Source organism: Electrophorus electricus, chromosome 8, assembly GCF_013358815.1.
Source record: "Electrophorus electricus isolate fEleEle1 chromosome 8, fEleEle1.pri, whole genome shotgun sequence".
Classification (NCBI taxonomy): Eukaryota; Metazoa; Chordata; class Actinopteri; order Gymnotiformes; family Gymnotidae; genus Electrophorus; species Electrophorus electricus.
Window position 1 is genome coordinate 2225700 of NC_049542.1, and position 72089 is coordinate 2297788.

The 72089-nt window shown below is 39.7% G+C and overlaps 2 protein-coding genes and 4 pseudogenes across 2 annotated transcripts in view; 2 read left to right on the plus strand and 4 right to left on the minus strand.

Annotated features, from left to right (window-relative positions):
* The window catches only part of LOC118241845, a 3897-nt pseudogene extending 1016 nt beyond the window's left edge, over positions 1-2881 (minus strand).
* Positions 2882-3989: 1108 nt separating this feature from the next.
* On the plus strand, positions 3990-11341 carry LOC118241846 (annotated as a pseudogene).
* A 15925-nt stretch (positions 11342-27266) lies between these two features.
* Positions 27267-31909, minus strand: LOC118241847 (annotated as a pseudogene).
* An 11382-nt stretch (positions 31910-43291) lies between these two features.
* LOC118241848 lies at positions 43292-47188 on the minus strand (annotated as a pseudogene).
* A 1109-nt stretch (positions 47189-48297) lies between these two features.
* LOC118241872 lies at positions 48298-55677 on the plus strand. Its single transcript, XM_035529238.1, has 7 exons — positions 48298-48343; positions 48457-48511; positions 48653-48846; positions 52776-52930; positions 54311-54774; positions 55066-55271; positions 55446-55677. The coding sequence occupies exons 2-7, from the start codon at positions 48496-48498 to the stop codon at positions 55641-55643; spliced, it is 1233 nt and encodes a 410-aa protein (XP_035385131.1). The 5' UTR covers positions 48298-48343; positions 48457-48495; the 3' UTR covers positions 55644-55677.
* A 16070-nt stretch (positions 55678-71747) lies between these two features.
* The window catches only part of LOC118241873, a 9620-nt gene continuing 9278 nt past the window's right edge, over positions 71748-72089 (minus strand). Inside the window, exon 4 of the mRNA XM_035529239.1 lies at positions 71748-72004. Coding sequence (XP_035385132.1) covers positions 71807-72004 — 198 coding nt within the window. The 3' untranslated portion in view covers positions 71748-71806. The remainder of the gene's footprint in view (positions 72005-72089) is intronic.

The window sequence follows — 72089 nt, forward strand, 5'->3', positions numbered from 1 at the left end:
AAAACCTTCTGCTAAAATATAGTGTCTTTCTGCGAGTCACACTATAAAGCATGAAATATTCATTGAGATTCAAAACTGTTGGATCAGATTTGGCAAGAGTTTTCTGAACTACATCAGATGTCTTTATGGATTAACGAATCACATGCACAGGATCAAAAACAAGGTCCAGCTCGATTGGCTGTTTCCCTGAGTAATGTTACAGGGGGCGTGGCTCACAGTTCTGATATACCTGTGCATGTGTACAGTGCTGAAAGTCAGTGAATTGAAGGATAGAGATACTGCCTCATATGGAGACATCAGAACGGCAACCCCAGTCATCCTCTGCAGCATTACCCGCATGTGACTCCTACACATTGTGTTGACTTTTCAGGGGTGGCAACAGCCTGCAGGGGTTCAGGAATGTTTGTTTATTTTTGATTGCTGTACAGGTACATTATGTTGGTGGTTTGCTAGCTAGCAAGCAAACAAGCAATTTGTTATTGATTTGGAATTTAATGTTATCTTGTGTATTGTACAAGGTAAATGTTAAGCTGTTTTATCTATGTAGCCAATGTTAGCTGGCAAATTCGCTAATATTATGATATAATCACTTTGCTGAGAGTGTCTTTTTTGTTTCAGAGTTTGTCCTCTCATGTCTGAACAAGGAAAGCCTTTAATCTCTCAGATTATTTCCAGTGCTACCGTCTCCCTCCTTTCATGTATGCAACTATAGCTTTAAATTAAACTTGGCTAACATTATGCCTGTGCTACCAGGCTGTAGCCTATCTGTTGGATGATTAGAAGAGTAAGTTAGATAATGCACTTACATCCTGAGAGAGCATTCCAGAGAGATCTGATCAAATTCTCTGTGAAAACTCCTTCAACATGAATGCACTCGCAATCATCAGATAAATTCACTTGGGGAAATGGAAGGCAGCACAACCCACTTTACAATATGTTCATGATTCATGCGGTTGCATACTTCCACCAGAGTGGTCGCCAATTCTAAAAATCTACATAGTGCAGCTTTAAAGTACAACATATGAATCTTCACATCAGCACAGGCGTCACAGACACCAGAATAAAACTGAAATTGAAGAACTCTAAAAGCTAATAATTATTTAACTTTCAAACTATTAATCTGACATGCATTTCTCTACTAACAGAACAGCACTGCTTCACACCATTTCTATACATCATGGTGATCTAGGCTGCAAAAAATACATGTTGTTACCTTTGCACCATCTTGTCCACATCTGCAATAAGTTCACCAATCCAGGTTCTTGCTTTTTCCAGGTACTTTACCGCCAGTGTTGGTTTGTTTTTTTCAATAGCTTGTATCAGCATTGGAAACAGTGATGAAACCAGGCTATGACTGGTGCCCATACACTGTGGTGGAAGGAATAACATAAGATATGCAGAATGTAATTTAGCATTTACCTCCCACCTTATATGACCTTTGCTGCTGCTGTTCCTCCATGTGATGGACATATTGGCTACAATCCAGTTACTGAGCTCATTAAGGATTCAGAGACATTTATGGTGATGTGATTACAAACATCTCGCCTCCTGCCTTTCAAATTGGTTCTGTGGTACTTGAGCAGGTCTGATTACAGGTCTGTACTCTGACACTGTGTGACCTTGTAGCTGTAGTACTTTTAACTCTTTGTCTAGATTGATCATATAAGAATAAGTACACAGCAGATCACATCAATCTCCAATTATTAATCTCCATCAATAATCAGCCCAAGAGGAAGGAGTTTATAGAGTTTTGACCAAGGCAGTGGGTCTGTCTCATCTTACCCAACTCTTTCTCCTGATATGTAAAAGCAGATTTCCAGCTAACAGAGAACATGCTCTGATTACATGCTCTTCAAATATAGAAACAGATGCTATTATGTTACAAAACCTCTAGTACTGAACATCTGTCAAAATTGTGATCTTCATTTACTTTGTTTTTCTTCCATTGATAACACTTTTAAAATAAACTGTTTGTCAGTTTAAGGATTTGGATTTTAATCTGGAATTACATTTTTTTTCCCAAATGAGAAGGCCATAATTTTACTTAATGTGTCATTATGCCAATCAGAAAGTCCTTTTGAAATGATCAAATTTGTTCTATGGAACAAAAGAGATTGTACAAATAAATCATTTTGTATTTTTAATATATGGTTTCTCATTTTATATATTTAGTTAATCAGCTATTTAAATCTACTGGATATTTCATTACATTTTTCTTTAGTGTTTTAGAGGACACTGATTCAGTACCTGGACAGGTTGATTCCAAAGATCTGACTGAATTTTGTTATCCCGAAAATGTAGCGTTCTACTAATAAGAATGTTTCAGTTGGTTATATTTCTCTTATAAGTCTAATGTTAATTATGGTGGCATGTAGTTTTGAATATCGCTTTATATTAATTTGCAAAATAATTTATCAACACATTTTCTAGAAAACTTTAAACTATCAGTTTGATATTTTTTTTTTGCTATGTCTGATATTTTAAGGTGAAGTGTTGCTGTAAATTCACTAGAATATCCAATCTGTCATTATACCTTTGGATTCCAGTGTTTTACACAATACGGTCATTGATTGTTATTAATTCATTATAAATTATTTTCTTCCTGACAGACAGAAACGACCAGAGATCTCACCCTACACTGACACCATACCTTCAGCAGAAGAGCTTCAGAGGATCCAAAGAGAAGTTGGGTTTCCCCAGCACGCTTCCTAAGGAGCCTCTCCAAGTTTGGAAACTTAGCCAGACACAGGCAGGAGATGTGGTACAGCAGGGATATCTGCTTAGAAGCTGGGAGAAGCTCCTCTGTGAATCCTGGACTCCATATGGAGTTGGTTGGCACAAGTAGTGCCAAGTAGTAGAATGAGCAACCTCTCACCTGCATCTAGATTGTATCAAGTTCACTGGAAAGACATGTTGTTTCATCAGAGGTGTGCTTTTCTTCCCCAGAAGAGAAATGCATACATCCCTGCTATTCACAGTTAACCTGCCACCTGGACATTAAGGTTAACTAGGCCTATAAAAGGTAGACTGGACTGACTTCACTGCCCACTATGAATCAAGGAAATATAGTTGCAATGTAGAAATCATAATAGACACATTGATTTTTAAATGAAGAGCAGAATTTATGCACAAAGAGAGCCAATTTAAGACCAAACCAGAGGAATTGTTAAAGAATCCTGAGAAAATGCACAACGTAAACTGTTCTTGTGCTTCAGATGACCTGCTCATGAGAAACCCCTGCATCCGCTCGACAGCCCAACACTAACTGCACAAGCAAAACTGTTCAAAATGGTTTCTTTTAAAAAAGACCTGTGTCCTGTGTTAATGAGTGTCCTGTATATGACTTTGTATAGTAAACATCTTCAGACACAAGGCTTTGTCCTTCAGGAGTTTGTGGGATACACAGATATAAACTTCTCAATTCACCATTTTCAGCTGAATGTGGAAAGTCAGTAATGTCATAGAATCTACAATGGTGCAAAGTGGATGATTGTATTATATTTACTAAATGGATTAAAGTTATTAAGAACGAAGCAAATAAACAAATAAATATATAACGTGACAAATCTGAAATAGGCGGTTTGTGGCAGTCCAGCACAACTTCATATTTGAATTATCTATAGGACTTGATAGAAAAAATGTAAGAAATGCATCCCTCAGCATGTCTTCCAGCGAACCTGTTGACAAACGAGGTGCAGAAGGTGTCGCCTCTATTTTCTAGTTAGACTGGTCCTCCTCACTTTTGTAACAATATGATATCTGAAATAGGTCATTGTGGCAAGCCTGCAAAAGGTTTTGTTTAAATAATGCACAGGACTTTATGGGGAGGAGGGATTAAATTTCTGGTGTATTTCCTATATTAACCTAAAGGCAAAGGAAACTTCCTTTTTCTTTATCTTTCATCACCTTGTCTTGGGTTTCCTCAGACCTTTGACAGCAATTTCTTTCTGTGTAAGAGGCGGGGTGTGCATGGTATAAAGGTTCTCCAGTGAGACCTCAACACACTCAACCAGCAAGACGTACAAAGAGTTACAGGTAAGGTTCCCTTCTTAGTATTTGCACATTTTTTATTTTAGGTTCACGAACCAAAACATAGTCCAGTTGTTCTGTTTGATGATATCATTCTAATCTCTTTTACTGAATTATAGGATAACACTGTATACAAGTCTTACCTGGTCTTACATACAATGGCTAACAGCAAAGGCAAGTTTTAATTTATTATTTTTTTCAGAGTGATTGATTGTACTTTTTCCAATTCTTTAGGACATGAGAAGTTTTAGACATTATACCAGCATGGGTGGTTGACCACATGTTTCATTCAAATATGTTTTAACCGATTCACAGAACTTGTGCCAACCAACTCCGTATGGAGTCCAGGATTCACAGAGGAGCTTCTCCCAACTTCTAAGGCAGATATCCCTGCTGTACCACATCTCCTACCTGTGTCTGGCTAAGTTTCCAAACTTGGAGAGGCTCCTCAGGAAGTGTGCTGTGGAAACACAACTTCTCTTTGGATCCTCTGAAGCTCTTCTGCTGAAGGTATGGTATCAGTGTAGGGTGAGATCTCTGGTCGTTTCTGTATGTCAGGAAGAAAATAATTTATAATGAATTAATAACAATCAATGACTGTATTGTGTAAAACACTGGAATCCAAAGTTATAATGACAGATTGGATATTCTAGTGAACTTACAGCAACACTTCACCTTAAAATATCAGACATTGCAAAAAAAAATATCAAACTGATAGTTTAAGTTTTCTAGAAAATGTGTTGATAAATTATTTTGCAAATTAATATAAAGCGATATTCAAAACTACATGCCACCATAATTAACATTAGCCTTAGAAGAGAAATATTACAAATTGAAACCATTCTTATTAGTAGGACGCTACATTTTCAGAATAACAAAATAAAGTCAGAACTCTGGAATCAACCTGTCCAGGAACTGAATCAGTGACCTCTAAAACACTAAAGAAAATGTAATGAAATATCCAATAGATTTAAATAGCTGATTAACTAAATATATAAAATGAACAAACCAAATATTAAAAATACAAAACGATTTATTTTGTACAATTTCTTTTGCTCCATAGAACAAATGTGATTATTTCAAAAGGACTTTCTCACTGGCATAATGACACATTAAATAAAATTATAGCCTTCCCGTTTGGAAAAAAAAAATTAATTCCAGATTGAAATCCAAATCCTTAAATAACACAAACAGTTTATTTTAAAAGTTCAAGTTCAAAGTTCAAATTCAAAGAGGTTTTATTGTCATTTCAGCTATATACAAATACACAACAAAAATGAGACAGTGTTCCTCCAGGACCATAGTGCAACATGAAACAACAGTGCAACAGACAACATGCTACACAAGTGCAAACACTCCAATATAGTGCAAAAATGTCATTAAATAAACATTAAATAAACAATAATAAATACAGAACAGGACAAATACAAAATGAGTAGACAGTGCAATTATTTAGTGCAGTACACAGTACTGGGCATATGTAAAGCGAGTTGTGCATAGGAATCAGTGACATGCTACCCTGAACATAGCAGTCACCAGTAGCAGCCAGAACAGTTCAGAGTACAGTGCTGGTTTAGTACAGTACTCTAGCAGCAAGTAGGATAATGTGCAAGACTGCAACAGGAGTGCATAGTTTATTTGTGTGAGGTTTGACTTCAGCACTAGTCCGATGCAAAACAATGTGTGAGTGTGTGTATAGATATGTATGTATGTATGTGTGTGTGTGAGTGCGTATGTGTGTGTGTGTGTGTGTGTGTGTATGTGTGTGTGACTGTGTATAAGCATGTATAAAAGTGCCGATTTTGGAATCTGAATTGGAATTGTAGTTAGCCAGTGTTCAGGAGTCTAATGGCTTCTGGGAAGAAGCTGTTGCACAGTCTGGAGGTGCCGGGACTGGATGCTGCGGTACCTTCTTCCAGATGGCAAAAGGGTGAACAGTTCATGTGAGGGGTGTGTGGGGTCTTTCACAATGTTGGTGGCTTTCCGGATGCAGCGTGTTATGTAGATGTTCGTGATGGAGGGAAGAGAGACCCCAATGATCTTCTCAGCTGTTCTCACTATTCTCTGGAGGGTCTTGCGGTCAAAGGCGGTGCAGTTCCCAAACCAGGTAATGATGCAGCTGCTCAGAATGCTTTCTACAGTATCTCTGTAGAAGGTAGTGAGGATGGGTGATGGGAGATGGGCTTCCCTCAGCTTCCGAAGGAAGTAAAGAGGTTTGCTGGGCTCTCTTGGTGGTGGAACTGGTGTTCAGGGTTCAGGTGAGGTTTCTCCGCTAAGTGAACACCAAGGAACTTGATGTTCTTGATGATCTCCACTGAGGAGCCGTTGATGGTAAGCGGGGAGTGATCTTGCCTTGCTCTCCTGAAGTCAACAACCATTTCTTTTATCTTGTCAACATTCAGATACAGGTTGTTGGCCTTACACCAGTTCACCAGTTCTCGCAACTCCTCTCTGTATGCTGACTCGTTGTCTTTGTTGATGAGACCCACCACGGTCGTGTCAGCGGCGAACTTGATGATGTGATTCGAACTGTGCATCGCTGCACAGTCATGAGTCAGCAGTGTGAACAGCAGAGGGCTGAGTACGCTGCCTGGGGAGCACCAGTACTCAGTGTGGTGGTGTTGGAAGTGCTGCTCCCAATCCGGACTGACTGAGTGAGGTCTACCAGTCAAGAAATCCAGGATCCAGTTACAGAGGGAGGTGTTCAAGCCCAGTAAGCTCAACTTTCCAATCAGATGCTGAGGAACAATGGTGTTGAATGCTGAACTGAAGTCTATGAACAGCATTCTTACATAGGTGCCCTTTTTATCCAGGTGTGTGAGTGCCAGATGAAGTGTGGTAGAGATGGCATCATCTGTAGAGCGGTTGGAGAGCTGTGCGCGAACTGCAGGGGGTCCAGAGAAGGGGGAAGCTGGGTCTTGATGTGTCTCATGACAAGTCTCTCGAAGCACTTCGTGATGATGGATGTGAGTGCAATGGGACGGTAGTCGTTGAGACACAACACCACGGGCTTCTTAGGCACGGGGACGATGGTGGTGATCTGAAGCATGTTGGGACCATGGCGCAGCTCAGAGAGATATAGAAGATGTCTGTCAGGACATCTGCAAGCTGGTCAGCACATTCTTTGAGCACACGACCTGGGATGTTGTCTGGTCCAGCAGCTTTCCATGGGTTAACTCCAAGCAGAGTACACCTCACATCAGCCGCCGTCAGGCACAGCACCTGTCGTTTTGCGGAGGATGGGCTTTTCTGCTGCAACGTTGTTCTGCGCTTCAAACCGTGCATAAGAGTCATTCAGTGCATCTGGGAGGGTGGCATCACTGTCACAGGAAGGTGATGTTTTCCTGTAGTTAGTAATGGCCTGAATGCCCTCCCACATGCGCCGTGTGTCACCCGTGTCTTTGAAGTGTCCATGGATCCTCTGTGCGTGTGCACGCTTTGCTTCCCTGATCGCACATGACAGTTTGGCTCTCGCTTTTCTGTCACCTGTTCTGAAGGCTGAGTCACGGGTGCTCAGTAGCATGCGCACCTCAGCAGGCATCCATGGCTTCTGGTTGGGGCATGTGGTGATGGTCTTGGAGACAGTAACATCATCAATTCACTTGCATAACATATGATCAATGGAAGAAAAATGAAATAAATGAAGATCACAACTGACAGATGTTCAGTAGTAGAGGTTTTGTAACATAATAGCATCTGTTTCTATATTTGAAGAGCATGTAATCAGAGCATGTTCTCTGTTAGCTGGAAGTTTGCTTTTACATATCAGGAGAAAGAGTTGTGTAAGATGAGACAGACCCTCTGGCTTGGTCAAAAGTCTATAAACTCCTTCTTCTTGGGGCTGATTATCATAACAGGTGGAGTGATAATCCCCACCTCATTAGGTGAGGCAGATGGGGTTGATGGTTCCGTGTAAAATTCTTCATGTTATTAGGAGATTGATGTGATCTGCTGTGTATTCTTATATGATCAATCTAGACAAAGAGTTAAAAGTACTACAGCTAAAAGGTCACACAGTGTCAGAGTACATTAAGGAAAAAGGTTTAACCAATCAGTATGATCAAATTATTTCACCACTTTAATAAACTATGCACCTCAGTGCTTCACAGTACACCAGTAAACAGTTAAACAGTTAAATGTTTTACAAGAGAGTCATAATACAAGCTGCTACTCTACTGCCTCAGTAACTGACGCTCTAGAACAGAAACCGTGATGATCTTCAGTAATCAGACCTGCTCAAGTACCACAGAACCAATATGGAAGTCAGGAAGTGAGATGTTTGTAATTACATCACCATAAAAATCTCTGAATCCTTAATGAGCTCAGTAACTGTGTTGTAGCCAATATGTCCATCACATGGAGGAACAGCAGCAGCAAAGGTCATATAAGGTGGGAGGTAAATGTTAAATTACATTCTGCATATCTTATGTTGTTCCTTCCACCACAGAGTATGGGCACCAGTCAGACCCTGGTTTCATCACTGTTTCCAATGCTGATACATGCTATTGAAAAAAACAAACCAACACTGGCGGTAAGGTACCTGGAAAAAGCAAGAACCTGGATTGATGAACTTATTGCAGATGCGGACAAGATGGTGCAAAGGTAACAACATGTATTTTTTGCAGCCTAGATCACCATGATGTATAGAAATGGTGTGAAGCAGTGCTGTTCTGTTAGTAGAGAAATGCATGTCAGATTAATAGTTTGAAAGTTAAATAATTATTAGCTTTTAGAGTTCTTCAATTTCAGTTTTATTCTGGTGTCTGTGACGCCTGTGCTGATGTGAAGATTGATATGTTGTACTTTAAAGCTGCACTATGTAGATTTTTAGAATTGGCGACCACTCTGGTGGAAGTATGCAACCGCATGAATCATGAACATATTGTAAAGTGGGTTGTGCTGCCTTCCATTTCCCCAAGTGAATTTATCTGATGATTGCGAGTGCATTCATGTTGAAGGAGTGTTCACAGAGAATTTGATCAGATCTCTCTGGAATGCTCTCTCAGGATGTAAGTGCATTATCTAACTTACTCTTGTAATCATCCAACAGATATGCTACAGCCTGGTAGCACAGGCATAATGTTAGACAAGTTTAATTTAAAGCTATAGTTGCATACATGAAAGGAGAGAGATGGTAGCACTGGAGATAATCTGAGAGATTAAAGGCTTTCCTTGTTCAGACATAAGAGGACAAACTCTGAAACAAAAAAGACACTGTCAGCAAAGTGATTATATAATAATATTAGCGAATTTGCCAGCTAACATTGGCTACATAGCTAAAACAGCTTAACATTTACCTTGTACAATACACAAGATAACATTAAATTCCTAATCAATAACAAATTGCTTGTTTGCTTGATAGCTAGCAAACCACCAACATAATGTACCTGTTCGGCAATCAAAAATAAACCAACATTCCTGAACCCCTGCAGGCTGTTGCCACCCCTGAAAAGTCAACACAATGTGTAGGAGTCACATGCGGGTAATGCTGCAGAGGATGACTGGGGTTGCCGTTCTGATGCCTCCATATGAGGCAGTATCTCTATCCTTCAATTCACTGACTTTCAGCACTGTACACATGCACAGGTATATCAGAACTGTGAGCCACGCCCCTTGTAATATTACTCAGTGAACCAGCCAATCGAGCTGGACCTTGTTTTTTATCCTTTGCATGTGATGTTAATTCATAAAGACATCTGATGTGGTTCAGAAAACTCTTGCCAAATCTGATCCAACAGTTCTGAATCTGAATGAATATTTCATGCTTTATAGGGTGACTTGCAGAAAGACACTATATTTTAGCAAAAGGTTTTTCCTCTTGGCTTAGTAATGTGACTTCTTTCAATTTTAACAAACAAATGTTACCTAGTGCAGCTTTAATGACACAGTGACATAGATTGATAACAAATAGCTGGAATCTTCTCAAACTACAGACACACAAAGTAAATGAATGTTGACTATTTTCACACTTTTAATATTTAGCTATGTTCAGCACAACGGAGACGTGGCTACAACTACCAGTGACATCATCACTGAAAAGGCAAACACTGAGGCCAAGTCTGAGCAGCTTTCCAAGGAAGTTCAGGAAATGGAGGGAGCTATAAAGACCCTTGAAGAAAAGCTTGCCGGAGTTAGGAACGAGCTTGAAGACACCAAAAGGAAGATAGATACCAAAAACCGGGAACTTGAGAGTTATGTAAGGGACGTGACAAGCAAAAGCTCAAGGCTCGGAATCTTCGCTGCGATTGTGCCGTTCATTGGGCCAATCGTCAAGTCCATTTACGATGCCACAACATCCCCCGCTGCTGCTGCAAAAATCAAAGCTCTTGAAAACCAGCTGAATCAGCTCACCTCTCAAAGACGGCTCTGATGAACCAACAGTGGAGCATTGAGGTCCAGCAGATTGACTTACAGATGAAACTGGCCAAAGTAAAAATCGACAAGGGTGAGTGATGATTGGTGATGTCTACTGAATGACTGTTTTTGTTTATGTATGCTTGTCTGTCTTTTAACAGTTTTTTGAATAAGCTCATTGGTTCTGTGTGTAGTGTTACTGGACCAATTCATCTCCACATATGTACATTAGTAAATGAGACTGTAAAACAATCTATTTTTAAGAATACAAAAGTACACAGAGCTCTGAAAAACACTTCCATAGCAAAACACTGCACCACTTTGCTGTCCTGTACTCATTGTTGGTTTAAATAAGCAGTCTGTGTTTCTGTTTGTGTGTACCAGGCTCTATACCCAGCCCTGTCCACCTGAACGAGGTCCAGCGATATCTGACTAAAATCCAGAACATTCTGATTCAGATCAAAAACTTCTGGGAAAAGGTGCACAGTATGTTGGGTGTCATGCAGAAAAAGACGTTTGTTAATGAAGATCTTGTTGATGAACCTGAACTTAAAGAAGAATTTGTGGATTCAATCCAAAGGCTTCAGAGGTAACTGATATATGAAACAGTTACAGTAAAGTAAAATTACAATATACAATGACATTTTTAAAATTCAAAAACACTGCACATTAGAGTAATGCTTGATAAGTATAATTTGGAATCTATGTTCATTATGTAAGTCAGAACAGTTGTCCAAATGCTTTTTGTATCTCTTTTACAGATTTGGTCAAATTTTGGTGGTTCCTGTGGTAAAGCTGCTGAAATATTCAAAATACAGTCCAAGGATGCCTATGCGTTCTGGAGATTGATCCATCGTCTCTCTCAGAAGCCGTGTGGCAGGAAGAGTATAACAGTGTGATGGGACAGCTACAGGAACTGAAAGTCTTGAACCAGACTCCAGCAGCCATCCAAAACTAAAGCATTAAATACTACTGTGCATTTCCCCTCTGAGGCTGTCAAATCAAATTCTCTGTTAATTGGTGGTCATATTTTGGTAATTTTATAGATAATATGATTTTCTGTATTTAGGTTACAATCAGTCATTCCTTTTTTAATCAGAACTATATGAAACTGTAGTCAGTCATACACAATTTACAATGTATGTGTACCTGATTAGAATAGCGTATCTTTCTCATCTAAGCCTCAAATCATTCAAGGCTGAAAAAAAATTCTTTCTCCTCTTTTAATTTCCCATAATGAACTTTACTGCCATGTGAAACTGGCCATTACAGCAACTGATTGAATCTGTTATTCAGAGCCACCTACTTCCAAATCTTTGTGGCCAGCGCTTGTGTAAATCATGAGGTGGCAGTAGATCATGTGGGAGGAGATCCAGGAGCATATAGATGCAAAAGCTCCAAGTGCTCCAACTAATGTAGTAGTGTTGTAAACCAGACCTGGTGTTGCTATGACAACGTAGTACGACAGGTCACATGAAGCCACATAACATGAAAATAACAGAAAATACCCATATCAGTGAAAGATTACCTTGAGTCTTTAAGAACAGAAGTTGCCTCTTTTGGGAACGTTCCACCATTACACAGTATTTTATGCAAATTCCATCTGTGTATGTGCAACAGGTATCACCTTTTTTTTAAAAAAAAAAAAGCAACACCACCAGTACCAGGTCAGACAAGTTTAATACAATTTAAAAAACATAGCACTAAAACACACAATGAGTGGAAAATCTGGTTCTGAGTTTAAGCACAAATGGCTTCAATGACTTTTAAACGTGGTCACCATCACACGTACATGAATCACTTCATCAGTACAATTTCCTGATAAATATTTCCACACCAGACCCAATAAAAACTTACATTACTGAAAAACTCAGAATCAGGAAATACTCATAGTGGGAACAAAACGTGACTCAGCTCCCTGCACACAAAATACACAACAGATTATCCCACATCACGACAAAGTAAGCACAAAATCAACAAACATTAAAACCACATTACATCATTACTCCATGTTTACCAAAATTGTGTTCACCCCGCTCCCAAGTTGCCTATAAAACAAATACATCAGCACCTTAACAAACATGACTCCATACCAGCCCGGGATCGGGTCACGTTAAAAAGAAAACACCCAGAATCACTAACTGCTGCACCGCTGCTCTTTTCTGTGTCTGTTTCGCGCCGAATAGAAACATTTCCTAACCCGCACTTGCAGCCTCGACTATCTACCGACTGTGATGATCGCCACCTCATTCAAATGTCACTTAATGATGTCAAGTGACCTACAAAAAATGGCATGCAACAGCTGGGGTGAATTGCACAGCGAGGACGGTGCGAAACAGGTTTCTGGAGGCAGGGCTGAAGTTGTGCAAAGCTAGAAAAAAGCCCTTCATCAATGAGAAGCAAAGAAGAACCAGACTGAAGTTAGTAAAAGACCATTATGACTGGACCGTAGAGGACTGGAGTAAGGTCATCTTCTCCGATGAGGGCAATTTTAAGCTTTATCCACCACCTGGTCGTGTAATGGTTAGACGGAGACCTGGAGAGGCCTACAAGCCAGAGTATCTCACACCCACTGTGAAATTTGGTGCCAGGATTGGTGATGATCAGGAGGTGTTTCAGCCAGGCTGGAATCGGGCAGCTTTGTCTTTGTGAAGGACGCATGAATCAAGCAACTTACAAAACTGTGCAGGAAGAAAACTTGCTTCCTTCTGCTCTGACAATGTTCCCCCAACTCTAATGGTTGTTTTTTTCAACAGGACAATGCTCCATGTCACACAGCCAGGCCAATCAAAGTGTGGATGATGGACCACCAAATCAAGATCCTATCACGGCCAGCCCAATCTCCAGACCTGAACCCCAATGAAAACCTCTGGAATGTGATCAAGAGGAAGAAGGATGATCACAAGCCATCAAACAAAACCGAGCTCCTGGAATTTCTGTGCCAGGAGTAGCATAGTGTTACCCAACAGCAATGTGAAAGACTAGTGGAAAGCATGCCAAGACACATGAAAGCTGTGATTAAAAATCAGGGTTATTCCACCAAATAATGATTTGTTGACTCATCCTAAGTTGAAATATTAGTTACTGTGTTGTTTATAAATGATTATGAGCTTGTTTTCTTTTGCATTATTTGTGGTCTGAAATTTCTGTAACTGTTTGTTATTTTGACCATTAGTCATTTTCATGTGTCCAAGTTAAACTTTAATGTCTTGATTGATCATGTTCACCACCAATTAACAGTTTATTTGATTTGACAGCCTCACAGGGGAAATGCAAAGTAGCATTTAGTATATTTAGTGTTGGATGGTTGCTGAAGTCTGGTCCAAAACTTTAATTTTTCTTAGCTGTTCCATAAACTGTCAGACTCTTTCTGCCACACCACGTCTGAGGGATGATGGATTGATCTCCCAGAACAGGTAGGCATCTTTTTCACTGTATTGTGAATATTTTAGCGACTTATAACAGAAACCACCAAAAGCTGACCAAATCTATAAAAAAGATATAAAAAACATTCAACACCACTGTTTAGACGTATATAACGAATAAGAGTGGATTTAGAATGGATTCTACATAATTCCTGTCACATATTTGATTACGGAAAGATGGATGTGTGTGTGTGTGCTCCAGATCCACTGCCAGGATTTCCACCCTGATTGAGACTCCCGCCCCTTTCCTTGCCAGGCTTTCCCAGCCAACTATGTTGGCTGTTCAAAGCCCCCTCCCAGGATAGAGAGAGAGAGAGAGAGATGAGAGAGAGAGAGAATGAATGAATGAATGAATGAATGAGTGAGTGAGTAAGTGTTTCCCCATTTTTGGACTTCGTCTTTGGCTTCGCCCTTCCTGCTTCGGTAGTTGTGTATATATACATATATATAGATTGTGTAAATATCATTTGTTTGGTATTTTGGTGTTGGACACTGGTGGTAGGGAGTTACTGCTATTTTTGTTGGGCGTTTGTTTTTTCTCTGTTTTTGTGTTAGGGAGTTAGGGAGTTGTGTTGTTATGATTAGTTAGTGTGTAGTTTTATTTAATTAGTCTGGGTTTTGTTTGCTATTTTGGCTTGCATCACTCCTGAAGACAGTTGCACCAGTATGATTGTTTGTTTATGAATGATAAGCTCTGTAAAATACACTGAAACCCCTTCCATTTGTGCTTCTGTTTGTTTTGCTGCTGCTCACTTTTTCACAACTTCCATTACATTAGCCATTTTCCTTCTTTTTCCTTGTTACGGCCTCACAGCCTCACAAAATGTTTTTGCATTTTATAAGGTCATTAAAGGTCAACTCTTTTTTCTGCTCCTTGTTGGATTTGTTTGCTCATCACCTGTTTGCTGGAGTTGGCAGCGGTTCACCTGCCCCCATGGCAAAAGTTCCAAACCTAATATTGCCCTTAATGATAAATGGCTAGATAACAACAAGTTAAACATTGGTAGCAATAGCTTTTCTTTTTCCTCAAGTGAAGAAAGCGGTTTTCCGCGTTATTTAAGGTATGTCACTCGCTCAATAGCCAAAGTCTGATATGAGTTTGAGTTCCCAGTGTTTCAATCAATAAATTACTATGCATAAGTATTTTTCATATGTTCTTCAAAACCAAGAATTCTAAGCCGTTTAGATGACCTAATTCGCTTTTAACTTCACTTTAGAGAAACAAACGACAAACACTTAGGTGAACACTTTAGACAAACCCAATCAACTACATTTAACATTTATCTCTTTGTGTGCTTTTGCCTTTTTACTCTGAGCTCTTTTGTATGTATCTCTCTCTGAGCAGTTGTTCATCTCATAGTTGTATGTTTTTTATCAAGCTGGTGTTTGCTATTACTTTTTAAAATTTTTATAGGATGGCTTTTTCATAGTTATTTGTCATACAGATTTTTTTCACACACAATCATTTAAGTTTGCATAAGGTCTCACTTTCATTTTTGTGCACTGTTACTCCTTTTAATTGTTTTATAACGTTAACAATCTATTCTCATTCACCAACACTCAGTCCGCACTTTCTATGATCCCGAGACCCAACCACTACAAAACTCGCTGAACAAAAGTCTGAAATTTCCAACTATGCAGAACTTTTAAAAGGCATCATCTTACCTTCAAAACGTGCGCTTCTGTCAATTTCAGCCATCACACAGAACAATGCAGTTTTTAGGTGATCTGTCAGTTTGTGCTGATAACAGTGTGGGTCCACAGACAAAGTTCCCGTAGTACGGGCCACCGATAAATGTCGTTCCTAAATCCCCAGTCAGCTAGTTTTAAAATTAATCATTCAAATAGAAAATGATGATGCAGACTTCAGAATTAATAGAAGAGAACTGCTGGTCAATCCTTTATTGCAGGTTAACGTTAACAAGAATTACAGAGTCACCATCCGGAGTCATTCTGGTTGAAAAGATCAGTGGAGTCCTACATGAGACAGGAGACCTCATCACAGAGACAGTGAAAGCCGTCTGGACAGTGCGTGGTGCTCTGTGTTCTCAGCTGTGCAGCGCTACAGAAGATTCAGAATATTCAAACAACGCGTGCATGTTTGAGGGACCTGCTAATCTAACCTAGTGTCTGGCTCATACTGGGACTTCTTCACAGCTGTATGCTTTCACTGCACATGGACATCAGCATTACACTAGTGGCTGTTAGAGACACAGTCTCTTTGTCTGAATATCCTTTACCTTTGTCTTTTAGTTTGGTCTTTGCTCTATCTGATGGAAGTACACCTACCTCTCTCTCATTCACACACATCTTTCACACACTCTCTTTGTGTGTTTGTTCTGTGTCTGTGTGTGTGTCTGTCTCTGTGTGTGTCTGTCTGTCTCTCTCTCTCTCTCTCTCTCCCTCCCTCCCCCCAGCTCTTCTCCACTGCTCCACTCCTCCTTCTTTTTCCACTGTATAACCCTGTAGAGTTTAGAAAAGGACCTCACGTCTGTTTTTGAGTAAAGCCTGTTTCTCTGGTCTGGGGAATCCCTGCAGTTCTGCTGCTGCTCCACCAGAGAGCGCACTTGCAGCAGTCTCAGAGGTGCTCGGCGCTGAGCGCTAACTTCACCTAGCTTCACATGCTCTCTCTCTCGTGCATATTATATAGACCTGTGGAACACTTTACCTTGTTTGTGAGTTACTTTGAGTAAGAATTACAACACATCAGTCAAATCATGTTTTTCACTTCCTGCACTTAACTATCAAATCAAATTTATTTATATAGCACTTTTTACAACAGATGTCACAAAGCAGCTTTACAAATGTCCAAGTCCAAACCCCCAGTCAGCAAACCAAGGGTGACAGTGACAATTAAAAACTCCCTAGAGCAGGAGGAAGAAACCTTGAGAGGCAACAAGATTCAAAGGGGGAGGAAACAAACACACTAAATCTATCCTCTTCTGACTGCTATCTGTTCATAAACTCTTAGAAAGCTTAGATCAGCCTTGGATGGCCTACCAAACATTAAAACACCAAAATAGGCTTCATAGTATTTCATACCCAAAAGTAACTTACACTGAAGTAGGTATAATGTAATAAGTGCAATGCAGTCACTCATTTGTGGGGCGATCCAGATCCAGAACTTCCCATTCTCAGGAATGCAGGCTGCTCTCACGTCTCAGATCCAGAACTCTGCGTGGGCGTGTGAGTGGAGCAGGGGTGCTTCCTCTACACTGGTCTGTGTCTGGACCTCTGCGTGGGTGTGTGAGTGAGGCAGGGGTGTGTGAGTGGTGCAGGGGTGCTTCCTCTCCACTGGTCTGTGTCTGGGCCTCTGCGTGGGTGTGTGAGTGGTGCAGGGGTGCTTCCTCTCCACCTGCGTGGGTGTGTGAGTGAGGCAGGGGTGTGTGAGTGGTGCAGGGGTGCTTCCTCTCCACTGGTCTGTGTCTGGGCCTCTGCGTGGGTGTGTGAGTGGCACAGGGGTGCTTCCTCTCCACTGGTCTGTGTCTGGGCCTCTGCGTGGGTGTGTGAGTGGTGCAGGGGTGCTTCCTCTCCACTGGTCTGTGTCTGGGCCTCTGCGTGGGTGTGTGAGTGGGGCAGGGGTGCTTCCTCTCCACTGGTCTGTGTCTGGGCCTGCAGAACAGCTGGTGTGCTGCCTCACGTGGGTCTTGAAGTACAGACATCTCCACCTCCACTAAGACAAAAATGGACATGGACACACAATTTCTATACATTACATCTCTCTCTCTCTCTCTCTCTCTCTCTCTCTCTCTCTCAGTAGAACATAGTTAAAGACTGTTGAAGCAGACCGAGATCTTTAATTTGTGGACATTCAAACCTACAATATGACAAGTGGTGACTATTAAACAGCTTGTATTCAGTTTGAATCACTTGGGTGGAACCTAGCCAAGGCTGTGCTAGTCATTACTAAAGCCATTTTCCTCTGATAGTAGTTTGGTAAATGTACAACCTTACTCCTACTATACACACACAATCACGTTAGAATAAGTGTTGATGTGTTGCGTTTGGTGCCTTCCTGGAGTTTCCATCTCAGGTGAGCAATCACCAGCAGAAAAAGAAGAGTCACAGGAGTACAAAAACTCCACCACAGAGGATCCAGGCCGGTACTTGTTTCAGGAGCACAGCCAGCGATGACATGGCTCATCCCACAGCTGAAATGCTCTCACTCACTTTGTGTGTGTGGTGTGTTGTGAACTTTCGGCTCCATGTGAGTAACCTGTGATGACCTGCATAGATTTAGTGTTTGGTTAACCTCACTCAGCCCTTTGCCCTACAAGACTGCACTAACATGGCAGTAACAGCTTGGCCAAATTGCAATAAAATGTGTTCTGTCAGTTCATTAGAGTACTCCCTGAATTAATCAGCCTTTAGTTTATATGTACCCACATTTATTTAGTGTATAGAGATTTAGTGGGACAGTCAGTTTATCCCGAATCTCGAATTCCACACATTATTTTAATACCCTATATATCAACAATTATATCTAAGGAAGGCAACTACAATAGTAAAACATATTGTATGTATGAATGGACATTCGGTCTCTCAGAATATCCAGTGAAATCATATAATGTATTCTACCATTGCACATATGGTATTTGATGCATATTCCATCTGTGATTGCTACACTGTTCTACATTTGGTCATTTAATACATGGAGGGCTTTTACTCTTTCTGTCATTGTGTCTCCTGGTTCTTCCTTTCCTGCATCTGGCTTGTGTCTTAACTCCACCCTCTGAGGACTAGAGAGAGACATGCAAGGATATTTGAGGACAATCGTGTCAGTCTGTACCACTCATCAGCCCATCAGAGAAACAAACGGCAGTCTGGTCGTGTCCTCTTTGTGTTTTAAGTAAATAGAATCTGATTGTCAACTATATTTTAATCAGAAACTGAAGACTGAAACAGCAGCATTGTGTTGCTTACACTTTTCTCCTAAGCACTGAAAGGAAATTGTAGGGAGAAGTCAAAGTACAAAAAGAAATCTCAAGGTTGTTGGAATTTTGTGTATGAAATGCTGACTGTAATACGGTTGTCAGCCTGTTTGGTGCAGCTGTTGGGTAGGGCAGCCTGACAAAGTGATCACACTGTGTGTGTTTTCATGGCTTTGCATTGGTTACTACAAGATCTCCTGGGTCAAAGGTCAAACATACTGCTGGGCATTGGAAAATATAGATGTTTCTTTTTGTTTCATTTTAGAGGGTTTTATTATTTTTAATTTAAACTTAAACAGTGTGTTGATCAAGTTAGTCAAAGAGTCCTTTAGTTCAACTTGCCACAAGTTTCTGTGTTCACATAATTAATTGTTAGATGATAAAACATGACAAGACACCTTTGTGATAAAAGACGTATTCAGTGGCAATGAGAACTGACCAAAAAACTATAAATATAAGCGAAACTGTAAGAGTTATTTAGATTGAGTAACAACAACAGTGGGTAATGGTAGCTCAGTGGTTATGGTACTTGACTTGTAATCGGAAGGTTGCTGGTTCAAGCTCCACCACTGTTGGGCCCCTGAGCAAGACCCTCAATTGTTAAGTTGTATTCTTATATAATTGTAAGTTGCTTTGGATAAAAGAGTCAGATAAATGTAAACAGTCAAAGAATAAAATTTATGACATAGCTAATAGAGTAATAAACTGATTCCAATGAAATAATTTTCACATTTAAGTATTATGCAGTGTTCTGCAATATCAAGGTCAAAGAATTGGGGGGTTTTATAGTATTAACATGGATGTAAGAAAATGTGTTAGTTTCTCTGTTAGGAAGCCCATGAATCAAACATTCAATCTCTGGAAGTTTAGAGAACATCCCTGCCCACTGTGGAAGATCTTTGTGATCTGTTCTGTTTTTAAATAAGCAAGCTGTTTACTTTGGGTTTATCACCTGCACCAGGTATCGCTCTGCTATTATATTTGTAGTGTGGTGTCCTTCATTCGGAAATGTTTCTAATTCTATTTCACATAAATACAAACACAGAACAAAAAAGGAATCTAAACACTATGAAAGGGCCACATTCCATCCCTTACTAGGTTACCTGTCTTGTCATACTTTACACTTTACATCTCCATGGAGATGGGCCTGTGGCTGTAATGACTTACATACCAAGGAGACAATATTTCAACATATGGATGGTGCAACAGACGCGTTTGGACAAGCAGGTTCCTGTATTGCAAAGGAGTATTGCAAAGGCTGGATGTTGAGCAATTGACAACAGTGCTAAGTTGTTCCTCAAATTTAAATGGACTATCAAAAATAAAGTTAAGATTGATTAAAAAAGGATAAATAAAGTTACACTGGGACATTCTTGGTGTTAACCCTCCACAATCTGTTTCTTTTTCAGTCACTGGTATTTTCTCACTCCTCATTTTCCTTCTTTAGATGTTTCCATCACTTGGCACCGTCACATCTATTAGCACTTCTGTTTTCTGCATCTTATCCACTATCACAAGGCCTGCTTGTTTCGCCACTACTTCCTTTTGTGTATTTCAATGGTGAACACACACACACACTAATATATATAGGAGTGGCTAATTGCCAACACAACAAACAAAACCCACACTACCAAAAGAAGCACCACAACTAACTACACTTTACAGGACAAAATAAAATACAATCCTACACTAACTCCCTGACAATAAACAGACAATAACCCCGAACCCAAACAAACTGGCACCACTCCCTACAATCAGCAATTATACATATAAACATACACAAAAACCTTTCATCTATCACAGGGATCACAATACACAGGGAATGCTCACATACAGATCTACACATACGCAAACACAAGCTAACTAGGGGTATCACAAGACAAGGTAAGCACAGCAAAGATTACAAACTCACAAATCATACAGCAGTGCACCAATTCAAGAATGAGCTTGGGCAAGCCACCGTCGTTTTCCAGCAGCAGGGTCCTTATATAAGCCACAGCAATCACAGCAATCACTCAACGATGGGCGGGACCAGCAACAAGGTGCACAGACAGCCACAAATCCCGAACTTGACCAGGAGCACACTGCAGCACTCCAGGAGTGTAACCCCCCCCCATTATGTGTGAGACCTGTAGGGGAAAAAAAAAACAGACTCCAGCATACCTTAAATTCTCAAACTAGTTGTCAGCAATCACATTCTCTAAACCTTTTTTATGAACTATCTTGAGAGGAAATCCCTGTATTTATTGACCATCGCATGAGTCGTGGTTAGAGTTACACATCTGGTTCAAAAACACCAAAGGATTAGGATCAGTATAAACAGTGATTAGATCTGAACTACCATCAAGATAAACTTCAAAGTGTTGCAGAGCAAAAAGCAGTACAGGGGTTTCTTTCTCAATGGTACTATAAGCTAAGTGATGTTTTACAAACTTCTTGAAAAATAACAAACAGGGTGGTCAATACCAGCTGAATCCTCCTGTAGGAGTCGACGTTAAGACAACATCTGAAAGGTTTTTACAGAAGCAACGGTAGTAGCCAGCCATCCCCAAAAGTCATCCCGACGTAGGTCCCGTTTTGTCCTAGGAACCGGAACACTTTTGATGGCTTGTACCTTAGCATCCAAGGGACGCACCTGTCCATGACCCACCATTTTTCCAAGGTAGCTAATCACGGTTTTCCCAAATTCACACTTTAAGACTAACGAAGCACCTCGCAACCTAGAGAATACAGTCTCCAGTTTCCTCAAATGCTGTTGCCATGTATCTGAATATACAACAAGGTCATCGAGATAAATTTCACAATTTAATACACCTTTCAAAATAATAGTCATAAGCCTTTGGAAGGTAGCATGGGCATTACGCAATCCAAAAGGCGTGTATTGCCAGAAAGGTATCGGTGTAGCAAAAGTGGAGATCTCTGATGCACGATCAGTAAGAGGGACCTGCCAATAACCTTTAAGTAAATCTATTTGCTGACAAACTTTGCAGAACCCACTCTATCTACACAATATTCATCTGGGGAGAGGAATTAATCCGGTACTGTAACGGTATTCACTTTCCGGTATTCCATGCAAAAATGAAAGTACCATCAGACTTTGTTACTAACAGACATGGAGAGCACCAGGAACTACTACTGGGCTTAGCAAGATTATTTGCCAACAAATATTAAGTCTCTTTATTCAGCAACAATCGTTTCTGAGAGCTCACACGATAGGGATGCTTTTTAATTGGCGAATGACCTTGACATCATATCATGCTCTTAAAACCGATGTACGGGTAGGTACATCAACAAAAAGAGAAGGGTACCAGTCAATGAATGCGAAGAGATCAGACTGAGCCATTAAAGATAAATATGATAACTTAGTAGACAATTGTTTCAATGCTTCTGAATTGGTAATCTGGCAGTAGGAATGCTGTTTCTACCCAAACTAAGACCACCTTGTTCTGGAATGTAATCTGACATTACAGTGGTTGAATTCGGAAAGGGCGAAGAATGAGCTACAGTAGCAGTGGCAGTAACCTTCAACTCAGCATTACGATCAGCATATGGCTTTAACATATTTATGTGACAAACACGAGATTTACGTCTTCGATCTCACAACATAATTTGTGGGTTTCTGTTGAACTACATATGGACCAGAAAAACGGGTCTGAAGGGTTGAACCAGGCACTGATAAAAGCACTAACACTTTATCACCTATATTGAATGATCATTGCATACATCCTGCTATTCACAGTTAACCTGCCACCTGGACATTAAGGCTAACTAGGCTATAGAAGGTAGACTGGCCAGACTTCACTGCCCACTGTGAATCAAGGAAATATAGTTGCAATGTAGAAATCATAATAGACACTTTGATTTTTAAATGAAGAGCAGAATTATGCACCAAGAGAGCCAGTTTTAAGACCAAACCAGATTAACTGTTAAAGAATCCTGAGAAATGCACGCAGCGTAAACTGTTCTTGTGCTTCAGACGACCTGCATCAGCTCGACAGCCCAACACTAACTGCACAAGCAAAACTCTTCAAAATTTTTCTTTTGATGCCACTTTGACAGTACAAGTGCATCTGAGACTAATCAAACTTCAAAGAGCCGGTTGCCTTTGCTTTGCCTTGGTTTTTTCTTCAGAACTTTATCTGATAGGACTTTAACAGAGATTTTAATTTCTGGTCATGTAAGATGTGAAGGACCACACAGTATAAAAGTCTTCCAGTGAGGACTCAACACACTGCACCACCAAGAAGCACAAAACCTTACAGGTACCTTTCACTTCATAGTGTTTGCACATTTTTAAGTTTTACGTTCAACAATATAGATGTATATGCATACACTGACTGGCAAACTTATTACAAACACCTACATTGTATTAACCAGTAGGTGTTTCTAATTAAGGGCCAGTAAGAATTTAGTCACCAATTATCCAACCATCCACGAAAGGTCATCCACGTTCAATTCTCCCATCACATTCACCTGATTATTAGTCATTCCCTTTACACTTTAATATTTGTTTATTATTAGTCATTCCCTTTACACACTTAATATTTGTTATTATTAGTCATTCCACTTACACTTTCATATTTATTTATTAATAGTTATGCCCTTCACCTATTTCACATTTCCTGTTACATATTTCAGTCCCACAGTTGCCTCCCTCCAGTGCTTTGCATTCGAGTTTGGTGAGCATCTGTCAAGTCTACTTCCTGATGAAAGGGCTGTTCTTGCCGTCACATTATTACCTTCCTATATCATTTACGATGTTTTTGTACAAATTGCATTAAATTCCAAGTTCCTTTTCATTACATGCATATTACTGTTTGATTTGAAAAGGTCACAATGGAAAACACTCCTTAAAAGTCAATTAAATTACATCCTATGTTCATTTATTATTCCTTTTTTAAATTGAAGGAAGTGTCTTCTTTACAAAAATAAAAGAACAGGGAGTTGCTTTTGTGTAATTCCCTTTAGCAATGCCCTCACTTCCTCCCAGAGAATGAGTGTCCTGTTTTAAATGTCCGTGTCTAGGGAACATCTCCAGACACAAGGCTTTGTACTTCAGGATTTTGTGGGATATACAGATATGAACTTCACAATTTCAGTTGAATGTGGAAAGTCAATAATGTCATAAAATCTACAATGGTGCAAAGTGGATGATTTTATATTTAGAAATGGATCAAATTTATTAAGGATAAAATTTCTGCTGTATTTCTTATATTAACCCAAAGGCAAATAACACAATATTACACATGCTTTTTTAAAATAAAAAATGCTTTCATTTAGGAAAAAAGTTCTACCTTGACTTATGTCTTCAGACAGGAATCACCCCATACGCAACAACACTGATTATGCAATGACTGTTCAACATGAGCATTATGAACATTCCAGTTAACCATTCAGCCAAAGGTGTGACTTTTCCCAGCATAGACATTTGGAGGAAGTAGAATTTGTTCAAAACATGTCTTTGTTTTTCTTGCCTCATCTTGACATTTTGACAGAACTTTGCCAGGAATTTCTTTCCGTTTCAATCCATCATCCTCAGATGCCGTGTGGCAGAAAGAGTCTGACAGTTTTATGGAACAGCTAAGGAAAATTAAAGTTTTGGACCAGACTTCAGCAACCATCCAACACTAATACACTAAATGCTACTTTGCATTTCCCCTGTGAGGCTGTCAAATCAAATAAACTGTTAATTGGTGGTGGACATGATCAGTCAGACAATAAAGTTTAACTTGGACACATTCTATCATCACAACAAAATTTATGAGGGTTCAAAGAAATGAATACTGCTCTCTGATAAATATTGTTCTACCCACCATCAGCCCAGAGAGAGAGAGAGAGATAGCAAAGACCCATGATGCCATGCACAAAACCCACAGACTGTAATTAAGTTTACATACCATTAAATGTATTGTTTTGGTTATGTGGATGTGTTTGGTTTGTTTAGCTTAGCCTGTCTCCACACATCACTGCCGTTTTAGCACTTTAGATAGTTACCTCCCATGTGAAGTGCTATATTTTAGTCATTTTCCCTCATTATTCTATTTCTGTTTTGCCTGTTGCTGTGTGTTCATGATCAAGAGATGATGTCACACACTATGTCCTTCATCTTGATGCTACGGTATGTTTCTTTTGAACTACGGTATTTATTTAATGTAGAAATACAATGCACCACTTGTCAATGAAAATAATAGACATAGTTACAGAGTAAATAAACTTTTTTTTTTACATGCCAGTGCATCTGTGAAGTAAAGCATGAAGATGCTGTCTTTATTGTGGACTTGATTGTCCTTGATTTACAGCTCTGGTAGAAAATGATCAGTTTTTCTAGTTTTACAATTGATGGATATGTGTTTGACCAGGCTGAGCAGTTTTATTTTATTCTATAAACTACTGGCAACATTTCTTCCAAATTCCAGATAAAAATATTGTATTTTAGAGCATGTTTTTATGAAAATGACTAATGGTCAAATAACAAAACAGTTACAGAAATTTCAACCACAAATAATGCAAAGAAAACAAGCTCATAATCATTCATAAACAACACAGTACTAATATTTCAACTTAGGATGAGTCAACAAATCATAATATTTGGTGGAATAACCCTGATTTTTAATCACGCTTTCATGTGTCTTGGCATGCTTTCCACTAGTCTTTCACATTGCTGTTGGGTAACTTTATACCACTCATGGCACAGAAATTCAGGAGCTCGGTTTGTTTTTGATGGCTTGTGATCATCCTTCTTCCTCTTGATCACATTCCAGAGGTTTTCATTGGGGTTCAGGTCTGGAGATTGGGCTGGCCATGATAGGATCTTGATTTGGTGGTCTCTCATCCACACTTTGATTGGCCTGGCTGTGTGACATGGAGCATTGTCCTGTTGAAAAAAACAACCATTAGAGTTGGGGAACATTGTCAGAGCAGAAGGAAGCAAGTTTTCTTCCTGCACAGTTTTGTAAGTTGCTTGATTCATGCGTCCTTCACAAAGACAAAGCTGCCCGATTCCAGCCTGGCTGAAACACCTCCAGATCATCACCAATCCTGCACCAAATTTCACAGTGGGTGTGAGATACTCTGGCTTGTAGGCCTCTCCAGGTCTCCGTCTAACCATTACACGACCAGGTGTTGGATAAAGCTTAAAATTGCACTCATCGGAGAAGATGACCTTACTCCAGTCCTCTACGGTCCAGTCGTAATGGTCTTTTACTAACTTCAGTCTGGTTCTTCTTTGCTTCTCATTGATGAAGGGCTTTTTTCTAGCTTTGCACAACTTCAGCCCTGCCTCCAGAAACCTGTTTCACCGTCCTCGCTGTGCAATTCACCCCAGCTGTTGCATGCCACTTTTTGTAGGTCACTTGACATCATTAAGTGACATTTGAATGAGGTGGCGATCATCACAGTCGGTAGATAGTCGAGGCTGCAAGTGCGGGTTAGGAAAGTGTTCTATTCGGCGCGAACAGACACAGGAAAACAGCAGCGGTGCAGCAGTTAGTGATTCGGGTGTTTTCTTTTTAACGTGACCCGATCCCGGGGCTGGTATGGAGTCGAGTTTGTTTAAGGTGCTGATGTATTTGTTTTATAGGCAACTTGGGAGCAGTTGCATCCTGAATGAAAGGAGGGCGGTGGGAAAAGTAAAAACGTTTTGAGCGGGTGAACGCAATTTTGGTAAAAATGGAGTATGATGTAATGTTTGTTGTTTTTTTGTGCTTACTTTGTCGTGATGTGGGATAATCTGTTGTGTATTTTGTGTGCAGGGAGCTGAGTCACGTTTTTGTTCCCGCTATGAGTATTTCCTGATTCTGAGTTTTTCAGTAATGTAAGGTTTTATTGGGTGTGGTGTGGAAATATTTATCAGGAATTGTACTGATGAAGTGATTCATGTACGTGTGATGGTGACCACGTTAAAAGTCATGAAGCCATTTGTGCTTAAACTCAGAACCAGATTTTCCACTCATTGTGTGTTTTAGTGTTATGGTTTTTTAAATTGTATTAAACTTGTCTGACCTGGTACTGGTGGTGTTGCTTTAAAAAAAAGGTGATACCTGTTGCACATACACAGATGGAATTTGCATAAAATACTGTTTAATGGTGGAACTCTCCCAAAAAGGCAACTTCTGTTCTTAAAGACTCAAGGTAATCTTTCACTGATATGGGTATTTTTGTTATTTTCATGTTATGTGGCTTCATGTGACCTGTCGTACTACAGTTGTCATAGCAACACCAGGTCTGTTTACAACACTACTACATTAGTTGGAGCACTTGGAGCTGTTGCGTCTATATGCTCCTGGATCTCCTCACACATGATCTACTGCCACCTCATGATTTACACAAGCGCTGGCCACAAAGATTTGGAAGTAGGTGGCTCTGAAAAACAGATTCATTGAGCTGCTGTAATGGCCAGTTTCACATGGCAGTAAAGTTCATGGGAATTAAAAGAGGAGAAAGATTTTTTTTTCAGCCTTGAATGATTTGAGGCTTAATGAGAAAGCTACGCTATTTTAATCAGGTACACATACATTGTAATTGTGTATGACTGACTACAAGGTCATATAGTTCTGATTAAAAAAGGAATGACTGATTGTACCTAAATACAGAAAATCAATATTATCTATAAAAATTACCAATATATGACCACCAATTAACAGAGTATTTGATTTGACAGCCTCAGAGGAGAAATGCACAGTAGTATTTATGCTTTAGTTTTGGATGGCTGCTGGAGTCTGGTTCAAGACTTTCATTTCCTGTAGCTGTCCCATAACACTGTTATACTCTTCCTGCCACACGGCGTCTGAGAGAGACGATGGATCAATCTCCAGGAACGCATAGGCATCCTTGGACTGTATTTGAATATTTCAGCAGCTTTACCACAGGAACCACCAAAATTTGACCAAATCTGTAAAAGAGATACAAAAACCATTTGGACAACTGTTCTGACTTACATAATGAACAATAGATTCCAACTATACTTATCAAGCATTACTCTAATGTGCAGTGTTTTTGAATTTAAAAAATGTCATTGTATATTGTAATTTTACTTTACTGTAACTGTTTCATATATCAGTTACCTCTGAAGCCTTTTGGATTGAATTCACAAATTCTTCTTTAAGTTCAGGTTCATCAACAAGATCTTCATTAACAAATGTCTTTTTCTGCATGACACCCAACATACTGTGCACCTTTTGCCAGAAGTTTTTGATCTGAATCAGAATGTTCTGGATTTTAGTCAGATATCGCTGGACCTCGTTCAGGTGGACAGGGCTGGGTATAGAGCCTGGTACACACAAACAGAAACACAGACTGCTTATTTAAACCAACAATGAGTACAGGACAGGAAAATTGTGCAGTGTTTTGCTATGGAAGTGTTTTCAGAGCTCTGTGTACTTTTGTATTCTTAAAAATAGATTGTTTACAGTCTCATTTACTAATGTACATGTGTGGAGATGAACTGGTCCAGTAACACTACACACAGAACCCATGAGCTTATTCAAAAAACTGTTAACAGACAGACAAGCATACATAACCAAAAACATCCAGCAGACATCACCCAATCATCACTCACCTTGTCGATTTTTACTTTGGCCAGTTTCATCTGTAAGTCAATCTGCTGGACCTCAATGCTCCACTGTTGGTTCATCAGAGCCGTCTTTTGAGAGGTGAGCTGATTCAGCTGGTTTTCAAGAGCTTTGTTTTTTGCAGCAGCAGCGGGGGATGTTGCGGCATCGTAAATGGACTTGACGATTGGCCCAATGAACGGCACAATCGCAGCGAAGATTCCGAGGCCTGAGCTTTTGCTTGTCACGTCCCTTACATAACTCTCAAGTTCCAGGTTTTTGGCATCTATCTTCCTTTTGGTGTCTTCAAGCTCGTTCCTAACTCCGGCAAGCTTTTCTTCAAGGGTCTTTATAGCTCCCTCCATTTCCTGAACTTCCTTGGAAAGCTTCTCAGACTTGGCCTCAGTGTTTGCCTTTTCAGTGATGATGTCACTGGTAGTTGTGGCCACGTCTCGTTGTGTTGAACATAGCTAAATATTAAAAGTGTGAAAATAGTCAACATTCATTTACTTTGTGTGTCTGTAGGTTGAGAAGATTCCAGCTATTTGTTATCAGTCTATGTCACTGTGTCATTAAAGCTGCACTAGGTAACATTTGTTTGTTAAAATTGAAAGAAGTCACATTACTAAGCCAAGAGGAAAAACCTTCTGCTAAAATATAGTGTCTTTCTGCAAGTCACCCTATAAAGCATGAAATATTCATTCAGATTCAGAACTGTTGGATCAGATTTGGCAAGAGTTTTTCTGAACCACATCAGATGTTTTATGAATTAACGAATCTCACGCACAGGATCAAAAACAAGGTCCGCTCGATTGGCGTTTCCCTGAGTAATGTTACAGGGGGCGTGGCTCACAGTTCTGATATACCTGTGCATGTGTACAGTGCTGAAAGTCAGTGAATTGAAGGATAGAGATACTGCCTCATATGGAGACATCAGAACGGCAACCCCAGTCATCCTCTGCAGCATTACCCGCATGTGACTCCTACACATTGTGTTGACTTTTCAGGGGTGGCAACAGCCTGCAGGGGTTCAGGAATGTTGGTCTATTTTTGATTGCTGAACAGGTACATTATGTTGGTGGTTTGCTAGCTAGCAAGCAAACAAGCAATTTTTATTGATTGGAATTTAATGTATCTTGTGTATTGTACAAGGTAAATGTTAAGCTGTTTTAGCTATGTAGCAATGTTAGCTGGCAAATTCGCTAATATATTATATAATCACTTTGCTGACAGTGTCTTTTTTGTTTCAGAGTTTGTCCTCTTATGTCTGAACAAGGAAAGCCTTTAATCTCTCAGATTATTTCCAGTGCTACCATCTCTCTCCTTTCATGTATGCAACTATAACTTTAAATTAAACTTGGCTAACATTTATGTGCTACCAGGCTGTAGCGTATCTGCTGGATGATTACAAGAGTAAGTTAGATAATGCCTTACATCCTGAGAGAGCATTCCAGAGAGATCTGATCAAATTCTCTGTGAACACTCCTTCAACATGAATGCACTCGCAATCATCAGATAAATTCACTTGGGGAAATGGAAGGCAGCACAACCCACTTTACAAAATGTTCATGATTCATGCGGTTGCATACTTCCACCAGAGTGGTCGCCAATTCTAAAAATCTACATAGTGCAGCTTTAAAGTACAACATATGAATCTTCACATCAGCACAGGCGTCACAGACACCAGAATAAAACTGAAATTGAAGAACTCTAAAAGCTAATAATTATTTAACTTTCAAACTATTAATCTGACATGCATTTCTCTACTAACAGAACAGCACTGCTTCACACCATTTCTATACATCATGGTGATCTAGGCTGCAAAAAATACATGTTGTTACCTTTGCACCATCTTGTCCATCTGCAATAAGTTCACCAATCCAGGTTCTTGCTTTTTCCAGGTACCTTACGCCAGTGTTGGTTGTTTTTTTCAATAGCTTGTATCAGCATTGGAAACAGTGATGAAACCAGGCTATGACTGGTGCCCATACACTGTGGTGGAAGGAATAACATAAGATATGCAGAATGTTTAGCATTTACCTCCCACCTTATATGACCTTTGCTGCTGCTGTTCCTCCATGTGATGGACATATTGGCTACAATCCAGTTACTGAGCTCATTAAGGATTCAGAGACATTTATGGTGATGTGATTACAAACATCTCGCCTCCTGCCTTTCAAATTGGTTCTGTGGTACTTGAGCAGGTCTGATTACAGGTCTGTACTCTGACACTGTGTGACCTTGTAGCTGTAGTACTTTTAACTCTTTGTCTAGATTGATCATATAAGAATAAGTACACAGCAGATCACATCAATCTCCAATTATTAATCTCCATCAATAATCAGCCCCAAGAGGAAGGAGTTTATAGAGTTTTGACCAAGGCAGAGGGTCTGTCTCATCTTACCCAACTCTTTCTCCTGATATGTAAAAGCAGATTTCCAGCTAACAGAGAACATGCTCTGATTACATGCTCTTCAAATATAGAAACAGATGCTATTATGTTACAAAACCTATAGTACTGAACATCTGTCAAAATTGTGATCTCATTTACTTTGTTTTTCTTCCATTGATAACACTTTTAAAATAAACTGTTTGTCAGTTTAAGGATTTGGATTTTAATCTGGAATTACATTTTTTTTCCCAAATGAGAAGGCCATAATTTTACTTAATGTGTCATTATGCCAATCAGAAAGTCCTTTTGAAATGATCAAATTTGTTCTATGGAACAAAAGAGATTGTACAAAATAAATCATTTTGTATTTTTAATATATGGTTTCTCATTTTATATATTTAGTTAATCAGCTATTTAAATCTACTGGATATTTCATTATATTTTTCTTTAGTGTTTTGGAGGACACTGATTCAGTACCTGGACAGGTTGATTCCAAAGATCTGACTCTATTTTGTTATCCCGAAAATGTAGCGTTCTACTAATAAGAATGCTTTCAGTTGGTTATATTTCTCTTATAAGTCTAATGTTAATTATGGTGGCATGTAGTTTTGAATATCACTTTATATTAATTTGCAAAATAATTTATCAACACATTTTCTAGAAAACTTTAAACTATCAGTTTGATATTTTTTTTTTTGCTATGTCTGATATTTTAAGGTGAAGTGTTGCTGTAAATTCACTAGAATATCCAATCTGTCATTATACCTTTGGATTCCAGTGTTTTACACAATACGGTCATTGATTGTTATTCATTCATTATAAATTATTTTCTTCCTGACAGACAGAAACGACCAGAGATCTCACCCTACACTGACACCATACCTTCAGCAGAAGAGCTTCAGAGGATCCAAAGAGAAGTTGTGTTTCCACAGCACGCTTCCTGAGGAGCCTTCCAGTTTGGAAACTTAGCCAGACACAGGTAGGAGATGTGGTACAGCAGGGATATCTGCATAGAAGTTGGTAGAAGCTCCTCTGTGAATCCTGGACTCCATACGGAGTTGGTTGGCACAAGTTCTGTGAATCGGTTAAAACATATTTGAATGAAACATGTGGTCAACCACCCATGCTGGTATAATGTCTAAACCTTCTCATGTCCTAAAGAATTGAAAAAGTACAATCAATCACTCTGAAAAAAATAATAAATTAAAACTTGCCTTTGCTGTTAGCCATTGTATGTAAGACCAGGGAAGACTTGTAATCAGTGGTGTCCTATAATTCAGTAAAAGAGATTAGAATGACGCCGTCAAACAGAACAACTGGACTACGTTTTGGTTCATGAACCTAAATAAAAATGTGCAAATACTAAGAAGGGAACCTTACCTGTAAATCTTTGTACTTCTTGCTGGTACAGTGTGTTGAGGTCTCACTGGAGAACCTTTATACATGCACACCCCACCTCTTACACAGAAAGAAATTGCTGTCAAAGGTCTGAGGAAACCCAAGACAAGGTGATGAAAGATAAAGAAAAAGGAAGTTTCCCTATAAAACTCTACTTTCTCTACTTCTGTACATTTACATTACATTTCTGTACTGGGAAAAGGCACATCTTTGGCTTGAATAGTTTTACTGGTATGTTTGTAATGCTCATAATGAATGGACTAATTGCATAATCAATGTTGTTGGGTAGGTGTCATTCCTATCTGAAGACATAAAGCCAAGGTAGAACTTTTTGCCTTAAATGAAAAGCAATTTTTATTTTAATAATGTGTAATATTGTGTTATTTGCCTTTAGGTTAATATAGGAAATACACCAGAAATTTAATCCCCCCTCCCCATAAAGTCCTGTGCATTATTTAAACAAAACCTTTTGCAGGCTTGCCACAATGACCTATTTCAGATATCATATTGTTACAAAAGTGAGGAGGACCAGTCTAACTAGAAAATAGAGGCGACACCTTCTGCACCTCGTTTGTCAACAGGTTCGCTGGAAGACATGCTGAGGGATGCATTTCTTACATTTTTTCTATCAAGTCCTATAGATAATTCAAATATGAAGTTGTGCTGGACTGCCACAAACCGCCTATTTCAGATTTGTCACGTTATATATTTATTTGTTTATTTGCTTCATTCTTAATAAATTTAATCCATTTAGTAAATATAATACAATCATCCACTTTGCACCATTGTAGATTCTATGACATTACTGACTGAAATTACTGACATTCAGCTGAAAATGGTGAATTGTGAAGTTTATATCTTTGTCTATCCCACAAACTCCTGAAGGACAAAGCCTTGTGTCTGAAGATGTTTACTATACAAAGACCTATACAGGACACTCATTAACATAGGACTCAGGTCTTTTTTTTTAAAAGAAACCATTTTAAACAGTTTTGCTTGTGCAGTTAATGTTGGGCTGTCGAGCTGATGCAGGGGTTTCTCATGAGCAGGTCATCTGAAGCACAAGAACAGTTTACGATGTGCATTTTCTCAGGATTCTTTAACAAATAATCTGGTTTGGTCTTAAACTGGCTCTCTTTGTGCATAAATTCTGCTCTTCATTTAAAAATCAAAGTGTCTATTATGATTTCTACATATTGCAACTATATTTTTGTGATTCATAGTGGCAGTGAAGTCAGGCTAGTCTACCTTCGATAGGCCTAGTTAGCCTTAATATCCAGGTGGCAGGTTAACTGTGAATAGCAGGGATGTATGCATTTCTCTTCTGGGGAAGAAAAGCACACCTCTGATGAAACAACATGTCTTTCCAGTGAACCTGATACAATCTAGATGCAGGTGAGAGTTTGCTCATTCTACTATCTAGTTATACCAGACATCCTCCCATCTGTAGAATCCATACATCACTCTGTAACTCATGACGCAACTCACCTGTCAAAACTAGATAGGACAAGGCTAAACTCCTGCTGAACCTGATCCAGACTAAGTAAGGAAGTAGTGGCGAAACAAGCAGGCCTTGTGATGGTGGATAAGATGCAGAAAACAGAAGTGCTAATAGATGTAAAGTCCGACAGGTCAGGTAACCTAGTAAGGATGGAATGTGGCCCTTTCATAGTGTTTAGATAGTTTTTTGTTCTGTGTTTGTATTTCACATAAGTCCTATGTGAAATAGAATTAGAAACATTTCCGAAATGAAGGATATCACACTACAAATATAATAGACACAGCGATACCTGGTGAAAATGGCAAACCCAAAGTAAACAGCTTGCTGTTTTAAAACAACAGATCACAAAGATTTTCCACAGTGGCAGGGATGTTCTCTAAACTTCAAGAAATCGAATGCTTGACTCATGGTTTCCTAACAGAGAAAACAAACAGATTTTCTTACATCCATGTTAATACCATAAAAACCCCAATTCTTTGACCTTGATATTTCAGAACACTGCATAATACTTAAATGTGAAAATTATTTCATTGGAATCAGTTTATTACTCTATTAGCTATGTCATAAATTTTATTCTTTGACTGTTTACATTTATCTGACTCTTTTATCTAAAGCAACTTACAATTAAATAAGAAAACAACTTGAGCAATTGAGGGACTTGCTCAGGGCCCAACAGTGGTGGAGCTTGAACAAGCAACCTTCTGATTACAAGTCAAGTACCATAACCGCTGGGCTTACCATTACCAACTGTTACTGTTACTCAATCTAAATAACTTCTTACAGTTTCGCTTATATTTATAGTTTTTTTGGTCAGTTCTCATTGCCACTGAATACGTCTTATATCACAAAGGTGTCTTGTCATGTTTTATCATCTAACAGTAAGTATGTGAACACAGAAACTTGAGGCAAGTTGAATTAAAGGACCTCTTTGACTAACTTGATCAACACACTGTTTTAAGTTTAAATTAAAATAATAAAACCCTCTAAATGAAACAAAAAGAAACATCTATATTTTCCAATGCCCAGCAGTATGTTTGACATTTGACCCAGGAGATCTTGTAGTAACCAATGCAAAGCCATGAAAACACACACAGTGTGATCACTTTGTCAGGGCTGCCCTACCCAACAGCTGCACCAAACAGGCTGACAACCGTATTACAGTCAGCATTTCATGAACAAAATTCCAACAACCTTGGGATTTCTTTTTGTACTTTGACTTCTCCCTACAATTTCCTTTCAGTGCTTAGGAGAAAAGTGCAAGCAAACACACTGCTGCTGTTTCAGTCTTCAGTTTTCCGATTCTATTACTTAAAACACAAAGAGGACACGACCAGACTGCCGTTTGTTTCTCTGATGGGCTGATGAGTGGTACAGACTGACACGATTGTCCTCAAATTATATCCTAGCATGTCTCTCTCTAGTCCTCAGAGGGTGGAGTTAAGACACAAGCCAGATGCAGGAAAGGAAGAACCAGGAGACACAATGACAGAAAGAGTAAAAGCCCTCCATGTATTAAATGACCAAATGTAGAACAGTGTAGCAATCACAGATGGAATATGCATCAAATACCATATGTGCAATGGTGGAATACATTATATGATTTCACTGGATATTCTGAGAGACCGAATGTCCATTCATACATACAATATGTTTTACTATTTTAGTTGCCTTCCTTAGATATAACTGTTGATATATAGGGTATTAAAATAATGTGTGGAATTCGAGATTCGGGATAACTGACTGTCCCCAACTAAATCTCTATACACTAAATAAATGTGGGTACATATAAACTAAAGGCTGATTAATTCAGGGAGTACTCTAATGAACTGACAGAACAAATTTTATTGCAATTTGGCCAAGCTGTTACTGCCATGTTAGTGCAGTCTTGTAGGGCAAAGGGCTGAGTGAGGTTAACCAAACACTAAATCTATCAGGTCATCACAGGTACTCACATGGAGCCCAAAGTTCACAACACACACACAGAGTGAGAGAGAGCATTTCAGCTGTGGGATGAGCCATGTCATCGCTGGCTGTGCTCCTGAAACACGTACCGGCCTGGTTCCTCTGTGTGGAGTTTTTCTACCGGTGACTCTTCTTTTTTCTGCTGGTGATTGCTCACCTGAGATGGAAACTCCAGGAAGGTACCAAACGCAACACATCAAACACTTATTTTAACGTGTGTGTGTACGTGTGTATGTGTGTGTGTGTGTGTGTGTGTGTGTGTGTGTGTGTGTGTGTGTATAGTAGTAGTAAGAGTAGTAGTAAGTCTGTACTTTTACCAAACTACTATGGGAGGAAAATGGCTTTAGTAATGACTAGCACAGCCTTGGCTATGTGTCACCCAAGTGATTAAAACTGAATACAAGCTGTTTAATAGTCAGCACATGTCATATTGTAGGTTTGAGTGTCCACAAATTAAAGATCTCGGTCTGCTTCAACAGTCTTTAACTATGTTCTAGTGAGAGAGAGAGAGAGAGAGAGAGAGAGAGGAGAGATGAGAGAGAGAGAGAGATAGAGAGAGAGGGAGGTAATGTAAAGAAATTGTGTGTCCATATCCATTTTTGTCTTAGTGGAGGCGGAGATGTCTGTACTTCAAGACCCACGTGAGGCAGCACACCAGCTGTTCTGCAGGTCCAGACACAGACCAGTGGAGAGGAAGCACCCCCTGCCCCACTCACACACCCACGCAGAGGCCCAGACACAGACCAGTGGAGAGGAAGCACCCCTGCACCACTCACACACCCACGCAGAGGCCCAGACACAGACCAGTGGAGAGGAAGCACCCCTGTGCCACTCACACACCCACGCAGAGGCCCAGACACAGACCAGTGAAGAGGAAGCACCCTTGCACCACTCACACACCCACGCAGAGGTCCAGACACCAGACCAGTGGAGAGGAAGCACCCCTGCACCACTCACACACCCACGCAGAGGCCCAGACACAGACCAGTGGAGAGGAAGCACCCCTGCACCACTCACACACCCACGCAGAGTTCTGGATCTGAGACGTGAGAGCAGCCTGCATTTCCTCAGAATGGGAAGTTCTGGATCTGGATCGCCCCACAAATGAGTGACTGCATTGCACTTATTACATTATACCTACTTCAATGTAAGTTACTTTTGGGTGTGAGATACTATGAAGCCTATTTTGTTGTTTTAATGTTTGGTAGGCCATCCAAGGCTGATCTAAGCTTTCTAAGAGTTTATGAACAGATAGCAGTAAGAAGAGGATAGATTTAGTGTGTTTGGTCTCTCCCCCTTTGAATCTGATTCCTCTCAAGGTTTCTTCCTCCTGCTCTAGGGAGTTTTTAATTGTCACTGTCACCCTTGGTTTGTTGACTGAGGTTTGGACCTTGGACATTTGTAAAGCTGCTTTGTGACATCTGTTGTAAAAAGTGCTATATAAATCAATTTGATTTGATAGTTAAGTGCAGGAAGTGAAAACATGATTTGACTGATGTGTTGTAATTCTTACTCAAAGTAACTCACAAACAAGGTAAAGTCTTCACAGGTCTATATAACATGCACGAGAGAGAGAGGGAGAGCATGTGAAGCTAGATGAAGTTAGCGCTCAGCGCTAGCACCTCTGAGACTGCTGCAAGTTCGCTCTCTGGTGGAGCAGCAGCAGAACTGCAGGGATTCCCCAGACCAGAGAAACAGGCTTTACTCAAAAATAGAGGTGAGGTCCTTTTCTAAACTCTACAGGGATATAGAGTGGAAAAAGAAGGAGGAGTGGAGAAGAGCTGGGGGGGGGCGGGCGGGAGAGAGAGAGAGAGAGAGAGAGAGACAGACACACACACACAGACAGACACACACAGGACACAGAACACAACACACAAAGAGAGTGTGTGAAAGATGTGTGTGAGTGAGTGAGAGGTAGGTGTACTTCCATCAGATAGAGCAAATACCAAACTAAAAGACAAAGGTAAAGGATATTCAGGCAAAGAGACTGTGTCTCTAACAGCCACTAGTGTAACGCTGATGTCCATGTGCAGTGAAAGCATACAGCTGTGAAGAAGCCCCAGTATGAGCCAGACACTAGATTAGATTAGCAGGTCCCTCAAACATGGTGACTCTGTAATTATTGTTAACGTTTAACCCTGCAATAAAGGATTGACCAGCAGTTTCTCTTCTATTAATTCTGAAGTCTGCATCATCATTTTCTATTGAATGTTTAATTTTAAAACTAGCTGACTGGGGATTTAGGAACGACATTTATCGGTGGCCCGTACTATGGGAACTTTGTCTGTGGACCCACACTGTTATCAGCACAAACTGACAGATCACCTAAAAACTGCATTGTTCTGTGTGTGATGGCTGAATTTGACAGAAGCGTGTTTTGAAGGTAAGATGATGTCTTTTTAAAAGTTCTGCCTTAGTTGGAAATTTCAGACTTTTGTTCAGAGAGTTTTGTAGTGGTTGGGTATCGGGATCATAGAAAGTGCAGACTGAGTGTTGGTGAATGAGAATAGATTGTGAACGTTATAAAAACAATTAAAAGGAGTAGAAGTGCACAAAAATGAAAGTGACACCTTATGCAAACTTAAATGATTGTGTGAAAAAAATCTGTATGACAAATAACTGAAAAAGCCATCCTATAAAAATTTTTAAAAAGTAATAGCAAACACCAGCTTGATAAAAACCATACAACTATGAGATGAACAACTGCTCAGAGAGAGATACAGACAAAAGAGCTCAGAGTAAAAAGGCAAAAGCACACAAAGAGATAAATGTTAAATGTAGTTGATTGTGTTTGTCTAAAGTGTTCACCTAAGTGTCTGTCGTTTTGTTTCTCTAAAGTGAAGTTAAAAGCAAATTTAGGTCATCTAAACGGCTTAGAATTCGTGGTTTTTGAAGAAACATATGAAAAATACTTATGCATAGTAATTTATTGATTGAAACACTGGGAAATCAAACTCATATCAAACTTTGGCTATTGAGCGAGTGACATACCTTAAATAACGCGGAAAACCGCTTTTCTTCACTTGAGGAAAAAGAAAAGCTACTGCTTACCAATGTTTAACTTGTTGTTATCTAGCTATTTATCATTAAGGGCAATATTAGGTTTGGAACTTTTGCCACGGGGGCAGGTGAACCGCTGCCAACTCCAGCAAACAGGTGATGAGCAAACAAATCCAACAAGGAGCAGAAAAAAGAGTTGACCTTTAATGACCTTATAAAATGCAAAACCACTTTGTGAGGCTGTGAGGCCGTAACAAGGAAAAAGAAGTACAAATGGCTAATGTAATGGAAGTGTGAAAAAGTGAGCAGCAGCAAAACAAACAGAAGCACAAATGGAAGGTGTTTTCAGTGTATTTTACAGAGCTTATCATTCATAAACAAACAATCATACTGGTGCAACTGTCTTCAGGAGTGATGCAAGCCAAAATAGCAAACAAAACTCACACTAATTAAATAAAACTACTCACTAACTAATCATAACAATACAACTCCCTAACTCCCTAACACAAAAACAGAGACAAAACAAACGCCCAACAAAAATAGCAGTCACTCCCTACCACCAGTGTCCAACACCAAAATACCAAACAAACGATATTTACACAATCTAAATATATGTATATATGTATATATACACAACTGGCAAATCAGGAAGGGCGAAGCCAAAGACGAAGTCCAAAAATGAGGAAACATTCACTCACTCACTCACTCATTCATTCATTCATTCATTCATTCATTCAATCTCTCTCTCTCTCTCTCTCTCTCTCTGTCTCTCTCTCTCTCTCCTGGGAGTGGCCTTTAAATAGCCAACACAGTAAGGAAAGGGGCGGAGTCTCAATCAGGGTGGAAATCCTGGCAGTGGATCTGGAGCGCAAACACACATCCATCTTTCCGTAACAAATATGTGACAGGAATGGACAGGAATCCATTCTCAATCCACTCTTATTTGTTATATAAGTCTAAACAGTGGTTTGAATGTTTTTATATTTTCTTTAAAGATTTGGTCAGCTTTTGGTGGTGTCTGTTATAAAGTCGCTAAAATATTCAAAATACAGTGAAAAGATGCCTACCTGTTCTGGGAGATCAATCCATCATCCCTCAGATTGCCGTGTGGCAGAAAGAGTCTGACAGTTTTATGGAACAGCTAAGGAAAATTAAAGTTTTGGACCAGACTTCAGCAACCATCCAACACTAATACACTAAATGCTACTTTGCATTTCCCCTGTGAGGCTGTCAAATCAAATAAACTATGTTGGTGGTGGACATGATCAGTCAAGACATTAAAGTTTAACTTGGACACATTCTATCAACACAACAAATTTTTGAGGTTCAAATAAATGAATACTGCTCTCTGATAAATATTGTTCTACCCAACATCAGCCCATAGAGAGAGAGAGAGATGGCAAAGACCCATGATGCCATGCACCAACCCACAGACTGTAATTAAGTTTACATACCATGTTAAATGTATTGTTTTGGTTATGTGGATGTGTTTGGTTTGTTTAGCTTAGCCTGTCTCCACACATCACTGCCGTTTTAGCACTTTAGATTAGTTACCTCCCATGTGAAGTGCTATATTTTAGTCATTTTCCCTCATTATTCTATTTCTGTTTTGCCTGTTGCTGTGTGTTCATGATCAAGAGATGATGTCACACACTATGTCCTTCATCTTGATGCTACGGTATGTTTCTTTTGAACTACGGTATTTATTTAATGTAGAAATACAATGCACCACATGTCAATGAAAATAATAGAGATAGTTACAGAGTAAATAAACTTTTTTTTTTACATGCCTGTGCATCTGTGAAGTAAAGCATGAAGATGCTGTCTTTATTGTGGACTTGATTGTCCTTGATTTACAGCTCTGGAAGAAAATGATCAGTTTTTCTAGTTTTACAATTGATGGATATGTGTTTGACCAGGCTGAGCAGTTTTATTTTATTCTATAAACTACTGGCAACATTTCTTCCAAATTCCAGATAAAAATATTGTATTTTAGAGCGTGTTTTTATGAAAATGACTAATGGTCAAAATAACAAAACAGTTACAGAAATTTCAGACCACAAATAATGCAAAGAAAACAAGCTCATAATCATTTATAAACAACACAGTACTAATATTTCAACTTAGGATGAGTCAACAAATCAATATTTGGTGGAATAACCCTGATTTTTAATCACCGCTTTCATGTGTCTTGGCATGCTTTCCAGCAGTGTTTCACATTGCTGTTGGGTAACTTTATACACTCATGGCACAGAAATTCAAGGAGCTCAGGTTTGCTTGATGGCTTGTGATCATCATTCTTTCTCTTGATCACATTCCAGAGGTTTTCATTAGGGTTCAGGTCTGGAGATTGGGCTGGCCATGATAGGATCTTGATTTGGTGGTCCCTCATCCACACTTTGATTGGCCTGGCTGTGTGACATGGAGCATTGTCCTGTTGAAAAAAACAACCATTAGAGTTGGGGAACATTGTCAGAGCAGAAGGAAGCAAGTTTTCTTCCTGCACAGTTTTGTAAGTGGCTTGATTCATGCGTCCTTCACAAAGACAAAGCTGCCCGATTCCAGCCTGGCTGAAACACCTCCAGATCATCACCAATCCTGCACCAAATTTCACAGTGGGTGTGAGATACTCTGGCTTGTAGGCCTCTCCAGGTCTCCGTCTAACCATTACATGACCAGGTCTTGGATAAAGCTTAAAATTGCACTCATCGGAGAAGATGACCTTACTCCAGTCCTCTACGGTCCAGTCATAATGGTCTTTTACTAACTTCAGTCTGGTTCTTCTTTGCTTCTCATTGATGAAGGGCTTTTTCTAGCTTTGCACAACTTCAGCCCTGCCTCCAGAAACCTGTTTCTCACCGTCCTCGCTGTGCAATTCACCCCAGCTGTTGCATGCCATTTTTTGTAGGTCACTTGACATGATTAAGTGACATTTGAATGAGGTGGCGATCATCACAGTCGGTAGATAGTCGAGGCTGCAAGTGCGGGTTAGGAAAGTGTTCTATTCGGTGCGAACAGACACAGGAAAAGAGCAGCGGTGCAGCAGTTAGTGATTCGGGTGTTTTCTTTTTAACGTGACCCGATCCCGGGGCTGGTATGGAGTCGTGTTTGTTTAAGGTGCTGATGCATTTGTTTTATAGGCAACTTGGGAGCAGGTTGCGTCCTGAATGAAAGGTAAAACGGTAAAAGTAAAAACGTTTTGAGCGGGTGAACGCAATTTTGGTAAACATGGAGTATGATGTAATGTGTTTGTTGATTTTGTGCTTACTTTGTCGTGATGTGGGATAATCTGTTGTGTATTTTGTGTGCAGGGGGCTGAGTCACATTTTTGTTCCCGCTATGAGTATTTCCTGATTCTGAGTTTTTCAGTAATGTAAGGTTTTATTGGGTGTGGTGTGTAAATATTTATCAGGAATTGTACTGATGAAGTGATTCATGTACGTGTGATGGTGACCACGTTAAAAGTCATTGAAGCCATTTGTGCTTAAACTCAGAACCAGATTTTCCACTCATTGTGTGTTTTAGTGTTATGTTTTTTAAATTGTATTAAACTTGTCTGACCTGGTACTGGTGGAGTTGCTTTTTTTAAAAAAAGGTGATACCTGTTGCACATACACAGATGGAATTTGCATAAAATACTGTTTAATGGTGGAACTCTCCCAAAAAGGCAACTTCTGTTCTTAAAGACTCAAGGTAATCTTTCACTGATATGGGTATTTTGTGTTATTTTCATGTTATGTGGCTTCATGTGACCTGTCGTACTACAGTCGTCATAGCAACACCAGGTCTGTTTACAACACTACTACATTAGTTGGAGCACTTGGAGCTGTTGTGTCTGTGTGCTCCTGGATCTCCTCCCACATGATCTACTGCCACCTCATGATTTACACATTAAGCACTGGCCACAAAGATTTGGAAGTAGGTGGCTTTGAAAAACAGATTCTTTGAGATGCTTTAATGGACAGTTTCACATGGCAGTAAAGTTCATTATGGGAGATTAAAAGAGGAGAAAGATTTTTTTTTTCAGCCTTGAATGATTTGAGGCTTAGATGAGAAAGCTACGCTATTCTAATCAGGTACACATACATTGTAAATTGTGTATGACTGACTACAAGGTCATATAGTTCTGAATAAAAAAGGAATGACTGATTGTACCTAAAAGCAGAAAATCAATATTATCTATAAAAATTACCAAAATATGACCACCACTTAACAGAGTATTTGATTTGACAGCCTCAAAGGGGAAATGCACAGTAGTTTTGGATGCTTTAGTTTTGGATGGCTGCTGGAGTCTGGTTCAAGACTTTCATTTCCTGTAGCTGTCCCATCACACTGTTATACTCTTCCTGCCGCACGGCGTCTGAGAGAGACGATGGATCAATCTCCAGGAACGCATAGGCATCCTTGGACTGTATTTTGAATATTTTAGCAGCTTTAACACAGGAACCACCAAAATTTGACCAAATCTGTAAAAGAGATACAAAACCATTTGGACAACTGTTCTGACTTACATAATGAACAATAGATTCCACATTATTCTTATCAGGCATTACTCTAATGTTCAGTGTTTTTGAATTTTAAAAAAATGTCATTGTATATTGTAATTTGACTTTACTGTAACTGTTTCAAATATCAGTTACCTCTGAAGCCTTTTGGATTGAATTCACAAATTCTTCTTTAAGTTCAGGTTCATCAACAAGATCTTCGTTAATAAACGTGTTTTTCTGCATGACACCCAACATACTGTGCACCTTTTCCCAGAAGTTTTTCATCTGAATCAGAATGTTCTGGAATTTAGTCAGATATCGCTGGACCTCGTTCAGGTGGACAGGGCTGGGTATAGAGCCTGGTACACACAAACAGAAACAGACTGCTTATTTAAACCAAGAATGAGTACAGGACAGCAAAATTGTGCAGTGTTTTGCTATGGAAGTGTTTTCAGAGCTCTGTGTCCTTTTGTATTCTTAAAATAGATTCTTTACAGTCTCATTTACTAATGTACATGTGTGGAGATGAACTGGTCCAGTAACACTACACACAGAACCCATGAGCTTATTCAAAAAACTGTTAACAGACACACAAGCATACATAACCAAAAACAGTCATCCAGCAGACATCACCAATCATCACTCACCATTGTCGATTTTTACTTTGGCCAGTTTCATCTGTAAGTCAATCTGTTGGACCTCAATGCTCCACCGTTGGTTCATCAGAGCCGTCTTTTGAGAGGTGAGCTGATTCAGCTGGTTTTCAAGAGCTTTCGTTTTTGCAGCAGCAGCGGGGGATGTTGCGGCATGGTAAATGGACTAGACGATTGGCCTAATGAACGGCACAATCGCAGCGAAGATTCCGAGGCCTGAGCTTTTGCTTGTCACATCCCTTACATAACTCTCAAGTTCCAGGTTTTTGGCATCTATCTTCGTTTTGGTTTCTTCAAGCTCGTTCCTAACTCTGGCAAGCTTTTCTTCAAGGGTCTTTATAGCTCCCTCCATTTCCTGAACTTCCTTGGAAAGCTTCTCAGACTTGGCCTCAGTGTTTGCCTTTTCATTGATGATGTCACTGGTAGTTGTGGCCACGTGTTTGTTGTGTTTAACATAGCTAAATATAAAAAATGTGAAAATAGTCAACATTCATTTACTTTGTGTGTCTGTAGGTTGAGAAGATTCCAGCAATTTGTTATCAGTCTATGTCACTGTGTCATTAAAGCTGCACTAGGTAACATTTGTTTGTTAAAATTGAAAGAATTCACATTACTAAGCCAAGAGGAAAAACCTTCTGCTAAAATATAGTGTCTTTCTGCGAGTCACACTATAAAGCATGAAATATTCATTGAGATTCAAAACTGTTGGATCAGATTTGGCAAGAGTTTTCTGAACTACATCAGATGTCTTTATGGATTAACGAATCACATGCACAGGATCAAAAACAAGGTCCAGCTCGATTGGCTGTTTCCCTGAGTAATGTTACAGGGGGCGTGGCTCACAGTTCTGATATACCTGTGCATGTGTACAGTGCTGAAAGTCAGTGAATTGAAGGATAGAGATACTGCCTCATATGGAGACATCAGAACGGCAACCCCAGTCATCCTCTGCAGCATTACCCGCATGTGACTCCTACACATTGTGTTGACTTTTCAGGGGTGGCAACAGCCTGCAGGGGTTCAGGAATGTTTGTTTATTTTTGATTGCTGTACAGGTACATTATGTTGGTGGTTTGCTAGCTAGCAAGCAAACAAGCAATTTGTTATTGATTTGGAATTTAATGTTATCTTGTGTATTGTACAAGGTAAATGTTAAGCTGTTTTATCTATGTAGCCAATGTTAGCTGGCAAATTCGCTAATATTATGATATAATCACTTTGCTGAGAGTGTCTTTTTTGTTTCAGAGTTTGTCCTCTCATGTCTGAACAAGGAAAGCCTTTAATCTCTCAGATTATTTCCAGTGCTACCGTCTCCCTCCTTTCATGTATGCAACTATAGCTTTAAATTAAACTTGGCTAACATTATGCCTGTGCTACCAGGCTGTAGCCTATCTGTTGGATGATTAGAAGAGTAAGTTAGATAATGCACTTACATCCTGAGAGAGCATTCCAGAGAGATCTGATCAAATTCTCTGTGAAAACTCCTTCAACATGAATGCACTCGCAATCATCAGATAAATTCACTTGGGGAAATGGAAGGCAGCACAACCCACTTTACAATATGTTCATGATTCATGCGGTTGCATACTTCCACCAGAGTGGTCGCCAATTCTAAAAATCTACATAGTGCAGCTTTAAAGTACAACATATGAATCTTCACATCAGCACAGGCGTCACAGACACCAGAATAAAACTGAAATTGAAGAACTCTAAAAGCTAATAATTATTTAACTTTCAAACTATTAATCTGACATGCATTTCTCTACTAACAGAACAGCACTGCTTCACACCATTTCTATACATCATGGTGATCTAGGCTGCAAAAAATACATGTTGTTACCTTTGCACCATCTTGTCCACATCTGCAATAAGTTCACCAATCCAGGTTCTTGCTTTTTCCAGGTACTTTACCGCCAGTGTTGGTTTGTTTTTTTCAATAGCTTGTATCAGCATTGGAAACAGTGATGAAACCAGGCTATGACTGGTGCCCATACACTGTGGTGGAAGGAATAACATAAGATATGCAGAATGTAATTTAGCATTTACCTCCCACCTTATATGACCTTTGCTGCTGCTGTTCCTCCATGTGATGGACATATTGGCTACAATCCAGTTACTGAGCTCATTAAGGATTCAGAGACATTTATGGTGATGTGATTACAAACATCTCGCCTCCTGCCTTTCAAATTGGTTCTGTGGTACTTGAGCAGGTCTGATTACAGGTCTGTACTCTGACACTGTGTGACCTTGTAGCTGTAGTACTTTTAACTCTTGTCTAGATTGATCATATAAGAATAAGTACACAGCAGATCACATCAATCTCCAATTATTAATCTCCATCAATAATCAGCCCCAAGAGGAAGGAGTTTATAGAGTTTTGACCAAGGCAGTGGGTCTGTCTCATCTTACCCAACTCTTTCTCCTGATATGTAAAAGCAGATTTCCAGCTAACAGAGAACATGCTCTGATTACATGCTCTTCAAATATAGAAACAGATGCTATTATGTTACAAAACCTCTAGTACTGAACATCTGTCAAAATTGTGATCTTCATTTACTTTGTTTTTCTTCCATTGATAACACTTTTAAAATAAACTGTTTGTCAGTTTAAGGATTTGGATTTTAATCTGGAATTACATTTTTTTTCCCAAATGAGAAGGCCATAATTTTACTTAATGTGTCATTATGCCAATCAGAAAGTCCTTTTGAAATGATCAAATTTGTTCTATGGAACAAAAGAGATTGTACAAATAAATCATTTTGTATTTTTAATATATGGTTTCTCATTTTATATATTTAGTTAATCAGCTATTTAAATCTACTGGATATTTCATTACATTTTTCTTTAGTGTTTTAGAGGACACTGATTCAGTACCTGGACAGGTTGATTCCAAAGATCTGACTGAATTTTGTTATCCCGAAAATGTAGCGTTCTACTAATAAGAATGTTTCAGTTGGTTATATTTCTCTTATAAGTCTAATGTTAATTATGGTGGCATGTAGTTTTGAATATCGCTTTATATTAATTTGCAAAATAATTTATCAACACATTTTCTAGAAAACTTTAAACTATCAGTTTGATATTTTTTTTTTGCTATGTCTGATATTTTAAGGTGAAGTGTTGCTGTAAATTCACTAGAATATCCAATCTGTCATTATACCTTTGGATTCCAGTGTTTTACACAATACGGTCATTGATTGTTATTAATTCATTATAAATTATTTTCTTCCTGACAGACAGAAACGACCAGAGATCTCACCCTACACTGACACCATACCTTCAGCAGAAGAGCTTCAGAGGATCCAAAGAGAAGTTGGGTTTCCCCAGCACGCTTCCTAAGGAGCCTCTCCAAGTTTGGAAACTTAGCCAGACACAGGCAGGAGATGTGGTACAGCAGGGATATCTGCTTAGAAGCTGGGAGAAGCTCCTCTGTGAATCCTGGACTCCATATGGAGTTGGTTGGCACAAGTAGTGCCAAGTAGTAGAATGAGCAACCTCTCACCTGCATCTAGATTGTATCAAGTTCACTGGAAAGACATGTTGTTTCATCAGAGGTGTGCTTTTCTTCCCCAGAAGAGAAATGCATACATCCCTGCTATTCACAGTTAACCTGCCACCTGGACATTAAGGTTAACTAGGCCTATAAAAGGTAGACTGGACTGACTTCACTGCCCACTATGAATCAAGGAAATATAGTTGCAATGTAGAAATCATAATAGACACATTGATTTTTAAATGAAGAGCAGAATTTATGCACAAAGAGAGCCAATTTAAGACCAAACCAGAGGAATTGTTAAAGAATCCTGAGAAAATGCACAACGTAAACTGTTCTTGTGCTTCAGATGACCTGCTCATGAGAAACCCCTGCATCCGCTCGACAGCCCAACACTAACTGCACAAGCAAAACTGTTCAAAATGGTTTCTTTTAAAAAAAGACCTGTGTCCTGTGTTAATGAGTGTCCTGTATATGACTTTGTATAGTAAACATCTTCAGACACAAGGCTTTGTCCTTCAGGAGTTTGTGGGATACACAGATATAAACTTCTCAATTCACCATTTTCAGCTGAATGTGGAAAGTCAGTAATGTCATAGAATCTACAATGGTGCAAAGTGGATGATTGTATTATATTTACTAAATGGATTAAAGTTATTAAGAACGAAGCAAATAAACAAATAAATATATAACGTGACAAATCTGAAATAGGCGGTTTGTGGCAGTCCAGCACAACTTCATATTTGAATTATCTATAGGACTTGATAGAAAAAATGTAAGAAATGCATCCCTCAGCATGTCTTCCAGCGAACCTGTTGACAAACGAGGTGCAGAAGGTGTCGCCTCTATTTTCTAGTTAGACTGGTCCTCCTCACTTTTGTAACAATATGATATCTGAAATAGGTCATTGTGGCAAGCCTGCAAAAGGTTTTGTTTAAATAATGCACAGGACTTTATGGGGAGGAGGGATTAAATTTCTGGTGTATTTCCTATATTAACCTAAAGGCAAAGGAAACTTCCTTTTTCTTTATCTTTCATCACCTTGTCTTGGGTTTCCTCAGACCTTTGACAGCAATTTCTTTCTGTGTAAGAGGCGGGGTGTGCATGGTATAAAGGTTCTCCAGTGAGACCTCAACACACTCAACCAGCAAGACGTACAAAGAGTTACAGGTAAGGTTCCCTTCTTAGTATTTGCACATTTTTTATTTTAGGTTCACGAACCAAAACATAGTCCAGTTGTTCTGTTTGATGATATCATTCTAATCTCTTTTACTGAATTATAGGATAACACTGTATACAAGTCTTACCTGGTCTTACATACAATGGCTAACAGCAAAGGCAAGTTTTAATTTATTATTTTTTTCAGAGTGATTGATTGTACTTTTTCCAATTCTTTAGGACATGAGAAGTTTTAGACATTATACCAGCATGGGTGGTTGACCACATGTTTCATTCAAATATGTTTTAACCGATTCACAGAACTTGTGCCAACCAACTCCGTATGGAGTCCAGGATTCACAGAGGAGCTTCTCCCAACTTCTAAGCAGATATCCCTGCTGTACCACATCTCCTACCTGTGTCTGGCTAAGTTTCCAAACTTGGAGAGGCTCCTCAGGAAGTGTGCTGTGGAAACACAACTTCTCTTTGGATCCTCTGAAGCTCTTCTGCTGAAGGTATGGTATCAGTGTAGGGTGAGATCTCTGGTCGTTTCTGTATGTCAGGAAGAAAATAATTTATAATGAATTAATAACAATCAATGACTGTATTGTGTAAAACACTGGAATCCAAAGTTATAATGACAGATTGGATATTCTAGTGAACTTACAGCAACACTTCACCTTAAAATATCAGACATTGCAAAAAAAAATATCAAACTGATAGTTTAAAGTTTTCTAGAAAATGTGTTGATAAATTATTTTGCAAATTAATATAAAGCGATATTCAAAACTACATGCCACCATAATTAACATTAGCCTTAGAAGAGAAATATTACAAATTGAAACCATTCTTATTAGTAGGACGCTACATTTTCAGAATAACAAAATAAAGTCAGAACTCTGGAATCAACCTGTCCAGGAACTGAATCAGTGACCTCTAAAACACTAAAGAAAATGTAATGAAATATCCAATAGATTTAAATAGCTGATTAACTAAATATATAAAATGAACAAACCAAATATTAAAAATACAAAACGATTTATTTTGTACAATTTCTTTTGCTCCATAGAACAAATGTGATTATTTCAAAAGGACTTTCTCACTGGCATAATGACACATTAAATAAAATTATAGCCTTCCCGTTTGGAAAAAAAAAATTAATTCCAGATTGAAATCCAAATCCTTAAAATAACACAAACAGTTTATTTTAAAAGTTCAAGTTCAAAGTTCAAATTCAAAGAGGTTTTATTGTCATTTCAGCTATATACAAATACACAACAAAAATGAGACAGTGTTCCTCCAGGACCATAGTGCAACATGAAACAACAGTGCAACAGACAACATGCTACACAAGTGCAAACACTCCAATATAGTGCAAAAATGTCATTAAATAAACATTAAATAAGCAATAATAAATACAGAACAGGACAAATACAAAATGAGTAGACAGTGCAATTATTTAGTGCAGTACTGGGCATATGTAAAGCTAGTTGTGCATATCAATCAGTGACATGCTACCCTGAACATAGCAGTCACCAGTAGCAGCCAGAACAGTTCAGAGTGCAGTGCTGGTTTAGTACAGTACTCTAGCAGCAAGTAGGATAATGTGCAAGACTGCAACAGGAGTGCATAGTTTTTGTGTGAGGTTTGACTTCAGCACTAGTCCGATGCAAAACAATGTGTGAGTGTGTGTATAGATATGTATGTATGTATGTGTGTGTGTGAGTGCGTATGTGTGTGTGTGTGTGTGTGTGTGTATGTGTGTGTGACTGTGTATAAGCATGTATAAAAGTGCCGATTTTGGAATCTGAATTGGAATTGTAGTTAGCCAGTGTTCAGGAGTCTAATGGCTTCTGGGAAGAAGCTGTTGCACAGTCTGGAGGTGCGGGACTGGATGCTGCGGTACCTTCTTCCAGATGGCAAAAGGGTGAACAGTTCATGTGAGGGGTGTGTGGGGTCTTTCACAATGTTGGTGGCTTTCCGGATGCAGCGTGTTATGTAGATGTTCGTGATGGAGGGAAGAGAGACCCCAATGATCTTCTCAGCTGTTCTCACTATTCTCTGGAGGGTCTTGCGGTCAAAGGCGGTGCAGTTCCCAAACCAGGTAATGATGCAGCTGCTCAGAATGCTTTCTACAGTATCTCTGTAGAAGGTAGTGAGGATGGGTGATGGGAGATGGGCTTCCCTCAGCTTCCGAAGGAAGTAAAGAGGTTGCTGGGCTCTCTTGGTGGTGGAACTGGTGTTCAGGGTTCAGGTGAGGTTCTCCGCTAAGTGAACACCAAGGAACTTGATGTTCTTGATGATCTCCACTGAGGAGCCGTTGATGGTAAGCGGGGAGTGATCTTGCCTTGCTCTCCTGAAGTCAACAACCATTTCTTTTATCTTGTCAACATTCAGATACAGGTTGTTGGCCTTACACCAGTTCACCAGTTCTCGCAACTCCTCTCTGTATGCTGACTCGTTGTCTTTGTTGATGAGACCCACCACGGTCGTGTCAGCGGCGAACTTGATGATGTGATTCGAACTGTGCATCGCTGCACAGTCATGAGTCAGCAGTGTGAACAGCAGAGGGCTGAGTACGCTGCCCTGGGGAGCACCAGTACTCAGTGTGGTGGTGTTGGAAGTGCTGCTCCCAATCCGGACTGACTGAGTGAGGTCTACCAGTCAAGAAATCCAGGATCCAGTTACAGAGGGAGGTGTTCAAGCCCAGTAAGCTCAACTTTCCAATCAGATGCTGAGGAACAATGGTGTTGAATGCTGAACTGAAGTCTATGAACAGCATTCTTACATAGGTGCCCTTTTTATCCAGGTGTGTGAGTGCCAGATGAAGTGTGGTAGAGATGGCATCATCTGTAGAGCGGTTGGAGCGGTGCGCGAACTGCAGGGGGTCCAGAGAAGGGGGAAGCTGGGTCTTGATGTGTCTCATGACAAGTCTCTCGAAGCACTTCGTGATGATGGATGTGAGTGCAATGGGACGGTAGTCGTTGAGACACAACACCACGGGCTTCTTAGGCACGGGGACGATGGTGGTGATCTTGAAGCATGTTGGGACCATGGCGCAGCTCAGAGAGATATAGAAGATGTCTGTCAGGACATCTGCAAGCTGGTCAGCACATTCTTTGAGCACACGACCTGGGATGTTGTCTGGTCCAGCAGCTTTCCATGGGTTAACTCCAAGCAGAGTACACCTCACATCAGCCGCCGTCAGGCACAGCACCTGGTCGTTTTGCGGAGGGATGGGCTTTTCTGCTGCAACGTTGTTCTGCGCTTCAAACCGTGCATAAGAGTCATTCAGTGCATCTGGGAGGGTGGCATCACTGTCACAGGAAGGTGATGTTTTCCTGTAGTTAGTAATGGCCTGAATGCCCTCCCACATGCGCCGTGTGTCACCCGTGTCTTTGAAGTGTCCATGGATCCTCTGTGCGTGTGCACGCTTTGCTTCCCTGATCGCACATGACAGTTTGGCTCTCGCTTTTCTGTCACCTGTTCTGAAGGCTGAGTCACGGGTGCTCAGTAGCATGCGCACCTCAGCAGGCATCCATGGCTTCTGGTTGGGGCATGTGGTGATGGTCTTGGAGACAGTAACATCATCAATTCACTTGCATAACATATGATCAATGGAAGAAAAATGAAATAAATGAAGATCACAACTGACAGATGTTCAGTAGTAGAGGTTTTGTAACATAATAGCATCTGTTTCTATATTTGAAGAGCATGTAATCAGAGCATGTTCTCTGTTAGCTGGAAGTTTGCTTTTACATATCAGGAGAAAGAGTTGTGTAAGATGAGACAGACCCTCTGGCTTGGTCAAAAGTCTATAAACTCCTTCTTCTTGGGGCTGATTATCATAACAGGTGGAGTGATAATCCCCACCTCATTAGGTGAGGCAGATGGGGTTGATGGTTCCGTGTAAATTCTTCATGTTATTAGGAGATTGATGTGATCTGCTGTGTATTCTTATATGATCAATCTAGACAAAGAGTTAAAAGTACTACAGCTAAAAGGTCACACAGTGTCAGAGTACATTAAGGAAAAAGGTTTAACCAATCAGTATGATCAAATTATTTCACCACTTTAATAAACTATGCACCTCAGTGCTTCACAGTACACCAGTAAACAGTTAAACAGTTAAAATGTTTTACAAGAGAGTCATAATACAAGCTGCTACTCTACTGCCTCAGTAACTGACGCTCTAGAACAGAAACCGTGATGATCTTCAGTAATCAGACCTGCTCAAGTACCACAGAACCAATATGGAAGTCAGGAAGTGAGATGTTTGTAATTACATCACCATAAAAATCTCTGAATCCTTAATGAGCTCAGTAACTGTGTTGTAGCCAATATGTCCATCACATGGAGGAACAGCAGCAGCAAAGGTCATATAAGGTGGGAGGTAAATGTTAAATTACATTCTGCATATCTTATGTTGTTCCTTCCACCACAGAGTATGGGCACCAGTCAGACCCTGGTTTCATCACTGTTTCCAATGCTGATACATGCTATTGAAAAAAACAAACCAACACTGGCGGTAAGGTACCTGGAAAAAGCAAGAACCTGGATTGATGAACTTATTGCAGATGCGGACAAGATGGTGCAAAGGTAACAACATGTATTTTTTGCAGCCTAGATCACCATGATGTATAGAAATGGTGTGAAGCAGTGCTGTTCTGTTAGTAGAGAAATGCATGTCAGATTAATAGTTTGAAAGTTAAATAATTATTAGCTTTTAGAGTTCTTCAATTTCAGTTTTATTCTGGTGTCTGTGACGCCTGTGCTGATGTGAAGATTGATATGTTGTACTTTAAAGCTGCACTATGTAGATTTTTAGAATTGGCGACCACTCTGGTGGAAGTATGCAACCGCATGAATCATGAACATATTGTAAAGTGGGTTGTGCTGCCTTCCATTTCCCCAAGTGAATTTATCTGATGATTGCGAGTGCATTCATGTTGAAGGAGTGTTCACAGAGAATTTGATCAGATCTCTCTGGAATGCTCTCTCAGGATGTAAGTGCATTATCTAACTTACTCTTGTAATCATCCAACAGATATGCTACAGCCTGGTAGCACAGGCATAATGTTAGACAAGTTTAATTTAAAGCTATAGTTGCATACATGAAAGGAGAGAGATGGTAGCACTGGAGATAATCTGAGAGATTAAAGGCTTTCCTTGTTCAGACATAAGAGGACAAACTCTGAAACAAAAAAGACACTGTCAGCAAAGTGATTATATAATAATATTAGCGAATTTGCCAGCTAACATTGGCTACATAGCTAAAACAGCTTAACATTTACCTTGTACAATACACAAGATAACATTAAATTCCTAATCAATAACAAATTGCTTGTTTGCTTGATAGCTAGCAAACCACCAACATAATGTACCTGTTCGGCAATCAAAAATAAACCAACATTCCTGAACCCCTGCAGGCTGTTGCCACCCCTGAAAAGTCAACACAATGTGTAGGAGTCACATGCGGGTAATGCTGCAGAGGATGACTGGGGTTGCCGTTCTGATGCCTCCATATGAGGCAGTATCTCTATCCTTCAATTCACTGACTTTCAGCACTGTACACATGCACAGGTATATCAGAACTGTGAGCCACGCCCCTTGTAATATTACTCAGTGAACCAGCCAATCGAGCTGGACCTTGTTTTTTATCCTTTGCATGTGATGTTAATTCATAAAGACATCTGATGTGGTTCAGAAAACTCTTGCCAAATCTGATCCAACAGTTCTGAATCTGAATGAATATTTCATGCTTTATAGGGTGACTTGCAGAAAGACACTATATTTTAGCAAAAGGTTTTTCCTCTTGGCTTAGTAATGTGACTTCTTTCAATTTTAACAAACAAATGTTACCTAGTGCAGCTTTAATGACACAGTGACATAGATTGATAACAAATAGCTGGAATCTTCTCAAACTACAGACACACAAAGTAAATGAATGTTGACTATTTTCACACTTTTAATATTTAGCTATGTTCAGCACAACGGAGACGTGGCTACAACTACCAGTGACATCATCACTGAAAAGGCAAACACTGAGGCCAAGTCTGAGCAGCTTTCCAAGGAAGTTCAGGAAATGGAGGGAGCTATAAAGACCCTTGAAGAAAAGCTTGCCGGAGTTAGGAACGAGCTTGAAGACACCAAAAGGAAGATAGATACCAAAAACCGGGAACTTGAGAGTTATGTAAGGGACGTGACAAGCAAAAGCTCAAGGCTCGGAATCTTCGCTGCGATTGTGCCGTTCATTGGGCCAATCGTCAAGTCCATTTACGATGCCACAACATCCCCCGCTGCTGCTGCAAAAATCAAAGCTCTTGAAAACCAGCTGAATCAGCTCACCTCTCAAAAGACGGCTCTGATGAACCAACAGTGGAGCATTGAGGTCCAGCAGATTGACTTACAGATGAAACTGGCCAAAGTAAAAATCGACAAGGGTGAGTGATGATTGGTGATGTCTACTGAATGACTGTTTTTGTTTATGTATGCTTGTCTGTCTTTTAACAGTTTTTTGAATAAGCTCATTGGTTCTGTGTGTAGTGTTACTGGACCAATTCATCTCCACATATGTACATTAGTAAATGAGACTGTAAACAATCTATTTTTAAGAATACAAAAGTACACAGAGCTCTGAAAACACTTCCATAGCAAAACACTGCACACTTTTGCTGTCCTGTACTCATTGTTGGTTTAAATAAGCAGTCTGTGTTTCTGTTTGTGTGTACCAGGCTCTATACCCAGCCCTGTCCACCTGAACGAGGTCCAGCGATATCTGACTAAAATCCAGAACATTCTGATTCAGATCAAAAACTTCTGGGAAAAGGTGCACAGTATGTTGGGTGTCATGCAGAAAAAGACGTTTGTTAATGAAGATCTTGTTGATGAACCTGAACTTAAAGAAGAATTTGTGGATTCAATCCAAAAGGCTTCAGAGGTAACTGATATATGAAACAGTTACAGTAAAGTAAAATTACAATATACAATGACATTTTTTAAAATTCAAAAACACTGCACATTAGAGTAATGCTTGATAAGTATAATTTGGAATCTATTGTTCATTATGTAAGTCAGAACAGTTGTCCAAATGCTTTTTGTATCTCTTTTACAGATTTGGTCAAATTTTGGTGGTTCCTGTGGTAAAGCTGCTGAAATATTCAAAATACAGTCCAAGGATGCCTATGCGTTCCTGGAGATTGATCCATCGTCTCTCTCAGAAGCCGTGTGGCAGGAAGAGTATAACAGTGTGATGGGACAGCTACAGGAAATGAAAGTCTTGAACCAGACTCCAGCAGCCATCCAAAACTAAAGCATTAAATACTACTGTGCATTTCCCCTCTGAGGCTGTCAAATCAAATTCTCTGTTAATTGGTGGTCATATTTTGGTAATTTTTATAGATAATATTGATTTTCTGTATTTAGGTACAATCAGTCATTCCTTTTTTAATCAGAACTATATGAAACTGTAGTCAGTCATACACAATTTACAATGTATGTGTACCTGATTAGAATAGCGTATCTTTCTCATCTAAGCCTCAAATCATTCAAGGCTGAAAAAAAAATCTTTCTCCTCTTTTAATTTCCCATAATGAACTTTACTGCCATGTGAAACTGGCCATTACAGCAACTGATTGAATCTGTTATTCAGAGCCACCTACTTCCAAATCTTTGTGGCCAGCGCTTGTGTAAATCATGAGGTGGCAGTAGATCATGTGGGAGGAGATCCAGGAGCATATAGATGCAAAAGCTCCAAGTGCTCCAACTAATGTAGTAGTGTTGTAAACAGACCTGGTGTTGCTATGACAACTGTAGTACGACAGGTCACATGAAGCCACATAACATGAAAATAACAGAAAATACCCATATCAGTGAAAGATTACCTTGAGTCTTTAAGAACAGAAGTTGCCTTTTTGGGAACGTTCCACCATTACACAGTATTTTATGCAAATTCCATCTGTGTATGTGCAACAGGTATCACCTTTTTTTTAAAAAAAAAAAAAAGCAACACCACCAGTACCAGGTCAGACAAGTTTAATACAATTTAAAAAACATAGCACTAAAACACACAATGAGTGGAAAATCTGGTTCTGAGTTTAAGCACAAATGGCTTCAATGACTTTTAAACGTGGTCACCATCACACGTACATGAATCACTTCATCAGTACAATTCCTGATAAATATTTCCACACCAGACCCAATAAAAACTTACATTACTGAAAAACTCAGAATCAGGAAATACTCATAGTGGGAACAAAAACGTGACTCAGCTCCCTGCACACAAAATACACAACAGATTATCCCACATCACGACAAAGTAAGCACAAAATCAACAAACATTAAAACACATTACATCATACTCCATGTTTACCAAAATTGTGTTCACCCGCTCCCAAGTTGCCTATAAAACAAATACATCAGCACCTTAAACAAACATGACTCCATACCAGCCCCGGGATCGGGTCACGTTAAAAAGAAAACACCCGAATCACTAACTGCTGCACCGCTGCTCTTTTCCTGTGTCTGTTCGCGCCGAATAGAACACTTTCCTAACCCGCACTTGCAGCCTCGACTATCTACCGACTGTGATGATCGCCACCTCATTCAAATGTCACTTAATGATGTCAAGTGACCTACAAAAAATGGCATGCAACAGCTGGGGTGAATTGCACAGCGAGGACGGTGCGAAACAGGTTTCTGGAGGCAGGGCTGAAGTTGTGCAAAGCTAGAAAAAAGCCCTTCATCAATGAGAAGCAAAGAAGAACCAGACTGAAGTTAGTAAAAGACCATTATGACTGGACCGTAGAGGACTGGAGTAAGGTCATCTTCTCCGATGAGGGCAATTTTAAGCTTTATCCACCACCTGGTCGTGTAATGGTTAGACGGAGACCTGGAGAGGCCTACAAGCCAGAGTATCTCACACCCACTGTGAAATTTGGTGCAGGATTGGTGATGATCAGGAGGTGTTTCAGCCAGGCTGGAATCGGGCAGCTTTGTCTTTGTGAAGGACGCATGAATCAAGCAACTTACAAAACTGTGCAGGAAGAAAACTTGCTTCCTTCTGCTCTGACAATGTTCCCCAACTCTAATGGTTGTTTTTTTCAACAGGACAATGCTCCATGTCACACAGCCAGGCCAATCAAAGTGTGGATGAGGGACCACCAAATCAAGATCCTATCACGGCCAGCCCAATCTCCAGACCTGAACCCCAATGAAAACCTCTGGAATGTGATCAAGAGGAAGAAGGATGATCACAAGCCATCAAACAAAACCGAGCTCCTGGAATTTCTGTGCCAGGAGTAGCATAGTGTTACCCAACAGCAATGTGAAAGACTAGTGGAAAGCATGCCAAGACACATGAAAGCTGTGATTAAAAATCAGGGTTATTCCACCAAATAATGATTTGTTGACTCATCCTAAGTTGAAATATTAGTACTGTGTTGTTTATAAATGATTATGAGCTTGTTTTCTTTGCATTATTTGTGGTCTGAAATTTCTGTAACTGTTTTGTTATTTTGACCATTAGTCATTTTCATGTGTCCAAGTTAAACTTTAATGTCTTGATTGATCATGTTCACCACCAATTAACAGTTTATTTGATTTGACAGCCTCACAGGGGAAATGCAAAGTAGCATTTAGTATATTAGTGTTGGATGGTTGCTGAAGTCTGGTCCAAAACTTTAATTTTTCTTAGCTGTTCCATAAAACTGTCAGACTCTTTCTGCCACACCACGTCTGAGGGATGATGGATTGATCTCCCAGAACAGGTAGGCATCTTTTCACTGTATTGTGAATATTTTAGCGACTTTATAACAGAAACCACCAAAAGCTGACCAAATCTATAAAAAAGATATAAAAAACATTCAAACCACTGTTTAGACGTATATAACGAATAAGAGTGGATTTAGAATGGATTCTACATAATTCCTGTCACATATTTGTTACGGAAAGATGGATGTGTGTGTGTGTGCTCCAGATCCACTGCCAGGATTTCCACCCTGATTGAGACTCCGCCCCTTTCCTTGCCGGCTTTCCCAGCCAACTATGTTGGCTGTTCAAAGCCCCCTCCCAGGAGAGAGAGAGAGAGAGAGAGAGAGAGAGAGAGAATGAATGAATGAATGAATGAATGAGTGAGTGAGTAAGTGTTTCCCCATTTTTGGACTTCGTCTTTGGCTTCGCCCTTCCTGCTTCGGTAGTTGTGTATATATACATATATATAGATTGTGTAAATATCATTTGTTTGGTATTTTGGTGTTGGACACTGGTGGTAGGGAGTTACTGCTATTTTTGTTGGGCGTTTGTTTTTTCTCTGTTTTTGTGTTAGGGAGTTAGGGAGTTGTGTTGTTATGATTAGTTAGTGTGTAGTTTTATTTAATTAGTCTGGGTTTTGTTTGCTATTTTGGCTTGCATCACTCCTGAAGACAGTTGCACCAGTATGATTGTTTGTTTATGAATGATAAGCTCTGTAAAATACACTGAAAACCCCTTCCATTTGTGCTTCTGTTTGTTTTGCTGCTGCTCACTTTTTCACAACTTCCATTACATTAGCCATTTCTCCTTCTTTTTCCTTGTTACGGCCTCACAGCCTCACAAAATGTTTTTGCATTTTATAAGGTCATTAAAGGTCAACTCTTTTTTCTGCTCCTTGTTGGATTTGTTTGCTCATCACCTGTTTGCTGGAGTTGGCAGCGGTTCACCTGCCCCCATGGCAAAAGTTCCAAACCTAATATTGCCCTTAATGATAAATGGCTAGATAACAACAAGTTAAACATTGGTAGCAATAGCTTTTCTTTTCCTCAAGTGAAGAAAAGCGGTTTTCCGCGTTATTTAAGGTATGTCACTCGCTCAATAGCCAAAGTCTGATATGAGTTTGAGTTCCCAGTGTTTCAATCAATAAATTACTATGCATAAGTATTTTTCATATGTTCTTCAAAACCAAGAATTCTAAGCCGTTTAGATGACCTAATTCGCTTTTAACTTCACTTTAGAGAAACAAAACGACAAACACTTAGGTGAACACTTTAGACAAACCCAATCAACTACATTTAACATTTATCTCTTTGTGTGCTTTTGCCTTTTTACTCTGAGCTCTTTTGTATGTATCTCTCTCTGAGCAGTTGTTCATCTCATAGTTGTATGTTTTTTATCAAGCTGGTGTTTGCTATTACTTTTTAAAATTTTTATAGGATGGCTTTTTCATAGTTATTTGTCATACAGATTTTTTTCACACACAATCATTTAAGTTTGCATAAGGTCTCACTTTCATTTTTGTGCACTGTTACTCCTTTTAATTGTTTTTATAACGTTAACAATCTATTCTCATTCACCAACACTCAGTCCGCACTTTCTATGATCCCGAGACCCAACCACTACAAAACTCGCTGAACAAAAGTCTGAAATTTCCAACTATGCAGAACTTTTAAAAGGCATCATCTTACCTTCAAAACGTGCGCTTCTGTCAATTTCAGCCATCACACACAGAACAATGCAGTTTTTAGGTGATCTGTCAGTTTGTGCTGATAACAGTGTGGGTCCACAGACAAAGTTCCCGTAGTACGGGCCACCGATAAATGTCGTTCCTAAATCCCCAGTCAGCTAGTTTTAAAATTAATCATTCAAATAGAAAATGATGATGCAGACTTCAGAATTAATAGAAGAGAACTGCTGGTCAATCCTTTATTGCAGGTTAACGTTAACAAGAATTACAGAGTCACCATCCGGAGTCATTCTGGTTGAAAAGATCAGTGGAGTCCTACATGAGACAGGAGACCTCATCACAGAGACAGTGAAAGCCGTCTGGACAGTGCGTGGTGCTCTGTGTTCTCAGCTGTGCAGCGCTACAGAAGATTCAGAATATTCAAACAACGCGTGCATGTTTGAGGGACCTGCTAATCTAACCTAGTGTCTGGCTCATACTGGGACTTCTTCACAGCTGTATGCTTTCACTGCACATGGACATCAGCATTACACTAGTGGCTGTTAGAGACACAGTCTCTTTGTCTGAATATCCTTTACCTTTGTCTTTTAGTTTGGTCTTTGCTCTATCTGATGGAAGTACACCTACCTCTCTCTCATTCACACACATCTTTCACACACTCTCTTTGTGTGTTGTGTTCTGTGTCTGTGTGTGTGTCTGTCTCTGTGTGTGTCTGTCTGTCTCTCTCTCTCTCTCTCTCTCTCCCTCCCTCCCCCCCAGCTCTTCTCCACTGCTCCACTCCTCCTTCTTTTTCCACTGTATAACCCTGTAGAGTTTAGAAAAGGACCTCACGTCTGTTTTTGAGTAAAGCCTGTTTCTCTGGTCTGGGGAATCCCTGCAGTTCTGCTGCTGCTCCACCAGAGAGCGCACTTGCAGCAGTCTCAGAGGTGCTCGGCGCTGAGCGCTAACTTCACCTAGCTTCACATGCTCTCTCTCTCGTGCATATTATATAGACCTGTGGAACACTTTACCTTGTTTGTGAGTTACTTTGAGTAAGAATTACAACACATCAGTCAAATCATGTTTTTCACTTCCTGCACTTAACTATCAAATCAAATTTATTTATATAGCACTTTTTACAACAGATGTCACAAAGCAGCTTTACAAATGTCCAAGTCCAAACCCCCAGTCAGCAAACCAAGGGTGACAGTGACAATTAAAAACTCCCTAGAGCAGGAGGAAGAAACCTTGAGAGGCAACAAGATTCAAAGGGGGAGGAAACAAACACACTAAATCTATCCTCTTCTGACTGCTATCTGTTCATAAACTCTTAGAAAGCTTAGATCAGCCTTGGATGGCCTACCAAACATTAAAACACCAAAATAGGCTTCATAGTATTTCATACCCAAAAGTAACTTACACTGAAGTAGGTATAATGTAATAAGTGCAATGCAGTCACTCATTTGTGGGGCGATCCAGATCCAGAACTTCCCATTCTCAGGAATGCAGGCTGCTCTCACGTCTCAGATCCAGAACTCTGCGTGGGCGTGTGAGTGGAGCAGGGGTGCTTCCTCTACACTGGTCTGTGTCTGGACCTCTGCGTGGGTGTGTGAGTGAGGCAGGGGTGTGTGAGTGGTGCAGGGGTGCTTCCTCTCCACTGGTCTGTGTCTGGGCCTCTGCGTGGGCGTGTGAGTGGTGCAGGGGTGCTTCCTCTACACTGGTCTGTGTCTGGGCCTCTGCGTGGGTGTGTGAGTGAGGCAGGGGTGTGTGAGTGGTGCAGGGGTGCTTCCTCTCCACTGGTCTGTGTCTGGGCCTCTGCGTGGGTGTGTGAGTGGCACAGGGGTGCTTCCTCTCCACTGGTCTGTGTCTGGGCCTCTGCGTGGGTGTGTGAGTGGTGCAGGGGTGCTTCCTCTCCACTGGTCTGTGTCTGGGCCTCTGCGTGGGTGTGTGAGTGGGGCAGGGGTGCTTCCTCTCCACTGGTCTGTGTCTGGGCCTGCAGAACAGCTGGTGTGCTGCCTCACGTGGGTCTTGAAGTACAGACATCTCCACCTCCACTAAGACAAAAATGGACATGGACACACAATTTCTATACATTACATCTCTCTCTCTCTCTCTCTCTCTCTCTCTCTCTCTCTCAGTAGAACATAGTTAAAGACTGTTGAAGCAGACCGAGATCTTTAATTTGTGGACATTCAAACCTACAATATGACAAGTGGTGACTATTAAACAGCTTGTATTCAGTTTGAATCACTTGGGTGGAACCTAGCCAAGGCTGTGCTAGTCATTACTAAAGCCATTTTCCTCTGATAGTAGTTTGGTAAATGTACAACCTTACTCCTACTATACACACACAATCACGTTAGAATAAGTGTTGATGTGTTGCGTTTGGTGCCTTCCTGGAGTTTCCATCTCAGGTGAGCAATCACCAGCAGAAAAAGAAGAGTCACAGGTACAAAAACTCCACCACAGAGGATCCAGGCCGGTACTTGTTTCAGGAGCACAGCCAGCGATGACATGGCTCATCCCACAGCTGAAATGCTCTCACTCACTTTGTGTGTGTGTGTGTTGTGAACTTTCGGCTCCATGTGAGTAACCTGTGATGACCTGCATAGATTTAGTGTTTGGTTAACCTCACTCAGCCCTTTGCCCTACAAGACTGCACTAACATGGCAGTAACAGCTTGGCCAAATTGCAATAAAATGTGTTCTGTCAGTTCATTAGAGTACTCCCTGAATTAATCAGCCTTTAGTTTATATGTACCCACATTTATTTAGTGTATAGAGATTTAGTGGGACAGTCAGTTTATCCCGAATCTCGAATTCCACACATTATTTTAATACCCTATATATCAACAATTATATCTAAGGAAGGCAACTACAATAGTAAAACATATTGTATGTATGAATGGACATTCGGTCTCTCAGAATATCCAGTGAAATCATATAATGTATTCTACCATTGCACATATGGTATTTGATGCATATTCCATCTGTGATTGCTACACTGTTCTACATTTGGTCATTTAATACATGGAGGGCTTTTACTCTTTTCTGTCATTGTGTCTCCTGGTTCTTCCTTTCCTGCATCTGGCTTGTGTCTTAACTCCACCCTCTGAGGACTAGAGAGAGACATGCAAGGATATAATTTGAGGACAATCGTGTCAGTCTGTACCACTCATCAGCCCATCAGAGAAACAAACGGCAGTCTGGTCGTGTCCTCTTTGTGTTTTAAGTAAATAGAATCTGATTGTCAACTATATTTTAATCAGAAACTGAAGACTGAAACAGCAGCATTGTGTTGCTTACACTTTTCTCCTAAGCACTGAAAGGAAATTGTAGGGAGAAGTCAAAGTACAAAAAGAAATCTCAAGGTTGTTGGAATTTTGTGTATGAAATGCTGACTGTAATACGGTTGTCAGCCTGTTTGGTGCAGCTGTTGGGTAGGGCAGCCTGACAAAGTGATCACACTGTGTGTGTTTTCATGGCTTTGCATTGGTTACTACAAGATCTCCTGGGTCAAAGGTCAAACATACTGCTGGGCATTGGAAAATATAGATGTTTCTTTTTGTTTCATTTTAGAGGGTTTTATTATTTTTAATTTAAACTTAAACAGTGTGTTGATCAAGTTAGTCAAAGAGTCCTTTAGTTCAACTTGCCACAAGTTTCTGTGTTCACATAATTAATTGTTAGATGATAAAACATGACAAGACACCTTTGTGATAAAAGACGTATTCAGTGGCAATGAGAACTGACCAAAAAACTATAAATATAAGCGAAACTGTAAGAGTTATTTAGATTGAGTAACAACAACAGTGGGTAATGGTAGCTCAGCGGTTATGGTACTTGACTTGTAATCGGAAGGTTGCTGGTTCAAGCTCCACCACTGTTGGGCCCCTGAGCAAGACCCTCAATTGTTAAGTTGTATTCTTATATAATTGTAAGTTGCTTTGGATAAAAGAGTCAGATAAATGTAAACAGTCAAAGAATAAAATTTATGACATAGCTAATAGAGTAATAAACTGATTCCAATGAAATAATTTTCACATTTAAGTATTATGCAGTGTTCTGCAATATCAAGGTCAAAGAATTGGGGGGTTTTATAGTATTAACATGGATGTAAGAAAATGTGTTAGTTTCTCTGTTAGGAAGCCCATGAATCAAACATTCAATCTCTGGAAGTTTAGAGAACATCCCTGCCCACTGTGGAAGATCTTTGTGATCTGTTCTGTTTTTAAATAAGCAAGCTGTTTACTTTGGGTTTATCACCTGCACCAGGTATCGCTCTGCTATTATATTTGTAGTGTGGTGTCCTTCATTTTGGAAATGTTTCTAATTCTATTTCACATAAATACAAACACAGAACAAAAAAGGAATCTAAACACTATGAAAGGGCCACATTCCATCCCTTACTAGGTTACCTGTCTTGTCATACTTTACACTTTACATCTCCATGGAGATGGGCCTGTGGCTGTAATGACTTACATACCAAGGAGACAATATTTCAACATATGGATGGTGCAACAGACGCGTTTGGACAAGCAGGTTCCTGTATTGCAAAGGAGTATTGCAAAGGCTGGATGTTGAGCAATTGACAACAGTGCTAAGTTGTTCCTCAAATTTAAATGGACTATCAAAAATAAAGTTAAGATTGATTAAAAAAGGATAAATAAAGTTACACTGGGACATTCTTGGTGTTAACCCTCCACAATCTGTTTCTTTTTTCAGTCACTGGTATTTTCTCACTCCTCATTTTCCTTCTTTAGATGTTTCCATCACTTGGCACCGTCACATCTATTAGCACTTCTGTTTTCTGCATCTTATCCACTATCACAAGGCCTGCTTGTTTCGCCACTACTTCCTTTTGTGTATTTCAATGGTGAACACACACACACACTAATATATATAGGAGTGGCTAATTGCCAACACAACAAACAAAACCCACACTACCAAAAGAAGCACCACAACTAACTACACTTTACAGGACAAAAATAAAATACAATCCTACACTAACTCCCTGACAATAAACAGACAATAACCCCGAACCCAAACAAACTGGCACCACTCCCTACAATCAGCAATTATACATATAAACATACACAAAAACCTTTCATCTATCACAGGGATCACAATACACAGGGAATGCTCACATACAGATCTACACATACGCAAACACAAGCTAACTAGGGGTATCACAAGACAAGGTAAGCACAGCAAAGATTACAAACTCACAAATCATACAGCAGTGCACCAATTCAAGAATGAGCTTGGGCAAGCCACCGTCGTTTTCCAGCAGCAGGGTCCTTATATAAGCCACAGCAATCACAGCAATCACTCAACGATGGGCGGGACCAGCAACAAGGTGCACAGACAGCCACAAATCCCGAACTTGACCAGGAGCACACTGCAGCACTCCAGGAGTGTAACCCCCCCCCCATTATGTGTGAGACCTGTAGGGGAAAAAAAAAACAGACTCCAGCATACCTTAAATTCTCAACTAGTTGTCAGCAATCACATTCTCTAAACCTTTTTTATGAACTATCTTGAGAGGAAATCCCTGTATTATATTGACCATCGCATGAGTCGTGGTTAGAGTTACACATCTGGTTCAAAAACACCAAAGGATTAGGATCAGTATAAACAGTGATTAGATCTGAACTACCATCAAGATAAACTTCAAAGTGTTGCAGAGCAAAAAGCAGTACAGGGGTTTCTTTCTCAATGGTACTATAAGCTAAGTGATGTTTTACAAACTTCTTGAAAAATAACAAACAGGGTGGTCAATACCAGCTGAATCCTCCTGTAGGAGTCGACGTTAAGACAACATCTGAAAGGTTTTTACAGAAGCAACGGTAGTAGCCAGCCATCCCCAAAAGTCATCCCCGACGTAGGTCCCGTTTTGTCCTAGGAACCGGAACACTTTTGATGGCTTGTACCTTAGCATCCAAGGGACGCACCTGTCCATGACCCACCATTTTTCCAAGGTAGCTAATCACGGTTTTCCCAAATTCACACTTTAAGACTAACGAAGCACCTCGCAACCTAGAGAATACAGTCTCCAGTTTCCTCAAATGCTGTTGCCATGTATCTGAATATACAACAAGGTCATCGAGATAAATTTCACAATTTAATACACCTTTCAAAATAATAGTCATAAGCCTTTGGAAGGTAGCATGGGCATTACGCAATCCAAAAGGCGTGTATTGCAGAAAGGTATCCGGTGTAGCAAAAGTGGAGATCTCTGATGCACGATCAGTAAGAGGGACCTGCCAATAACCTTTAAGTAAATCTAATTTGCTGACAAACTTTGCAGAACCCACTCTATCTACACAATCTTCCATTCTGGGGAGAGGGAATTAATCCGGTACTGTAACGGTATTCACTTTCCGGTATTCCATGCAAAAAATGAAAGTACCATCAGACTTTGTTACTAACAGACATGGTGAGCACCAGGAACTACTACTGGGCTTAGCAAGATTATTTGCCAACAAATATTAAGTCTCTTTATTCAGCAACAATCGTTTCTGAGAGCTCACACGATAGGGATGCTTTTTAATTGGCGAATGACCTTGTACATCAATATCATGCTCTAAAACCGATGTACGGGTAGGTACATCAACAAAAAGAGAAGGGTACCAGTCAATGAATGCGAAGAGATCAGACTGAGCCATTAAAGATAAATATGATAACTTAGTAGACAATTGTTTCAATGCTTCTGAATTTGGTAATCTGGCAGTAGGAATGCTGTTTCTACCCAAACTAAGACCACCTTGTTCTGGAATGTAATCTGACATTACAGTGGTTGAATTCGGAAAGGGCGAAGAATGAGCTACAGTAGCAGTGGCAGTAACCTTCAACTCAGCATTACGATCAGCATATGGCTTTAACATATTTATGTGACAAACACGAGATTTACGTCTTCGATCTCACAACATAATTTGTGGGTTTCTGTTGAACTACATATGGACCAGAAAAACGGGTCTGAAGGGTTGAACCAGGCACTGATAAAAGCACTAACACTTTATCACCTATATTGAATGATCATTGCATACATCCCTGCTATTCACAGTTAACCTGCCACCTGGACATTAAGGCTAACTAGGCCTATAGAAGGTAGACTGGCCAGACTTCACTGCCCACTGTGAATCAAGGAAATATAGTTGCAATGTAGAAATCATAATAGACACTTTGATTTTTAAATGAAGAGCAGAATTTATGCACCAAGAGAGCCAGTTTAAGACCAAACCAGATTAACTGTTAAAGAATCCTGAGAAAATGCACAGCGTAAACTGTTCTTGTGCTTCAGACGACCTGCATCAGCTCGACAGCCCAACACTAACTGCACAAGCAAAACTCTTCAAAATGTTTTCTTTTGATGCCACTTTGACAGTACAAGTGCATCTGAGACTAATCAAACTTCAAAGAGCCGGTTGCCTTTGCTTTGCCTTGGTTTTTTCTTCAGAACTTTATCTGATAAGGACTTTAACAGAGATTTTTAATTTCTGGTCATGTAAGATGTGAAGGACACACAGTATAAAAGTCTTCCAGTGAGGACTCAACACACTGCACCACCAAGAAGCACAAAACCTTACAGGTACCTTTCACTTCATAGTGTTTGCACATTTTTAAGTTTTACGTTCAACAATATATATGTATATGCATACACTGACTGGCAACTTTATTACAAACACCTACATTGTATTAACCAGTAGGTGTTTCTAATTAAGTGGCCAGTAAGAATTTAGTCACCAATTATCCAACCATCCACGAAAGGTCATCCACGTTCAATTCTCCCATCACATTCACCTGATTATTAGTCATTCCCTTTACACTTTAATATTTGTTTATTATTAGTCATTCCCTTTACACTTTAATATTTGTTTATTATTAGTCATTCCACTTACACTTTCATATTTATTTATTAATAGTTATGCCCTTCACCTATTTCACATTTCCTGTTACATATTTCAGTCCCACAGTTGCCTCCCTCCAGTGCTTTGCATTCGAGTTTGGTGAGCATCTGTCAAGTCTACTTCCTGATGAAAGGGCTGTTCTTGCCGTCACATTATTACCTTCCTGATATCATTTACGATGTTTTTGTACAAATTGCATTAAATTCCAAGTTCCTTTTCATTACATGCATATTACTGTTTGATTTTGAAAAGGTCACAATGGAAAACACTCCTTAAAAGTCAATTAAATTACATCCTATGTTCATTTATTATTCCTTTTTTTAAATTGAAAGGAAGTGTCTTCTTTACAAAAATAAAAGAACAGGGAGTTGCTTTTGTGTAATTCCTTTAGCAATGCCCTCACTTCCTCCCAGAGAATGAGTGTCCTGTTTTAAATGTCCGTGTCTAGGGAACATCTCCAGACACAAGGCTTTGTACTTCAGGATTTTGTGGGATATACAGATATGAACTTCACAATTTTCAGTTGAATGTGGAAAGTCAATAATGTCATAAAATCTACAATGGTGCAAAGTGGATGATTGTATTATATTTAGGAAATGGATCAAATTTATTAAGGATAAAATTTCTGCTGTATTTCTTATATTAACCCAAAGGCAAATAACACAATATTACACATTGCTTTTTTAAAATAAAAAATGCTTTTCATTTAAGGAAAAAAGTTCTACCTTGACTTTATGTCTTCAGACAGGAATCACCCCATACGCAACAACACTGATTATGCAATGACTGTTCAACATGAGCATTATGAACATTCCAGTTAACCATTCAGCCAAAGGTGTGACTTTTCCCAGCATAGACATTTGGAGGAAGTAGAATTTTGTTCAAAACATGTCTTTTGTTTTTTCTTGCCTCATCTTGACATTTTGACAGAACTTTGCCAGGAATTTCTTTCCGTTTCAATCCATCATCCCTCAGATGCCGTGTGGCAGAAAGAGTCTGACAGTTTTATGGAACAGCTAAGGAAAATTAAAGTTTTGGACCAGACTTCAGCAACCATCCAACACTAATACACTAAATGCTACTTTGCATTTCCCCTGTGAGGCTGTCAAATCAAATAAACTGTTAATTGGTGGTGGACATGATCAGTCAAGACAATAAAGTTTAACTTGGACACATTCTATCATCACAACAAAATTTATGAGGGTTCAAAGAAATGAATACTGCTCTCTGATAAATATTGTTCTACCCACCATCAGCCCAGAGAGAGAGAGAGAGATAGCAAAGACCCATGATGCCATGCACAAACCCACAGACTGTAATTAAGTTTACATACCATATTAAATGTATTGTTTTGGTTATGTGGATGTGTTTGGTTTGTTTAGCTTAGCCTGTCTCCACACATCACTGCCGTTTTAGCACTTTAGATTAGTTACCTCCCATGTGAAGTGCTATATTTTAGTCATTTTCCCTCATTATTCTATTTCTGTTTTGCCTGTTGCTGTGTGTTCATGATCAAGAGATGATGTCACACACTATGTCCTTCATCTTGATGCTACGGTATGTTTCTTTTGAACTACGGTATTTATTTAATGTAGAAATACAATGCACCACTTGTCAATGAAAATAATAGACATAGTTACAGAGTAAATAAACTTTTTTTTTTACATGCCAGTGCATCTGTGAAGTAAAGCATGAAGATGCTGTCTTTATTGTGGACTTGATTGTCCTTGATTTACAGCTCTGGTAGAAAATGATCAGTTTTTCTAGTTTTACAATTGATGGATATGTGTTTGACCAGGCTGAGCAGTTTTATTTTATTCTATAAACTACTGGCAACATTTCTTCCAAATTCCAGATAAAAATATTGTATTTTAGAGCATGTTTTTATGAAAATGACTAATGGTCAAAATAACAAAACAGTTACAGAAATTTCAAACCACAAATAATGCAAAGAAAACAAGCTCATAATCATTCATAAACAACACAGTACTAATATTTCAACTTAGGATGAGTCAACAAATCAATATTTGGTGGAATAACCCTGATTTTTAATCACCGCTTTCATGTGTCTTGGCGTGCTTTCCAGCAGTCTTTCACATTGCTGTTGGGTAACTTTATACCACTCATGGCACAGAAATTCAAGGAGCTCAGCTTTGTTTGATGGCTTGTGATCATCATTCTTCCTCTTGATCACATTCCAGAGGTTTTCATTGGGGTTCAGGTCTGGAGATTGGGATGGCCATGATAGGATCTTGATTTGGTGGTCCCTCATCCACACTTTGATTGGCCTGGCTGTGTGACATGGAGCATTGTCCTGTTGAAAAAAACAACCATTAGAGTTGGGGAACATTGTCAGAGCAGAAGGAAGCAAGTTTTCTTCCTGCACAGTTTTGTAAGTTGCTTGATTCATGCGTCCTTCACAAAGACAAAGCTGCCCGATTCCAGCCTGGCTGAAACACCTCCAGATCATCACCAATCCTGCACCAAATTTCACAGTGGGTGTGAGATACTCTGGCTTGTAGGCCTCTCCAGGTCTCCGTCTAACCATTACATGACCAGGTGTTGGATAAAGCTTAAAATTGCACTCATCGGAGAAGATGACCTTACTCCAGTCCTCTACGGTCCAGTCGTAATGGTCTTTTACTAACTTCAGTCTGGTTCTTCTTTGCTTCTCATTGATGAAGGGCTTTTTTCTAGCTTTGCACAACTTCAGCCCTGCCTCCCGAAACCTGTTTTGCACCGTCCTCGCTGTGCAATTCACCCCAGCTGTTGCATGCCACTTTTTGTAGGTCACTTGACATCATTAAGTGACATTTGAATGAGGTGGCGATCATCACAGTCGGTAGATAGTCGAGGCTGCAAGTGCGGGTTAGGAAAGTGTTCTATTCGGCGCGAACAGACACAGGAAAACAGCAGCGGTGCAGCAGTTAGTGATTCGGGTGTTTTCTTTTTAACGTGACCCGATCCCGGGCTGGTATGGAGTCGTGTTTGTTTAAGGTGCTGATGTATTTGTTTTATAGGCAACTTGGGAGCAGGTTGCGTCCTGAATGAAAGGAGGGCGGTGGGAAAAGTAAAAACGTTTTGAGCGGGTGAAAGCAATTTTGGTAAACATGGAGTATGATGTAACGTGTTTGTTGATTTTGTGCTTACTTTGTCGTGATGTGGGATAATCTGTTGTGTATTTTGTGTGCAGGGGGCTGAGTCACGTTTTTGTTCCCGCTATGAGTATTTCCTGATTCTGAGTTTTTCAGTAATGTAAGGTTTTATTGGGTGTGGTGTGGAAATATTTATCAGGAATTGTACTGATGAAGTGATTCATGTACGTGTGATGGTGACCACGTTAAAATCAGTGAAGCCATTTGTGCTTAAACTCAGAACCAGATTTTCCACTCATTGTGTGTTTTAGTGTTATGGTTTTTAAATTGTATTAAACTTGTCTGACCTGGTACTGGTGGTGTTGCTTTAAAAAAAAAAAGGTGATACCTGTTGCACATACACAGATGGAATTTGCATAAAATACTGTGTAATGGTGGAACGTTCCCAAAAAGGCAACTTCTGTTCTTAAAGACTCAAGGTAATCTTTCACTGATATGGGTATTTTCTGTTATTTTCATGTTATGTGGCTTCATGTGACCTGTCGTACTACAGTTGTCATAGCAACACCAGGTCTGTTTACAACACTACTACATTAGTTGGAGCACTTGGAGCTGTTGTGTCTGTGTGCTCCTGGATCTCCTCCCACATGATCTACTGCCACCTCATGATTTACACATTAAGCACTGGCCACAAAGATTTGGAAGTAGGTGGCTTTGAAAAACAGATTCTTTGAGATGCTTTAATGGACAATTTCACATGGCAGTAAAGTTCATTATGGGAGATTAAAAGAGGAGAAAGATTTTTTTTTTTCAGCCTTGAATGATTTGAGGCTTAGATGAGAAAGCTACGCTATTTTAATCAGGTACACATACATTGTAAATTGTGTATGACTGACTACAAGGTCATATAGTTCTGATTAAAAAAGGAATGACTGATTGTACCTAAATACAGAAAATCAATATTATCTATAAAAATTACCAAAATATGACCACCAATTAACAGAGTATTTGATTTGAAGGCCTCAGAGGGGAAATGCACAGTAGTATTTAATGCTTTAGTTTTGGATGGCTGCTGGAGTCTGGTTCAAGACTTTCATTTCCTGTAGCTGTCCCATAACACTGTTATACTCTTCCTGCCACACGGCGTCTGAGAGAGACGATGGATCAATCTCCAGGAACGCATAGGCATCCTTGGACTGTATTTTGAATATTTCAGCAGCTTTACCACAGGAACCACCAAAATTTGACCAAATCTGTAAAAGAGATACAAAAACCATTTGGACAACTGTTCTGACTTACATAATGAACAATAGATTCCACACTATACTTATCAAGCAT

Excerpts from the sequence above, each read along its gene's own strand:
- LOC118241872 (XM_035529238.1), top strand. Across the intron at positions 52,931-54,310 it reads GCGGACAAGATGGTGCAAAG|CTATGTTCAGCACAACGGAG; the intron begins GTAACAACATGT and ends TTTAATATTTAG. Across the intron at positions 55,272-55,445 it reads CAATCCAAAAGGCTTCAGAG|ATTTGGTCAAATTTTGGTGG; the intron begins GTAACTGATATA and ends TCTCTTTTACAG.